We start from the raw sequence: 72089 nt of genomic DNA, 5'->3' as shown, positions 1-72089 counted from the left end.
TTCCTTTTAAGTTTGTACATTGAAGAATATTTATTTCTTCTCCCTTTGCCCTCTCTTTCTCTCATGCAGCCGAGGCTGGTCCTAAACTCACTATGCAGTCGAGGCTAGCATTGATTCTCCTTCCTGCACCTTCTCATTCCTTAAATGAGTTTTCATTGTTGATTTTCACAGTACAGCAATTGTAACCTCTACACGATGTTTTCTGTTTCAGTTTTTTAAAAAGTTGTACTAAGAAGGCCTTTTTTGTTGTCATCTTAACTGAGTTCTTTGTCATCCCAAGAACTGTCATATTAATTCCCCACAGTGACGTGTCCTAGGGATAGTATGACAATGCATTGGAAGTCAGTTGACGGAAAACCATGTAAGTGAGGGGGACAAGCGAAGATAATAAAGGGGATGGATATATCGATGTCCACTCCACACATGTTTGAAAATGTTACAATAAACTCATCATTTTGTGTAATTAATACACACTAGTAAAAAGTATAAAACAGGAACAGGGGATGTAGCTCAGCCTAGCTCTCAAATATTTCAAAGCATAATGTTTAAGCCTAAAATATGTATTCAATTAAGTTATCTTACTCATAACTTTATAAACGGATAGCAATCTATGTTTACTGAATGACTCACTGAAATTAAAGAAGAAAACTCACTGTGTTAATAAGTTGGATTTATGATTACTAGCCAGGCATGGTGGCACATGCCTAGGTTCCCAGTACTTGGAAACTAGATGTAGGAAGATCAGGACCACAAGTTCATCCTTGGCTACATCTAAAGTCTGAGGAACGCCTAAGTTACTGAAACCCTGCCTCACAACAACAGCAACAAACAACAGAATTTGTGATAATTAAATCAACCAAAGTAGCAATTTTGAGTATTTTCAACAAATACTTGATGACTTTTTTGTAAATAATTTCTGTACTCAAAATTGTAGGATATACAAGGAAGCTACCTTGTATACCACTGCTACCTTCAAGTGAGAAGTACAAATTATTAAGGACGTGAGGCAGGCTATGATAATGTGACTTCAGATATATGTGTGAAAGGGTTTTTATTCTTCAAAGGCAGCATAGAAGGGATGTGTTGGAGTCAAGCGTGGTGTTCAGCTGTAATCCTAGCACTCCGGAGGCTAAAGTGGTAATGTTGCTGCAAGTTTAAGGCCAGCCTGGGCTATAGAGTGAGACCCAATCTCAAAAACAACACCAAAAAAGGTGGTGGGGAGGAAAGCCATAATATTATTATAACTCGTTTCTAGAAAGCTGGGATCATGTGTATAGACTGTGCAAGGGCCTGGATTTGATAGAGGGATGGGGTGGAATTTATTGGATTGTTGGACTCACAGACTCTTTAGAATCTAATTTTTTGTTTGTATGTTTTTCAGTCAGAGTTCCGCCACCCTCCTGTCTCAGTCTCCTGAGTGTGTCACTGCATTCAGCTACTCTGAAAATTAAGGAAGTTTTGGAATTGTTTTTAATCTCTCAATAAAGGAACTTTTGTAAGCATTCCAGGCAGATGCTAAGTATAGTGGTGCATGCCTAGAATTCAGTGCTCTAGAGAGTGAAACAGGAGGCTAGAGAGGCCAGCCTAAGCAACACCGAAAGGACCTGGAGAGAGAGGGGGGGAAGGGGGAGGGGGAGGGAGAGGGAGAGGGAGAGGGAGAGAGAGAGAGAGAGAGAGAGAGAGAGAGAGAGAGAGAGACAGTAGTGGCCCATGGCTGAAATCCCAGCATTCTAAAGGTGAAGACAGAAGGCTGAGGAGCCCAAGCTAGTTAGAGGGCTACATGAGACTCTTTAAAAGGCATCAAAACAAAACAGAGATGAAAACAAAAGAAAAACCAAACCAAATTAAACAAACCAATTAACAACAAAAAACATCCAAAGAATTCTAGAAGATTATCTTTCAGTTACAATTGGAAATCTTATAATGAGCTAGCTGTCACAACAGTTAGCTCTCTTGCTAAACAACTCTCACAATTAGAAATCTACCTTAAGAGCTGAGGATTGGAGATTTAGCTGGGTGGCTTGTTTCATTGGCTCCTTAGAACGGAGGTAAATCAAGTAAGCTATTAAAAGCACATGAGTTAAGATTCTAATCTGCATTAATCTTTGTCCCTGCTCCTTGAATTATTAGTACTCCCACAACAGGATATACTTAATCTCATCGCCTAAATGAAAAAGTTTAATTCACCTCGAAGCAACTATATATAAATGAATGATGAAAATGCATCTATGGTATTGGATATCTATGGGGGGAAACTAATTATGATTCCCCTCGAGTGTTTTAAATTACTTTAAAATCTTCAAAGTTGCGCTTGAAAATTCTATTATAGAGATAAATTTTGTTGTCACATTGTTGAAACTGTGCATTGAGAAAAGACCAGGAAGCCATATGAATGCCCCCAAAAGATAACTTATTTCCCAGGGAGTCTCTGATTTAAAAAACGTCAGGGATGGTAGTGCATACCTGTAAGCCCAGCCCTGGGGAGGCTGAGGCAGGAGACTATTCAAGATCGAGGTCAGCTTGCCCTCCACACAGTGAGTCCAGGCCTCTCTGGGTCACATAGTGAGATTCTATCTCAAACAAAGTCAACAGAATTGATTTTAAAAGCCTGCAATATGTAGGTATAGAGATTCATCATCCATCATATAGAAATCTCGGAAATGTGCTCAATGTTTAATAGTAGGAAACTTAATGACCATGGTCTCTCGGAAATAAGGCACTAAATGAATGATCTTGCTAGATGGATCCAAATGAGTTGACCAATAACCGCTTGCATACAATTTGGAAATCTCTGTGGCTTTACCGATTTTAAAGGAAACTAGTAACAAAGATCCCTTTGAGAGGAAAGACCAGCCTATATTTTTTGAGACAGGGTCTCAATATGTATATAGCACCAGCTAACCTAACACTTGCTTTGTAGACCAGGCTGACCTTGAACTCATAGAGATTCAACTACTTCTGCTTCCTCTGTGCTTGGATTAAAAGCCTGCATCTCCACACCCAGCCCAGACTGTAGTCTTTATGTTTAATTTTATGTTTCTTAGTGTTTTGTCTGTGTGTATGTACATTCTCTAAGTCCATTCTTGGTGCCTGAGAGGCCGGAAGGCATTGCATTTCTTGGAACTGGAATTACAAGTGGTTATGAGCCAACCTTGTAGGTGCTAGTAACTGCACCCAGATCTTCTGTAAGAGCAGCAAGAGCTCCTAACTTCTGAGATATCTCTTGCCTCCAGATTGTACTCTTAATGTATTCTTAATACAATAGTCCTGAGTTTTGTAGCTCAAGTTCTGTTGAGGGGTCTGAGTGGCCTTGAACTAGTCATTCAGCTGGCTGGACTTCAGGTGTTTGATCTGTAAAATAGAGTTGGACTGGATGTTTATAAGGTCCCTTCTGCCTCTTAAATTTTTATTGAGTCTGTGAAAATATCTTCCTCCGTCTTTGCTAGAGTGACAGCAAAAGTTGTGGTGGCACGAAATTTTAGAACACTTAAAAAATATTTCGGAAATTAGACAGCTTTGGTGTGAATATTTTTATTCTTCTTGGCAACAAGAAACTAATTTTGTTCAGCCTCATCAATAGTTGCCTCTAGTCTGTAAATTATGCATGATTTATGATGAAATACAGAAAGCTAATTTCCCCCTGGTTTCTTGTTTTGTGTGAATAAATGATCCTCTTAGGCTCCTCTTATTAATAACAAGTTCCAATGGACAGAGCGCTCACCATAACATTTCCTTTGTATTGTAACTACAGCTTGAGAAAACAAAATACGAGTTATGCTTGGTCTGTTTGTTCCAGAGAATCAGGAAAGTCATGGCCCAAAGTGCCATCCGCTATAAAAATGCTGTCCTGATATGCATTGGGAAGTGCACTAAAGAGGAAACTACCAGCAAATGAGCCTTTTCTTTTTCTTTTTTTTTTTTAAATAATTTTTTTTATTAAGAAAAGAAGAAAAAAAACATAAACAAAAAACAAGTTTCCACCTCCTCCCAGCCTCCCATTTCCCTCTCCCTCCTCCCACCCTTCTCCCCCTCCTCCCACCCTTCTACCCCTCCCCCCACTCCTCTCCCCCTCCCTCTCCAGTCCACAGAGCAGTCCAGGTTCCCTGCCCTGTGGTAAGTCCATACGGCTAGAAGAAAAGCCCTCTAAGGTCAATTTAGTTTATTTCTTGGCATGGGCCTTTGCTTGGTAAGTCTCCATTAAACACAAATAAAAAAGGACACACTTGAAAGTTGCAAACAGCTGGCTTGTGACTGTGCTGAGGAAGGAAATACTTCAAAAATGTCATTAGCCTGCAGAGGAACCTAGTTATCCTTTCCTTTTCTAGTGGTGCTCTTCTGTAAGGAATGGCTTAGTTCACTGCCTTAAGTAGACCTGTGAGAAGCTTCTCAGGGGTTTACACCACGCCCTGCTCTTCCTGGGAGCTTGGGAAAGGAAAGGACTGGGGCCAGCTTGTCAAAGGCAGTTCAAACTAAACCGCCCCTCAGCTTGCTTTGCAGTCCATTCCCACGCCTGCTATTAGCAGAGAATTTTTTCAAATGTTAATAAAATGCGAAGCTGTTGGGAACCTGGGCAAAGTGGCTTTCAAATTCACTATGCTGGGTTCCTTAATGCTCTTTCTGGTGGAAGCTTGATATTGATCAAAACTATTCAAGCAGTGAACAGTTTTTCAGTTTTTCCGCCTCCTTCTCCACCCCCTCCCTCCCCATGCTCCACTCCTCCTCCCCCTCTCCATCCTCCTACTGGTGCTGACAAGAAAACTCAAGGAGTCTCACACCTGGGAAAGTGTTCTACGCAGTGTGTGTCACTTCCTCTCTTCACTCTCCAATACAGCAAATCTAGATTTTCTTAGGGAAAAATATGAGGCTAAGGCTGAGGATGTAGCTCGGTTGGCAGGGAACTTGCCTGGCATATAGAACTCTTAAATTCAATCCCCAGCACTATATAAACAGAGTGGTGCGTCCCTCTAATTCCAGCACCTGGAAGGTGATGATATCAGAATTCATCCTTGCCTACGTGTTGAGTTTGACGCCAGCCTGGGATACATGAGAAGCTGTCTCAAAAACCAAAAATATGGTATGGTTTGAAAAGCATATTCATTATAATATTATTTGGGTTTTTTTGAGACAGGGTTTCTCTGTGTAGGCCTGGCTGTCCTGGAACTAGTTCTGTAGATCAGGCTGGCTGTAGATCAGGCTGGCCTCCAACTCACATCTGCCTGCCTCATGAGTTCAAGGCATGCACCACCACTGCCCAGCTCATTATAATATCATTATTTGTAAATGTGAAAGAAATGTAAGATTATTGCCTTCAAGGTAAGATGTTGATCTCTGTATTGGAGTCTTAAAAAAAAAAAAGTCGGTGGCTGGAGGCTACCCAGGCATAGCAGCAAATTCCTTTCCTCTAATCTTCTCCTGGGTTCATTTCAAAAGTGCCACCTGGAGATCTTTCCGCTGGCTGTGGTAGCACAGGTAACAGTTGCGAGGTAGGAAGATTAGGAATTCAAGATTATCCTTGCTACAGTACAGCAAGTTTGAGGCCAGGTTGGAGTTTCTGAGCCTTAGAAAATAAATAAATAAATAAATAAGCAAACAAAAAACAAAGCCTCAAACAAACCAAAATTAAACTAAACAAGAAACAAATGGCGTGCTGGAGCAACTGAAAAAAATCTATATTCAAATAATGATGGCTGGCCAGGCAAACTAATTGAGTCTTGATACAAATGACAACATGGATGAATCTTGAAATGGTATATTAAGTGAAATAAATCAGACACAAAGGTCAAATGTTATATAATTTTACTTATATTAAATAATTCAAATAAACATATTAATAATAGCAGAAGGTAGATTAGATTAGAGGTTACCAGGGGCTGGGAAGGGGATATAGGAAGTTATTCTCGATGAGTCCAGTTTCTGCTTGGGGATAATAGAAATGATTCAGAAATAGATAGTTCTGGTGGTCATGCAACATTGTAAATGTAATTAGTATCGTACTTAAAATGGCTAGTAAGTTTTAGGTAGAAAAAGAAACCCAATAAAATGAAAACTGGTGTCTAACACTGGAATCCATTAGTTTAGCATTTCTCTAGGTATGAAATGTGAGTAAATCAGTATTCTGGCAAATTAAGAAGAGGTTACCTAGGAAGAGTCCAGGGACAAGTCAGTTCAATCAACTGGGTTAAACCTGCCCGTTTTCTTTCAACAGAAAGAAAAATTAGTTTAGTCTACCACAGAGGTGGCGGCTGGTCAGTAACAAGAGCACTGCCCGCAGCCTAGACTGGCCTCTGTGTCATTGTAAAAGCCCGAGACAAAGGATGTGGTATGGAGCATGCTCAAACTGTTTAACCTGCGTCCTCGTTTCTGAGCACTCATTTTGTGGCAATGGTGCTACGTAGAATACTCCTTGGGAAATGCTGGGCTCAATAAGTTGCAGCACCATCGTTTTGTGGAAACTGCCACACATTCTCAGAATGATGATGTCATCATGTATCACTTGATGTGTAAAGAAGTTTTGACATGAAAAGATGTTTCTGACTGCAATGTTACAAAACACTGGTTAATAGAATCTTGTTTTTTAAATGTATATGGATATAATATATTTGGCTATATCATATAGATTGTATGTGAAGGTATTTTTGTGGATGGGGAGATGCCCTTTCTTGAACTCCCACAGACAGACTCTCAGACCTCCAGCAATCTGTACCATCTTTCTATAAATCGGTTGTCTTTTGGGTTACCATTCCCATCATTTTTCTTTATTATGTGTATCTCTCTCTGTGTGTATCTCTGTGTGTATTTCTCTCTCTCTCTCTCTCTCTCTCTCTCTCTCTCTCTCTCTCTCTGTGTGTGTGTGTGTGTGTGTGTGTGAGAGAGAGAGAGAGAGAGAGACAGAGAGAGAGAGAGAGAGAGAGAGAGAAAGAGAGAGAGACAGAGAGAGAGAGAGAGAGAGAGAGAGAGAGAGAGAGAATTCAGGTGACGGAAGAGGGTGTCAGATTCCTCGGAGCTGAAGCTATAGTGGTGTGAGTTGCCTGAGAATCACCTCCTGTCTTCTGCAAGATCACCATGTGCTCTTAACCACTGAGCTTTCTCTCCAGTCCCCTGTCATTTTTCTAGTAGTATTGATATTCTCAATGTGTGGCGCCCAGAAATTACCATAACACTCCATGATTTTTGAAAGAAAATATCCTTATTATATAATTCCAGTTACATATAAAAATATGTATGTAACAATTGGGTACCAATTGCTTTAATCAAATCTTGGAAACCATGTCTAGTTTCATACTGATTTCTGCATTGTCCTTGAATTTCATAACTGCTACATCTCTAGTCCCTTAAAGATCTAGTGCAATCTAATTCAACATTATCTATATTGTCCACTTGAGTATAACTATTCTGAATTGTACCCTATAATTATTTGAAAGAAATTTATCTATTCACCTTTTTTTAAAATAGAGATGAAATCTTGCCATGTAGCCCATGGATCTAAACTCAGGGTCCTCTTTCTTCAGCTTCTCTAGTGCTGGAATTAAAGGTGTATTCCACCACGCTCATTATGCTCCATTTCTTTATTTCTGAAGGTGGAGCGCATGTTCCAAATCCTAACATATTCCCGATTCAATTGCCTAGATTTATTAAAGGATTATTAGAACTTTTTTATTTAAACAGAGTCTCACTGTACAACTTTGGCTGATTGGAAAACCATGGTGATCTGCCTACCTCTGCTTCCAGAGTGCTTGAATTAATGGAGTTCACCACCATGCCTGGCCCTGTGGAAAAGGAGCTTTCATACTGACAAGGAAGGCAAGGGATGCCCTGCAGTTTGGCCATAGAATTTGGAGTACCTTTCGCCAGACACCACTTTTTACTCCTTGGCCCAGTCATTGGTATCAGTTTTTTTTTTCTTGTTGTTGTTGTTTTGACTTTCAATTCCCACGAGAGCTCAGTTAGATAAAGTCAAGGCACATAAAGACAGGCTGTCTTCTCCATTGAGATGTACTCCCTAAGACGGCACTGTCAGGGTTCACGGTACTCCAGATTGTTTTTTTTATTTTTTTTTATTTTTATTTTTTTGGTACTCCAGATTGTTATTTCTTGGCCTTTTTAGCTTAATGAAAACTTGTTTTATATTTGTTATCAGTCCTCCCATACAGTTGTTAGTCCCCCAAGCCAGATTAAATGATGTGACCTTGCTCTAAACAGCACACAGCTTAGTCCCTTCCACCGAGCCGTGTGCTCAGGTTTTCCAGAGGGCAGCTGCTTCTCTGCACTTGCCACATCTTACACGCTACAGGTGCACAGCATATACAGAATGCTTAGTGCATAAGGTTTATTTAAAAGAAAGATGGTTACAATTTTGACTCTTTAAGGATTTTCCTGCATGCATAGTGGCACCTGTGGTGATATCTTGTTTGTGCTGTAACAAATAAAGCTTGCCTGAAGATCAGAGTGCGGAGCTAGCCACACTGGTTAGCCATGGAGTTCAGGCAGGGGTGGCACACACTTTTAATCCCTGTACTTTAGAGACAGGCGGATCTCTTTGAGTTTGAGGTCAACCTGGGCTACATGAGATTGATCCAGTCTAAAAGAGAAACAGTTGGGAGGTAGTGGCTCACACCTTTAATCCTAGTACTTGGATGTCACACACCTTTAATCCCGGAGATAGAAAGGGATATGGCTGGGTGGAGAGAGAAATAAAAGGTGGGAGGAGACAGGAGCTCATGGCATTCAGTCTGAGGATTCATGGGAACAGGATCTTGCCTCCTTTTTGGTCTGAGGATTCGGTAGTGGTAAAAAGTCGAGGCACTTTAGTGGCTGGCTCCTTTACTTCTCTGATCTTTTAGCATTTACCCCAATACCTGACTCTGGGTTTTTATTATTAAGAACAATAAGATTTGTATTACACGTTTGCCAACCCACAAGTGGAAGAGGAAACATCAGGAGTTCCAAGTCAGCTTTGGCTACATAGTGAGTTTGAGGCCCATCTGGACTACAAGAGACACTGACTCAAACAAACACAACAAAACACTTCACCAATTTTAAGCTTACAATCAAGATGCAGATCATTTCCATTGCTACATAAAGCATCCTCTGAGATTTATCCTCCTGGTCGCCCTCCACTGGCTCTAGAAACCACTTATTTACCTCCTTTTCATCATGTAGAATCTGATATATGTAATCATAAAGTGTGTAATTTTGGTATCTGGTTATTTTTACTTGGAATAATATATTTGGAATCTGTGTTGTTTCCTGTATCAGTTGCTCATTATTTTTTATTACTGAATCTATGTGGGGTATAATTGGTCTCTTCATTCACTTCAGAGCAATTACTAGTAAAGTTGCTGTGAAATTTGTGTTCAAGCCTTTATATGTATTAATCTTGTTTAAAATCACATTTATTTTGTGCATGTGCCTGTGTATGAGGGGCAGGGCATTTCTGTGCCATGGCATGTGTGGGGAGATCAGAGGACAACCTGCACAAGTCATTCCTGTCTTTCCACTATGTGGTCCCAGGAATCGAACTCAGGTCAGACTTGACAACAAGTGCCTTTACTTATGGAACCATCTTGCCAACCCATGCATGTATCTTTTACTTTCTCGTTAGTAAAAAATGTAGTGGAATGGTTGTAGTGAGTCTTTCTCTGTCCCACCAGCCCAGCTCCCAAATAATGACACAGATACTTATTGTGAAAACTTGGCTTATAGCTTAGGCTTGTCCCTAACTAGTTCTTATTACTTAAATGAACCCATTTCTATTAATTTACTTTTTGTCTCTTGGCTTTATTACCTCATCTCCATAGTGTTCATCTTGCTTGCTCTGTGTCTAATTCCCAGCATCCTCTCTGCCTGAAAATCCTGCCTAGCTATTGGCCATTCAGCTTTTTATTAAACCAATCAGAGTGACATATCTTTACACAGTCGTTAAATATGTTTAATCTTGTAATAGGCAGTTTATCTTTTCCAGTGTGAGTTTACCTTTCTATATTCCCACCCACAGTGAATGTTCTTTAATATAGTTCTTAAGTAAATTATTTAAACAGCAGCTTTTAGTTTTGATTGTATTCCACTTGTTTTGATGTTGTTTTATTTTGTTTGTGTATTTTAGAGACAGTCTTCATATGTATTCATGGCTTGCCTGCAATTAGAGACTGGCCTCAAATTCTAGAGCAATCTTGTCTTTGCCTCCCGAGTATTAGAGTCACAAGAGCGATCTGGCTGAACAATGTTTTTGTTTTGAGGTTTAAATTTTAAAAGATGTAGTGTCTAATGTCACTTGCAATAAGAAAATTATCAATGATGACAGCAAACTATGTTTCAATGTTTATTTTATCAGAATTGTTAATCCAATTATATTTTTGTCAAATAATTTAACTTGCATGTGTTGGGCTTTAGTATTTGGTTAAACACAGTTATCCATCACTACTCAAAATGACAGGCTAATGGGCTTTTGGTTTTATGAGTCTATAGTCACTAGTACAGGCAGGCCTCAAATTGTTGATTGGTCAGGTTTAGGATGACAGGCATGTGTCACACAACACCTGGTTGTATTTTTGTTGTTTTTTTGTCTTTTATATAGATTTTGCTATATAGTTTAGGCAGGCTGATACCTCACAAAGGCTGGAATTTCAGATATATGCCACTATTGCTGGTGAGAGCATACTTCTACAATGAAAACCTAAGCTGGGGACTGTAAGACGTACTGTAATTCTAGCACGTGGGAGGCTGAAGCAGGGGATTGTAGACTTAAGACTAGTCTGCTACATGAAACCAAATCTCAAAACAAAAATGAAATTCAAGGTAGATCAGACCCAATTAAAGAGGAATTAAGTCCCAGTAACATATTCAACATGCACATGGCCTTCTGAACTCCAACTTACTGACAGGAAAAGAGTCTGACCTCATAGATACTTGCCAGTGTCCTGTTGGTCATCTGGAAGGCTACCAAGCATGGCATTACCCTTTGGATATCAGTGACAAGAAAAAAAAAATTAAAACACAAAGCTAAATAAAACAGCAGACACACTTGCTCTGTTTTTACCATTGCGAAGATCTAAGGGTTTATGTAGAGCACATGTTACCAAGTGACAAGCCTCTTCTAATCCTGATTTACAAATAGAAATGATAGCATAAGTGCCAGGATGGGCTGAGTCCTGTCTGGGAGCCTCCCAAATGCGGAGTAGTACAAAGAAGCTGTTTGTGGTTCAGATAGTGTAGTCACGCTCTCATCAGGCTGTCTGCAAAAGGAATCTCGCTATATCCTTACTTTGAGGATAAGTCTTTGGGGATTTTGATCATAAACAGTCTTTTTTTTTCCTGCTATGATATAGGGTCTAGATAACACATAACATCTGAGGCTATTAGGCAATGCCTCCTCTGTACCAAGATTAACCCCCTCTACTCTTAGCTTTTCTAGTTCGTTGAGAAGCTTTTGTTTAGTCTCCAGTTTCCTCTGAGCAGTTGAACAATAGTTACTCTATGCAAAGGATAACTTTCCTTTATAAGCTGAGGGTTGAAGGACTGCACTGAACGTCACATTCCAGGCTTCCTGCATCGCTCTGACCTTTGGTTGTAAGCCTTTAATGAACCCTGGGTGACTCTGGAATTCTCAGTATGCAATGATAAGTGGAACCAGAGAAAGACGTACCTCTAGTCCAGAGTCTTTGTTTTAGTATGACAAAGTCTAGTGTTAACTGCATGAATGAAAATGACTTTTTTTGTTGGATGGAGTAGCCATGCTTGAAATTCCATCACTTGGGGAGTAGAAACAAGAAGATCAGGCGTTCAGGACTGCTCTTAGCTGCATAGTGAGTTTAGGGCCAGTCTGGGTACTCATGTAGCCTTAAAAAAAGGAACCCCCACAAAAATGCTGGTGTAGTGATACACGCCTTTAAACTCAGTATTTCAGGAAGAAGAAGCAGACGGACCTTGGTGAGTTCAAGGCCAGCCAGGGCAACGTAGTGAAATCTTATCTCAAGAGAAAAAATGAACTTCCAAAATCTACAAAATTGCAAGGTAGAAGATAAGAACAGGGGGAGTTGAAGGCTGGCTTCTGTGACACAGAGAGTTCAGGGCCAGCTTAGGCTATATGAAACCTATCTACAAACAAGCAACCTCCCCCTCCCCCAAAGTCTTTCTTTTCCTTTTTAAAATATCAGGCTGAATTCCCAGGAAATTGAAGAGCAGTACCTAGGCCTTGTGAGCCTCGGGAGGTAAACAGGGCCTCATTTCTGCCTCTCTCTTCTGACGTGTTAGAAGTTAGTTGCATTCTTCCTCAAAAAACTTGAATTTGAGACAAATAAGCAGGACAGTTTATCTTCAGCTTCTCCCTCCCTTACTCTTTGCTGTTTCTTTCCTTCCAGCCGCTCGCCCTCCTCAACTAGTATTTACCCTGCTCTGGCCTCTTCCCAGAGGAGCCAGTGTTCCAGCAGCACAGTGTCGTCCTTCTAATCAAAACCTCCGTCCTAACAAGGCTGACATCAGTTTGGACATTCCAATTAGGCTATTCACAGGACAATTAAAATGACCAGTAAATGCAACTCTGTGCGGGGGGGGGGGCATTTGTGTTTTGAAGCCACATTCTGCCTTAGCTCTCAGTCACTGGGAGAGTCAGCGGTGGACATCGTCAAGATTCTCTGTCATCTCCATTCCCCACCCCCACCCCTGCCCTGGAGAGCCTCGCTGAAGCTTGGAAATGGGGCAGACACTGGCTTCTCTCCTAGATCCCTATTACTGTTTCTATTTGTTTGCTGGAAACAGTGGCAAAGGAAGGTTAAAGACAACCCAGGTTTCTTCCTAAGAAAATGGGAACAATGCAATGATGTTACCTATTTCGTAGCGTTATTGTAAAGATGGATCCGTCTTCTGTGTGTAAAACAGTAGGCTGCCTAGGAAATAATAAGCATGCAATTTAGCAAGCATTTGTGATTTACAAAGTGGTCTCTGAGAGAAAGAGAACAGACAGCTGCTAAGCAAGTCTCTCAGTGTCCCTTCCTAGACCTTTATGGCTTATAATGCTAGGTTTTCATTCATGTGAGTGTTGTGAAGTTCCCTTTAAAATAAATTATAGCAAGGAATTAAAATCACCAGGCACTGGGTAGCACGGCATATGTAGATATGTTAGAGATGGGGATAAATGTAAGAAAAATTATTATTCACTTCCTTCTTATAGAATAAGTTCAAGTTATGGGTGTTGCTCAGTGGTACAGACTTGCCTAACATGGGCAAGGTTCTTGCTTCAGACAGCATCAGCGCCACCCCCACCCCCACGATAGAATAAGATGAAGTCTCACAGTGATCCTGATAGGCACTGCATTGAAATTGTAAAAAATTACTATTGTAAATTACTACTTGCCTGTCCCACTTTCATCCCTGTTTCTACTCCCATTTCTTTCTGTTTGTTTTGGTTGCTGTGGTTACTGTATGTTTATTCTCTTTTGCTTTGAGACAGGGGTCTCAAGCTACATTCCACACTTGTCTGAAATTCTACGTAGAGCTGACCTCAAACTTTCGTCAGTCCTCCTGTATGTGTGGAGGCCAGAGGTTGCTATCAGGTGTCGTGGTTAATTGCTCTGAACTTTACTTTTTTAGACAGGAACTCTTCGTGAACAGGAAGTTCGTCAGTTTGACTAAGCTGTCTGGACAGTGAGTTCCAGGATTCCTCCCCTCTCTGCATGCCACCCCCAAAAGTGGGGTTGCAGGTGCCGCCACCATGCCCAGTGTTTCCAAACTCAGGTCTTCAGGCTTGCAGCGTAAGAGATTGTCCCGTTGAATCACCTACCCAGCCCCCTACCTATCCTTTTTATTGTTTGCCTCTCTTTGATAGAATGGAAGCCCCCTCTGGCAGCAATATTTTCTTGTTTTGTTTCAGGAAGTGAACAAAATATCTAAAATGCCATCTGACCTGTAGAAAGTGACTGTAATTATCTCACAATCAGCTGACTGAATGACGGTGGCGTGCCATTCACAGTCCTTTTGATTTGGTTCCAGTGTTTTCCAGCTCCATCCTTTGCCTGCTTCTCTTCCGTGTGTTACTCAGTTTAACTCTTCCCTACATGCTACACCTCTACCCTCATTTCTCTATAATCTTTTCTCTGCCTTGTAAATAATCAGGGATCTTTGCAAATATTCAGTTCTGAGGATGTGCTTCATAGTCTGAGCTTGTATAAGTGAAAAAAAATGGGAAACAGTCAAAGCATCCATCAATAATTGATAATTTAAAAAAAATCATGGTAGGGTCAGGGATGAGCTCAGTGGATAGAGTGCTTACCTGGCATGCACTGGGTTCAGTTACTACCCCATAAACTGGGCATGGTACATGTCTATAATCCCAGCACTTGGGAAGGGAGGCAGGAAGATCAAAACGTCAAGGTTATCTTCATATAGAGAGAGTTCCAGGCCATCCTTGGCTATATGAGACCATGACTGAAAACAAGGAAGGAAAGAAGGAATGGAGGAAGGAAGCAGGTCGTGATAGTTTTCACTCACTTTGGCAGTGTCTGTCAAAACTGCAAATGCACAGGGCTAGGCACAGTTCCATGGCAAGAGTGCTTGACTAGCATGTCTGAGGCCCCGTGTTTAGTCTCCAGCATCACACACACACACACACACACACACACACACACACACAAGAGGGGGGTGGAGAGGAAGTGATGGAGGAAGGGAGAGAGAATAGAAAATGGTGTGGAGGCTCACACCTATAATCCTAGTGCTTGGAAAACTGAGGCAAAAGAATTGCTGTGAGTTCGAGTCTAGCCTGAGGTATATAGTGAATTCCAGGACAGCCTGGGCTACAAGCAAAATATTATCTCAATAACATCGAACCCACAAATACACATTGCTTTTTAGACTCTTTTTACAGCTTTGCAGCCCACTCCCATGCTTCCTCCCGTGCTGGAGAGCTACGCAGCTGCTTCAGTTGCTTCTGTTAGCTATCAGAAGGACAGGACTCATTAGCATGGAGAGATATGTTATTTGCTGTGGAAGGTCATGCAGCCAACATTAATTAGACTTGCTAGATGTCAGGTACTGTGACATGTGCCTTGATATGTTTTATCTCATCTAATTCTCATAAAACCAGGTGAAGAAGGTACTGTAATAGTCTATGTTTTGCACAAAAGGAACTTGACTCAATCCGAGAAGTTAATTTTCTTAATTTGGGCCAGAAAATAAATAGCAAGGCTTCAATATCCTAAAATTTATTATGACAAAGACTTTGCATATATGATCCAATTTGTGCATATATGGATATGCATACTTGTGCACGTGAAAACATAAGATGTTGACAGTTGGGTGATGTCATTGTGAGTTTGTTATTTTCTTCTGTCTTATTTATCTGTCATTTTTCTGAGATGGAAATTTACCACATGGCCCACACTGACCTTAAATTCCCAATCCTCCCTCCCTACCTCACCAGTGCTGAGGTTACTAACATGCAGCGCCATGCCTGGGAAGCTTTCTGTTTCTGTGACAGCCATAGGAAGAGCAAGTGAAGCCAGGAGGCAGATGAGATCCTTGTGTAATTTTAAAGATTGCTAACTCTGAAAAGTCTGGGGGTAAGATGGTAATAGGAAACCATGGCACACATAGCGAGAATTGCTCTTAAGTAAAGAGAAAAATAATTACTGGAGAGGGAAAACTAGCCTAAAAGGAAGGAAGATAGATTCTGGGGTCGAGTAAGGGGAAGGCATAAGTGGAAGGGGTCAACTTGAGCAGGAATATCGACTTCAGGGAAGCTGGGGGTGGGAAGGTGAAAGGCCTGACTGAGTGGCGAGAAGTGGGGGACGGCAGGTGAAGGAGGATATAATAAGGGAGTAGCCACCTGATGACCTATGTCTGTTCATTAAAATCCAAAGCTAGGGCTTGGCCAAAGGGGTCTGAGGCAAGAGTGAGGTAGGGGATATGAGGAGATGGAAAGGATTTGGAACAATTAGTGAGAGAAATGTGATATCGATATATAAAAGGACTGCCTCATAGCCCTTGGGGCCCAGCGGGGGCTGGCTGGCCAGGCTTTGTAGTGGAGCCAACTTCCTGACCTTCTCCAGCAATAGAAGGCTGCCCAGGAGAGGGTGATGGAGAGGATGATGCCCACTGTGCTAGGGTTTTCACAAGGCTGAGGATTGGCAGAGCAGGTGCTGCCAAAAGGTCACTGGGCGAGGGAGTTGAGTAGAGCCGCATAAGCGAAGCTAAAATGGCTGGTCATGGGGCTGAATTGGAAGGAGCTGAAAGGAGGCCAGGAGGTTACTAGTGGTTTCTGGGAAAGGAGAAGGGAAGGAGGGCAGAGAGCTAGCCTCGCCTTGTGGGCCAAAGATCAGGGAGAGAGAGAGAGAGAGAGAGAGAGAGAGAGAGAGAGAGAGAGAGAGAAGAGAGAGAGAGGATAGAGAGAGGAGAGAGAAGCCTAGCAATAGGAGGCTAAAGAAAGGCAGAGTGCTAGCTGCGAAGTCCAAAGAACAGGAGGGAGAGACAGAGAGACAGGCAAACAAACAGTCAGACAGAGGGAGGGAGAGAGGAGAAAAGCCCAGCAATAGAGAGCTAAGGTCACAGAATTGTCTTTGAGTTGGAGATGTTGAACCGGTTCAGTACAGGACTCTGGAAGGAAGTGTGAAGAAGCAGCCGAGACGTGACAAAGGAGCACAGACAGACTTCAAGCAGCACCTACCCGAGCGAGCAGAACGTAGTGTCCTCTGTGAGGATCACTCAGCAGTTCTGTCTTAACAGAGCTTGGTCTTTACCCACACGCTTGCTTCTGTGCAGGCTGATTGGGAAAGAGGAGACACCGCAGCGTTGTCTGTAACTGCATCTGATGAGAAACAGCCTGAAACCCAGTCATAGCGAGTTCAGTTATAATCCACAAAGTGGAGTGCTCTATGGTTGTCCAAAAGGAGGCTTTCGTGTGCTGATATGAAATAATTACTGTGTTAAGTGGGGGAGGCAGAGAGAATAGTGTGCAGTGCATTTGACAATATAGGCATAAAATAGTTCCAGAGGGAGACACAAACATTAATATTGGTTTCTCCAAAGACAGCTGTTGGCAAGTGCAAAGGAGCTGGAAACGTTTGTCTGGGGACAAACGTAGAACAGAAGCCCCCCCCCCCCAGTCTTAAAAAAAATTCAGGGTTATGCTATGCGGTCCTGGCTATCCCAGGACTCACTATATAGACAAGACTGGTCTCAAACTCAGAGATCTGCCTGCTTATGCCTCTCGAGTACTGGGATTAGAGGCATGCACCATCAGACTTGGCTCTTTTGTAAAGTTTAAAAGTGCATATTTGTGTGTGTGTGTGTGTGTGTGTGTGTGTGTGTGTGTGTGTATGAAGCATGCACATTTTCAAGCATGCATCATGGAATACATACGGAAGTCAGAGGACACCTTGTGGAAGTTGGTTCTCTTCTTCCATTACATCCAGCCATTAGGCTGTAAGCAAACATTTTTATTCATGAAGCCACTGCAGAAACCCTTCCTTTCCCCACTTTCTCCTACCTTTTGTATTTTGAGCCTTGTGAATATATTACTTGCTGAGAAAATAATTTAAAATATATGAATTTAATCACTCAACCTCAGTTTTCAGTATATATGTAATTTATATCTACTTTAGAGATATAAATCATTAGCCTAAAAGCACACCGAAAACTTCCCATAGAATTTTGCTTCAAACCAGTCATTTTGCCAGGATGATTGGTCAGGGTTTGGATGAAATGGAATGAACTATGTGTTGAAGTTAAGTGATGAATATATGGGGATTTATTTTCACTTGGAATATCAAATTGCTTTTTTTTGTTTGAGAAAGAATCTCACCCTGTAATGCAGACAGAGACTCAAAGGTGGCCTCAAGCCTGTCTACCAAGTGCTTGGATGGCAGGTGTGACCCGCCATGCTCTGCTAAGATTGTCCTCTTTTGGGAGAGGCAGGGTCTCACTATGCAGTCCTAGCTGGCCTGGATCTCACTGAGATCTGCCTACCCCAGTCTCCCAGGCATGAGAAAAAATAAAGGAGAGCCAGCAAAATGGTTCAGCAGATAAAGATACCTGAGTTCTGTCCCAGAACCCACATGGTAGAAGGAGAGAATCTACTCCCCAAAACTGTCCTTTGGCCTCCTCAAGTGCACCTCAGCACATTCAGGCACACACACACACACACACACACACACACACACACACACACACACAACTTAAAAAAAAGAAAACAATTCCTTTCATGCTCTTGCTAAGAACATTCAGGTACTTTCACATCCTGGATCTTGTATCTCGTAATTGAGTGGAAATTCCCATCCCACATTGACTTCTGAAACAGTATTATTACCTCGCTGATTTCCCTTTATTACGGGGTCTGGTGCTGTTCTCAGGATTTTTCCTATTAATGACAATCTCTCCCTGTCCTGTTGGGTGTTAATTGGCCACTACCTTATTCTTATTGCTTGCAAAGCTCATCTTGTTCTCAAAAAATCACTTCATTAGATTTTGTGTTTTAATGACCAATTGACATTCTTTCTAGCCCAGTTTATTATTAGCTACCCTAACTAATTTGTGGCCATTACCTTAACTTGGTTACTTATACTTATCAGTCTAGGGACTGATGTCTCTTGGACATTCAGTCACACGTCACAGGAAAGGTCACGCATGGGTGAGCGAGCTCACTTGTGCTCAACCTTTCAACCTCAAGTTGTTTGCTTATGTCTGCTCTTCTTCTATTACCTAAGAGACCATAGTGGCCTCATCCTGGCTGCTGACTCCTACTAATTCTTGTTGTCTGTCCCCGGGAGGCAGGTGACTTTCTTCTGCTACAGGCTCAAGTGTCTTCCTTATATCCAAATCTGTCAGCCACCTCGGCATACGTGTCTCAGCATCGCCCAAAAACTTTGCGAGCTTTCCTAACTCTTACGGTTTGAATCTGGAGTTCTCCCCCCAGCCGCCCAAGGCTCATATTTTGAATGCTTGCTTCCCAGCTGGTGGCTCTATTTTGGGAGGAGGCTGTGGAAATTTCAAGAGGTGGAGCCAACTAGCAAAAATAGGTCAGTAGGTGTGGGCCCTAAAAGGTGATAGCCTGGCCCTTGGTCCCTGGCCTGCCATGATGAGAATAGCATCTGCATCATGCTCCTACCCTCACACATGGTACAGATCTGCCCTGCTTTCCCTTACTGTGCCGATGGACATCTTGTCACTCATGGCTTCTCTGGGGTATTCGCTCACGGAGACGCGAACACGACTAGTACACCAACTGAAGCCTCCTCTCTTATTTCATCAATTCTTTTGTTTCTTTTGAGACAGGGTCCTACAATGCATCCCAGGCTCTCCTTGAACTTTCAGAGACCCTCATTGCCTCTGCCTCCTGTGTGCTGGAATTACAGGTGGGGGCCATGATGCCCAGGCCAAGTCCATTCTTTATATCCTCTGTAAAGGCAAATTATTTTGTAGACTGTCCTTTAGTTTGGGGTTGTCCCGTGTGTTTTCCTCATGAGAGTCAGGTTATGCACATTTGGCAGGAGTTACACATTACAGGGCTGTTGATGTTGACTTCCTTGCTTAAAATTCTGCTTTCTAGACCAGAAGAAACAGAGTCTCTTTCAGAACCTGGATCTTGTATTTACTCATCTAGGCTCTAAGCCAGAAGATCCAGCAAACCCATCTCCACCCTTCTTAGAATTGGGCTTATAGGCATTTGCAGGATGCCCAGCTTGGTATGTGGGTATTGGACTCTGAGCTCTGGTCCTCATGATTACACGCAGGTGTTATTAGTTGCTGGGAAAACTCTCTAGCCCCTGTTCTTGCTATTTTCTATCGAGTTTGAGAGCAGAGAAGGATATGGAAGACACCCTTGCCTTTCATTTTTACATGTATGAAGACGATAAAGTGAGTGTGGAGGCATATGCCTGTAATCTTCGTGCTTGGGATGCTGAAATAGGAGAATGAAGGGTAGCAGTTGGGTTACATAGTGAGACCTGTCTCAGAAAAATAAAGCTAAAGCAAAACTTTTTTTAAAGAAAAAAAAACATGAGATGGTGCTCAGTGTCCTATCTAAGCATTTCTGCCATTCTGAACGCTCACACTAAATCAGGGCACAACTTTCATGTGTGCTTATGGGTAGAAGAGGAAACGTCACCGTAACTACATGGGAGGCAGAGGAAGCATGTGGTGGGGATTTTGTTCTTCCCTGAAACTTCTATACTATAGCAGTATAAACAACAGATATTGTTTCATATTTTCAGAAGCTAGAATATGAAACCAACATGGTGGCAGGGCCATACTCTGTAGATGGTAATGGAAGAGCTTCTTCCAGCTGCAGGTAGCTCCAGATGTTCATTCACTAGAAACTGCATTTTCACATGACCTTCCTCCCTTCTCTGTTTGTGTCATCACAGGATGTTCTCCACACCATCACCTTGTGTGCGTGCCTGTGTGTGCGTGCCCAAATTTACCTTACCTTGCTATACACAGGCTAGATATCTGATAAGGACCCATCGTAATGACCTTTTCTTGCTTTGTTATATTGTCTTTAGCTGTGGCACTGGCAATTGAACCCAAGCCCTGGTGTATGCTAAGCAAGTTCTCTATCATTGAACTATACCCCCAGTTCCTCATTTTTATTTTAAGAGAGCATCTTAGCTGGGTGCACTCAGGAGGCAGAGGCAGGCGGATCTCTGAGTTCAAGGTCAGCCTGATCTGCAAAGAGCTAGTTCTAGGACAGGCTCTTGAAGCAACAGAGAAGCCCCTGTCTCGAAAAACAAAAGAGATTGTCTAGGCTGACCTCAAACTCTCTATATATCTGAGGAAGCCATTGAACTTGTCATCCTCCAGGCTCCCAAGTACCTGGGTTTATAAGCATGGCCTATCTACCACACCCAATTTGTAGTAGTAATTTTATAGGGGAAAGTCATTCCATCAACAAGTTTTCCCACAGGACTTTGATCTATTTATTAGGGGGAATATTATTCAGTGCACATCAGGAGCCATATCTGAAATCCAACCCATCTGAGAATGCCAAGTAGAGCTCAGTTCTCTATAGTACTTAGACCAGTGTAGCAGAAATCCCTATCTATATGTAATACTTAGTCACGGATAGCAGAATTTTCTCTTTCTCATTTATTCCAGTTTTGGCTGGCTTTCCTGCAGGTAAGGAAGGAAAACAAAATAGTTAGAATATGCCTGGCATCCTCAAAATAGACTTAGGACATAAGTTTCCAATGACAATACCAGCTATTTGCATACCTTTTACATAGAGGGCAATCACAGAGAACATTCACAGCCTGCACAGGTTTCACGCCTGTATTCTTATAGCTCTAATAATTGCTTTAGAATATAAACAAATGTGTCACCTTCTGACATGTGGGGAGCATGAGTCCCAGAGAGGCAGACTGACTTCCTGTAGGTTACACAGCTACCAACAATAAACTTTACACAAGAAAAGGATCATGGCTGAAGGTTATCGAATATAGTATAGTCATTTACTTATTCAGCCAAAAATATGACCTGGGTACCTGTCACCACTGCTTAAATAAATGGATGGCTAAGACCTCATCTTGCCTTCATTTCCTGATCCATTCCTCTTGCTATTGTATCTCATAATTAACCACAGACTGAAGTATGGTACCAAGGCAGAGACTGGAACATTGATGTAGTTGTGTCCATTTCAGATTCCCTTTCTATCTGATAACCTCCACAATGATAGTCTGGAGTTGATTCCTGTGTCTGTTGAGCTGAACAAGAAGCCATTGTTGTCAAGATATTAAGAGTCCTTTGGCTTATGGTTTCACTTAAATCATATACATTTGTCTAAAATTATGTTTGGACAAAAGGCAGGCTTTATCACATGGACAGTTTTGCTGTGACAGTATATCAAGGAAGCAAAGGATTTAGTTTGTTGGCTGGGGATACGAATCAGAGATAGAATGCTTGCCTAGCATGCCTTGGGTTCAATTCCTAGAACAACAAAAATTAAATATTAAAATGAAAGAATTCGGTATGTTCCTTTAATACATCTGAGATGGGATGTTAGCATCTGTATTAGTTCCTTTCCTATTGCTGCGAGGAAACACTAATGACCAGGCAACTTATAGAAGGAAAGGCTTATTTGGGCTTACAGTCCTATGGGATTAGAGCTCATCGCCGTTGTGGTGAGGAAGCATGGCAGCAGGTAGGCCGGGAGACTGGAGCAGCAAGCTAAGAGCTCACATCCCAAACAGCAAGCAGGAAGCCGAGAGCAAACTGAGCATGAATGGTGTAAGTCTTTATACTCTCAAAGTCTGCCTCCAATGATACACTTCCTCCTACAAGATCGCACTTCCTAAGTCTTCCCAAACAGGGCCATCAGTCGTGGACTAACCATTCAGACTCCCGTTAATGAGCATGAGAGTATGGGAGACATTTCATTCAGACTACTACAGCATCCCCCTCTGCATATTCCAGGTCTCCACCAGCAACACTAGAGGGTCAGTGCTTTTAGCCTTGCCAGCAAGGCCACATTAACAAGCTACTGTCTCAGGCAGGATCTAGGTAGCTGGAAGACAAAGAACGGAAACTTCTGGAGTAATGAGTTATGTAACATCCCCAAAAAGCAATGAGCAGAGCAAGGAGAAGGGTGACAGATGGGAGTAACTATTTGGTGCTAAGTTCTTTGTAAATCCTGTAAGGGCAGGAGTTCCTCATTTAACATATAATCAAAACTGGGGCAGAGGATTTTAAACCGGAGCTTCTTGAGCTGTTACCATGTGGGGCCCCTTTTCATCCTGAATATTTTCACAGTAACCTAGGTATAAAAAATAAGTACACAAATTAAACATTTACCAATAATAAATCATAAAGAATTTTAAACAATTCCTTGGTAAATATATCATTTTACCATTTATTAAAGAAGAAGGAAAATTTGCATACTAATAAGATGGATGACTTTGTTTATTTTTACATAAAGAATTAAATCTTGCCTCAATATTGAATATGTTAAGGCATGGAGCATCTTCAGTGTAATAGATGTTTTGATTTTATAATCATCAGTCCTGAGAGAACAGCTTCCCACAAATACAAAGAGCAAAGTGGCAGACGGATGCTTAGGGCTATTTCAGGAGTTGTGAAAAATTCTATCCCTGTGCCAGCAAGGTGGTTCGGTGGATCAAAGCATTTGCTATGCAAGCACGGCAACCTGAGTCCAATCCCCAGAATCTACATAGAGGTGGACAGAGAGAACTCACTCCATAAAGTAGTCCTCTGACCTCCACAGATGCACTGTAGCATCCATCCATACACACACACCACGCACACACACGTTAAAAATGTTTTCATTTTTAAAGGTCTGTCCTAATTCCAAGTCAAAATTCATTTAACTTTTCAAAATATATAGCTAAAGGCAGTAACTCAAACCGCACTTTTTAATTTTTATTTATTTAAATATTTGTGTGCATGTGTGGAGATGCCCACAGATGCTAGAATTGTGCTGGATCCCTTGGAACTGGAGTTATAGTCAGTTGTGAGCTACCTAACTGGGTGCTGAGAACTGAACTCTGGTCCTCTGAAAGTGCAACAAGCACTCTTAGTGAGCCATTTCTACAGTCCCGCAAGCAGTAATTTTAAAACAACCAAATGTTCTAACATGACACAACCCCAAAATACACTAATTTGATAGTTAGATACTGAAGCATGATGGTAGAAATATATTTAAAGACCTTTTCACGATTAAACAATTATGCCTGCAGTCAGGTGTGGTGGCACATGCCTTTAATTCCAGCACTCAGGAGACAGAGGCAGGCAAATCTCCTTGAGTTCAAAGACAGCCATGTGTAGCACAAAGTTGCCCTTTGTACACACAGAAGCAAATTTCAGGGAAGTTGCTGATGTAACATAGGCAGCTGCTGCCAGACAACTCAAATTCATTGCATGTTTGTTTTTAAGCTTGTTTTTCTTTTGAGTCAGGGTCTCATGCAAGGCTGGCCTTGAACTTACTACGTTGTCAAAGAGGACTCTGAACCCCTGATTCTCCTGATTTTACCACCCTGGTGCTGGGATTGCTGGCCAGTGCCACTGTGTCTTGTTTTACACAGTGCTGGGGCTTTGTGCATGGTAGGCAAGCCCTCCACAAACAGAGCTACGTTCTTAGCCCCTGGTTTAGATTTTTGAGAGTTGTATGTTCAGAAATGTTTAACTGTTGCCAAATTTTCCTCCAAGACCAACAGCTTAAGGAGACAGACTTGTCCAAGATCACATACTAGTAAATGACAGAATTACTCAGGTTACCTGTAACCTAGAATAAAAACATGAATGAGACAGCATTCATCAACTTCTAGGTTGCATAAGCCAGATAAAGGTGCTGAAGAGGGTTCAGGGGATACATGCAATGTATAAGATCAAGAAAGGGCCTCTATAATGTCACGTGTGTCTGGATTCCGGCAGCCTGTGACAGATTGCCGATCCCCATCCTACACAACACAACCACCTGTTCCCATGAAAGGCACAGACTCTGTCCACCTTACTTCTACTGCACTTGAGGAAGTGACTTAGGATTGTTTGGGACTTCTGGCTTCTACTCCAAGTGCCCCTCTGAGGCTAGTTGAACTGCTATACCACCCAGGGCTTTGCTTCGGGAGGCAATCTCTCATGCACCTCTACCTCCAGAGCACAGCTGCCTCTGAGTCCAGAGGAACTCTAGGTTTTGCGTGCTAGCCTGGTGTCTGTCATCTCAGAACCATGGCCTGGCCTCACAGCCTCCTGGCCTCCAGTTCTTCTTCCTACCTTATGCTTCTTTTCACAATGAAGTTGTTGAAAGAGCTTAACCTGTCTCTGTGTTTTTGCCACGCAGGGAGAAGAGTTGTCTTAATCAGATACGGAACCTACCCAGTCTGTTCAGCAACGGATAGCTCCAATGGAAACAGCAGACCTGTAGAGTACAATAAATGAAGGACGCATACATTCTCTGACTCCCCCTTTCCTCTGGTTTAGGGCTTTTGTTTTGTTTCTGTGGTGTTAGGGGATGAACACAGGGCCTCATGCATGCCATCTAAGCACTCTAGAGCTGTCCCACTGTCCCTTCCGCTGCTGTGACAAAACACTCTGACAAGGATCTGAAGAAATTGCTAGTACTGGTTCTGAATACTGTCTACTCCTCCAGAGGACCTAGGTTAGATTCTCAGCACCCACACGGTGGCTTACAACCATCTCTAACTCTAGTTTCAGGGACCCAACATCCCTTTCTGAACTCCACAGGTACAGGGCACAGACATACATGCAGGCAAAACACCCATACCATACCATAAAAGTAAAGAAATCGTTTTAAAATAAACCAAAACTATTTGACCAAAGCAACTAAGGGAAGAAAAGGTTTATTTTACCTTGCAATTCTAGGTTATAGTCCATCACTGCAGGGAGGTTAAGGCAGTAACTTTAAAGGGCTAGTCCTATCCCACCCACAGTGGAGAGCATGGAGAAATGAACACACACGTTACACACCTTACACCATGCTCACTTGCTCATTTGCTTGCGCTCAGCTTGATCTTTCCACTCATGCCTTTCAAGATTCCCTGCTTGGGAGTGGTGCTGCCTATGGTGAGCTGGGTCTTCCCACATCAATGAATTGAGTTTAGACAACCTCCAACAGACATGGCCACAGGCCAACCGAGATTCCCTTTCCAGATGATTCTCAGCTAACTATCACACTCCACCTCTTGTCCACTCAACACACAAATACTTCACTTTTAAGCCACTGCCTTCCACTCCTTGTCCCCAGTCTCATTCTTGTAGTGTAAAATACAGTCCAACATTAAAAGTCCCAAGTCTCTTTAAAAGCCACAAGTCTCTTAACTTGTGAGCGCCTATAAATAAAACTGTGGTCTTCCAACATCTAATGGCACAGAGCAGTCATTCCTGTTTCAAAAGTGAAAACGTGGAGCAATACAGGAATAGTCAGATCAAAGCAAAGCCAAATTCTGCAAGGAAAACACCAAGTCTTGTAGCTCCAATATCCAACATCTGGGGCTCATTATGTAATCTTGTCACCAAAGGGCTTGGGGATCCCCTATATGTACAACCTGCCGTGTCCACAAGCTTCCCTCTTGGGCTTAGCCCCCCCTCCACCTTATACCTTCAGCTTCCCTTAGGGGACACCCCTTGACCTGACTATATCATCTCCAGTGTGCTGAGTTCTCATTGCAACTGAGGTTTTACCTTCACAGTCCCCTACAATGGCTTCTTGAGGCTTCTCTCAACAAGGACTCTGACCAGGTCACAGGGTGTAGGCCTTAGATGTTCTCTACAACTTCCTCAGTCTTGCATCTTTCATGCCTTCCAAACCAGCAGCATGTTGACAGCGTTTACATTGCTACATTCTGCTGCCAGCTCGACGTGTAACCCAGCTTCTGGGTGCTGGCCCTGAGAACACACTTTCCTATTGTCCCAGTACAGCGCTGGAGGCCTCACTGTAGGGATGCTGATGCCCACGATAATGGCAGCTGCTTATTCAGCCTTAGCATGATGAGCACACACAGAACATTGGTCATATCATCACACAAGCAGTCCTTGTTCTTCCCATGAATGATAGCACATATTAATCCCAGTACTCAGGAGGCAGAGACAGGTAGGTCTCTGAGTTTGAGGCCAACCTGGTCTAGATAGCAAGTTCCAGGACAGTCAGGGACATATAGAAAGACACTGATTAACCCCCAGCCTCCTCCCCCTCCCCGTGTGTGTGTGTGTGTGTGTGTGTGTGTGTGAGAGAGAGAGAGAGAGAGAGAGAGAGAGAGAGAGAGAGAGAGAGGAGAGAGAGAGAGAGAATACCCTCTATTCTTGATAGAGTCTTTGTTACTCTCTAAAACTCCATGAGCTAGGGCTCCACTTTCTGCACATCTGTCAGGATTTCTGTCTTCAAACATTTCACAAGAAAGAAAACTACACAGTTAGGGTTATCACAGTAATGGCCCCACTTCCTTGGTACAAATTTCTGTCCTGATTTCCTTCTGTTGCTGTGATAAAAATTGCCTCACAAAAAGTAACTGAAGGATGGTGTGGTGGCATATACACACCTTTAATCCTAGCCCCCAGGAAGCAAAGGCAGGCGGGGCTCTTTGATTTCCAGGTCAGCCTGGTCTACGTTTTGAGTTTCAGACCAGCCAGGGCTACGTGGTGAGATTCTGTCTCCAAAAGAAAAAAAAAGCAACCAAGGGAAAGGGGTTTGTTTTAGCTTTACAATTTCTAAGTTACAGCCCATCCTAGCAGACAAGCCTCTGTGGCAGGACCTGGAGGCAGCTAGTCACAGCATAGTCAGTCACATGACAAAAGCAAAGAAGAATGGAATGCGTAACCGCTCACGCACCTGCACTCAGCTCAGTTTCCCCATTCTTAGTTCAGGATCCTCTGCCTAGGAATGGTGCTGGTGCTGCCTGGAGTGGACTCGTTCTTCCCACATCAATTAATTAAAACAACCCGCCCCACCCGCACATGTTCACAATTCAACTCAATGTAGAGAATCCTTCATTGAGACTCTTTCCAGGTGAGGCTCAGTTGTGTCAAGCTGCGAAAACTAACCACCACAATTAAACGACATCGCCAGCCTGCGCTCCTTGAGAATTAGAAGTACAGACTTCGAAGCAAACTTTCATTTTCCATCTTAAGGTTTGAGGCTGTGGATGATGCTTGTTCATACAGCATGGCCTAGCATGTGTGAAGCCATGGTTTCACCCATGGCACCCCTACATCCCAACACGCATTGAGTTAAGGAGTGGCCAGACTTGGTGACACATGCCTATAATCCCAGTATTTGGAAATTGAGGCAGGAGGATCACCATAAGTTTAAGGTCAGCCTGGGCTTCAACAACAACAATACCACCAAAAGAGAGGCAAGGAATTTATGGAGTATTTGGGGAAAAGGCTTCTCACAAAAGGGGAATTGGAAAATGAAGTGTTTTGTAGGCTACTGAAAAGAAATATAGGATTGTGCTTTAAGGTTTTTCTTTTTCATTTACTTCAGTGTCCCTTTCTGTATTTTTTTCACTTTGAGTGTGTGTGTGTGTGTGTGTGTGTGTATGTGTGCATGCGCATGTGGTGTGTGCATGCAGATCTGCGTGCAAAGGTGTACTCATTCATATGGCTGCATGCGTGACATTAGAATGTCCTCCTCAATCACTTCTTCATCTCATGATTTTCCTTAAAGATCTATTTTTATATCTTAATCATGAGTGTTCACGTGTGAGCATAGATGCCCAAGAAGCACAAAAGGGAGCCCTGGATCCCCTGGAACTGGAGTTACAATAGCCTGTGAGCCTCCCAGGGTGGCTTTTGGGACCTGAACTCACGACCTCTGTTCTCCAATGGCTGAGTCATCTCTCTCTCTGTCCTTTCACCTGAGTTTCTGAGACAGGGCTTGTGACTGACGCTGGACTTTGTCATTTTGGCTAATCTGTCTGATCAGCAAGGTTCCAGAAGTCACGTCCCTGTCAACCATCGGCGTCACACTTGTTTTTAAAACCGCCGCTGGAAACTGGAACTCAGGTCCTTAGGCTTGCTTGCGCAATAAGGATTTTCTCCTCTGAGCCATCTCCCTGGGTCCTCTCTTTAATGTTGTATCTTGAAATAATGTATAGATTTACAAGAAGTTCCCTTTACTCAGCCTCCCTCAATAAATACATTACACACAATATATACAAGAAAGGATATATACCAGCACATTTGACATAGGCACTCGTGTGTCCACTTTTGTCCCATCTTATTACACGTATAGATTTGTGGGCCTACCAATGCAATCAAAATATTGAGCTATTCTCTCACCACAACCATCGGCTCATGCACCCCTCACTACTATAGGCTCCCTGACCTCTCCTCCACTCCCCCAACCCGTGCTACTACTTTATTCTCCATTTCTTCTTATTTATTTATTTATTTTTTCGAGACAGGGTTTCTCTGTGGTTTTGGAGCCTGTCCGGGAACTAGCTCTGTAGACCAGGCTGGTCTCGAACTCACAGAGATCCGCCTGCCTCTGCCTCCCGAGTGCTGGGATTAAAGGCGTGCGCCACCACCGCCCGGCTTTATTCTCCACTTCTATACTTTCAATACTTTAAAGTATGATTTCCTAGTGTGCTAACACATACCTATAACCCCAGCACTCAGGCTGAACCTGGAGTATAAACATTCAGCATGGATGGACTAGACAATGATATCCTGTTTCAAAAACCAGCAGCGGGACTCCCTCAAGCCCCCAAAAGGTAGTTTACTCAAGAAAATGGATCGAGAGCTCTAGTTTCAACAGATCCTCAGGCTCAGTGGTATGGCTTTTCCACCCTAGATATGCCCCCATCCCTTCTGCAATGCCCGCACTGAATGTACAGTCAGCTATGAATCACACGCAAATTGCAACTCTCCTGTCACCAAGGGAGATGCTCTGAAAAGAGGCCCTTGTGCCTCTAGGTAGCAGAACTGAAATTTCCCCAGCTAGTTCACACGGGGGCGGCTAGTAAAGGATGAGACTTGGGTGCTCACAGGAAGACGAAGCGGCCTCTCAGGAAGGGGCTTCACACAGTTCCGACAACTTCGTAAGACACCTTGTAACCAACCGCCATGTACGACAGACTGAAGAGAGCTGCATAAGACAATGGGTCAGTGGTGACCACACCTTGAGCAGGACGGCTAAATCATCAATATGCCCTGGCTTTGGTTAAACATAATCTCTTATCAGTGTCTCGGAAATTGAGCCCCTTCTTCTCCCCTTTTCTAGTGTGACCACACTGAATAAATCTTCCCCTGCTTGCCAATATTACTTATACCCTGAATTGGCGTGCTGGGGAAGGGTGGCCAAGCCTAGTGTACAGGGGTTAGCAGTGCCTAGACTTTTATCCTAAAAGCTCTACTTACAAAGCTAAAGTGTGTTTGCCATTCCAGGGCTCTTGAAGACTTTCGTGTTAATGTTTAGAGCAAGGACAGTCTTTCCGTCCATCCATTCTGTGATCAGCAAACCCTTATCTTTATTTAACTTAACTGTTACAAATGCCCTCTCACATGCTGATGAGCCCATCACACAGAGTCCTGCTGTAGCTGGAGTTTAGAAGGAACAAAAGCCTGGGCTCTGGAAACTCCCTCCCCCTGCCAAAAAAAATCTAGATTCAACTAACTAGCCACAATATGCACACTAAAGAGAGGACAAATGGTCAAAATACAGAAAGGGTATTTCTTTAGAGTGGATTGGAAAGAGAAACAGATAAAAGCATTTAGTGATTCCAAGGTCTGTCTTTGGGGGGGAATCCCCACGGGCTTTCAGTTTGCGTAGGAAACGAAGTAGGACAGGGACCATGTGGAAATGACCAGTCCTGGTCAAGCTGAGGCCTGGTTGATCATTGTCTCAGCTCTGGTTCTCTTACTGCAGTCTTGCCTTGAGGGCAGCTATCTGGTCCTTACACAATGACTGTTTCTGCTCCAGTACGTGATCTCGTCATCATCAGAATATTTTCTATCTGGGCAGGGCTCTGTTCTGTGAGGTTTTGTTCTTCCTGGAATCCAAGGTGGCTAGAGTTTCAGGACAATGCTTTATCTCTGTAAAGGGGATAAACACAAAATGTGGCAGAGATGTCAGCTTTTTAGTCTGGATTTGGTTCCTTTGAGGCTCTCTGAGGAATGAATTGTTTGTTTGAAATTGTAAGGCCCAGACTGGCCTGGAACTTACTACTAAGTAGCCAAGGATGACCTTGAACTTTTGATTCTCTTGTCTCCATCTCCCAAGTCCTGGGATGATGTTTGAACCATTACGGTGAGTTTCAGAGCGGGTGCTTTTCAGCCCAAGCAATGTTTAAGTGTCTACTATTATCTCAAATGAGCCTCTCCTTTTTTCGTTCCTTTTACCTAGTGGAAAGGTTTGAGGTTCAGGAAGCCTGGAAGGCTCACAGGAAATTCCAGAATTCTCCTGACAATAGGTAAAGTAATCTGGCCTCCAGCAACTGAAGTTTTCCAGAGTGACTGACTATGGTACCTGAGGTGACTTGAATTCCCAAGTGTGCTGTGAGCACAGCCTCTACCTGGCAGACAAGGCTCCTTCTCTGAGATATTCGAAACGAAGCAGCACCTCAAAGGGACTTGTGTGAGGGGAGAAGCTCTACAAGACACTCTAGCCCACTGAAATAAAGTCAGGAAAGGACTCCAAGTCTGCAAAGCCTGGAAGGAGAAAGCCGAAGGGAAGCCCTGGCTTTTCCTGGTTGGAAATAATTTGGATCCACTAACTTCTCTCTTGGGCTTTTTTTTTTTTAACGTCTCTATACTTGGATCTAATTTACCTCTCAACACAAAGAACTCCTGGGTTTCCTTACCTCACCAGCACTGCACCCATAAAGACAGACTCAGAACCTTTAATATGTGGTGTCCTGGGCTGGAGAGATGGCTCAGTGGTTAAGGGCACTGGCTGCTCTTCCACAGGATCTGGGTTAGATACCTAGCACACACGGGGTGGCTCCCAGCTGTCTGTACCTCTAGTTGCAGTGGATCTGACTCCATCTTCTGGCATTTGCTGGGCTTGCAGGCAAAGTGGCCAAACACATAATAACTTTAAAAATTAAACAAACAAACAAACAAAAAAAACCAAAAAAAACACGCGGCGCCCTTCAGACTAGTGGCCCCCTCCAAAGCCAGGGCCAGAGACAGAGGGGCTGGTATCTGCTTCAGAGGAGACGTTCAGTACTGGCGATTAGGCCCAGTTCCCTACTTTCTCAGTCAGAGCTCCATCATCTCAGAATAGTGGCCATTTCCCACATTCTCAGCGGCTTTGGTTTCTTTAGGGGATTGCTTGTGTGGTTCATCTTGTGTTGTCTCTAGTTTACAGGGACTGGAAGAAGCACAAGCAATGCCTGGTTAACGTGTTGGTGTTGGCCCTGTCCCTTACTTGCTACGAGGTCTTACTGTAGCGAGCAAGTAATGTGAACCCTTAGAGCCTTGGTCTCCTCACCTACAAAAGGTGGACAGGCAACAACATCTCTTCTGCCCTTCCAAGGATAATCGTTGCGGTCAAAGGGGAACTATGACATCAGTGGAAAGATTTTGGGGAGAAAAATACAGTGATCAAGGAATTATTAAAATACAATGTTCACAGTATTCTGCTTTCTTAAAGATTTATTTTATTTCTAATTGTGTGTGTGTGTGTGTGTGTGTGTGTGTGTATGTGTGTGTCTATGCGTGTGCACACCAAAGGTTTCCAAGAAGGCCTGAAGAAGGTATTAGGTTCGGTGGAGCTGGAATGACATGCAGTGTTGAACTGCCCAATGTAGGGGCTGGGGCACAATCAGGCCCTGCACCAACAACAGTTAAGTACTCCTTTTTCCCCTCCTTATTTGGCTTCTTCAATTTTTAATTAATTTCTTTGAGACAAAGTCTCATTGTATGGCTCTCATTGGCCTGGAACTCGCTCTGTAAACCACGCTGGTTTTGAACTTACAGAGCTCCATCTGCCTCTACCTCTGGTTTGCTGGGGCTGAAGGTGGTAGCCATTACACCCAGTCTGGACTTTTTATTTCTTTTTAAATTTTCACTTACTTATTTTTATGTGTGTGGGTGTTCTGTCTACATATGTCTGTGCACCACATGCATGCCTGGTACCCACAAAGGCCAGAAGAGGGTATCAGATTCCCTGGAACTGGAGTTAAAGAAGATTGTGAACCAACATATGGGGCTGGGGACTGACCCCGACTTGACCTAACTGCTGAGTCTTGTCTCCAGCATTAAGAAAACACTGCTAAAGTAACTCTTGCAGGCTTCCCAGCCTTGATTCCCTTGGAGCCACATGCAGCCCAAGATAGTTATGAATGAGGCCCAATACAATTTAGATGATAATGACATATCATAAAAAACTGACACTATTTTGCCTTGTTTCTTTCTGAGATAAATTCTCATTCTAGTCCAAGTCCACCTGGAATTCACTATGTAAGCAAGACTGACTTCAAGCTAACAATGCTCTTCTGCCTATGCCTCCCAAGTGCTTCTGGGAATATCGGCTTGCTCTGCAGTTCTTTCAAAGGCTTCTGCGTTTTACCTTAAGGGGTTCTTTGCTGTTGATTTGATTTTTTATTGTGTGTGTGTGTGTGTGTCCTTTTTCTCTTATGTTGAATTAATTTTTAGCACTGTTCATTATATTTTTAAGTACAAGGAAAAGGCCATGGGATATTAATAAATCAATTGAAATATGGCATTAAATTAACCAAATAGCCATTTAAATGGGAAAAAGATCCATGAAGAATTTGATCTCGGGCCAGTCAGATGGCTCAGCAAGTGAATGTGCTTACTGTCAAGTCTAACAACCAAAGTTCCATTCCCAGGACCCACGTGGTGGAAGGAGAGAATCAATTCCTGCAGGTTGACCTCTGACCTCTATACACATACAGAATAAATGTAATTTAAAAATAGAATTTGATCTTGTGCTGGGGATATAGTGAGTATAATGCTTAGCTACCGTTCATATAGGACTGGGTTCAATCCCCCAGCAATGCAAAAACCAAATCTGGTGGTTCATGCCTGTAATCTCAGCAGTAAGGAGGTATAGGCAGGAGGATAAGGAGTTGTAGGTCATCCTTAATATATAGCAAGTTAAAGACCAGCTTAAACTACATGAAACCCTGTCTCAAAAGAAAAAAAAATACAACAGAATATTATTTCCTTCAGAAGGACACCTAAGCAAGGCATGGTGGTCCATGCTTGTAATCCCAGCACTCAAGAGGCAGGGGAATATCTGTGAGTTTGTACTACATAGAGAGACTCTGATGTCTCAAACAAAGTAGGATTGTAGTTTCACAGCCATAAATTATGTCCATTTTATTTGAATGTAAAAATCAGTCAGAACTTCACTGGTGGTCTATCACCGATCTAATTCTATTTTCAGGGTTCAACGTGCACGTGTGTGTATGTGTGTGTGTGTGTGTGTGTACACGCACACACACGCACATGCATGCGCAAATGTGCCTACGTGCATGCGTGCATGCTTCTGAGGGCTGACTGCCTGTTCTGGATCCCTGGGGCTTTGAGCTGAGAACATCAGCAGACGCCTGCTACAGGCTAATTAATCATCACATCAGCTCACTGCAAAACCAAGTGTCTATGCTGATCCACTAATGCAGGCCTCCCGAGTCATTAGGGAATTGAAAGAGAAGGAAACAGCCTAATCTCCTTCTAGGATTAACAGATAGAAGTTCCTGAGATGTAATGAGTTCCTAGTAACCTGGAAGTATGTGCCTGACTCAGTACTTTTTCTATCTCTTCCAGTTATATTCCTTAAAAAAAAAGCTACCCAGAAATAAAGGTTCCCATTGTATTGGCCAGCCAGATGCAAGCCTCTCAAATACCCTTCTCCCTGTACACAGTTTTCAACTGGTTGGAGACGGCTGTCAGTCAATCTGCCCTTCCCGCCTGTAGGATGCCAACCTAGCCTGACAGCTTTTGAAATGTATTTACCAATTATTTGGGTCTTATAGCACATCTTCTGATTCTTCTGAGCTTGTAGTTTGCAGTTGGATACATGTTTAGTCAACAGTAACAGGTAAGAGGGAATAACTTTGAAATCGCTCCATTTTTTTTCTGACCACTGAAATATTTAGCTGTCTACAAGATACCATAATAAGCAGCTGACAGGGGCAAGGCTTTTCAGTGGAGCAAGTGATTGCTGGCACAGTAGCAGATGGTTTGCTTCTCTACTGTGGTGTCAGAGAGGACTGGCTGTTGCACGAACGCATATCATTTTGGTTTCCTTTTTTACAGAGCTGCCATCGAGTCAAACTCTTTAACTGGGAGCAACATGCTATAAATGATACACTGTAAGGTAGACAAATCTAAATTTGTTAGCTGTGGGATCCTGGAAAAGCCAAATACTATGTTTCAGTGCTCGGCATCTCATCTGTAACTGGGCAAATATCTGCACTGTGGAATTGTTGTAAGATTTTTTTTTTTTGGAAGGCTATGCAGTGTTTAGACTGTGACAGGCAGACGGTGCCTCTCAACTTCTAAAACACATCCAAATCCCTTGGGGATCATGGTGAGATTCTGACTCTGAATGAGTTGGTTTAGGGGACGCTTGGGATCTCCACTGCTAAATTCTTAGGTGAATGTATGTGCTGCTGGTGCCTGCCACACAGGGAATTGTAAGAGTCTTCTTGTTTGCTTGCTTGCTTGCTTTGATAGGGTATCTTACAGTCTAGGCTTGCCCTGAACTTGGTAAGTAGGATGACCTTGATCTCCCACATTGGCCTCCACTTCCCAGGTGCTAGGATGACAGGGGGGCACAAGTACTCCCAGCCCTAGCAAGGGGCTTGCCATCATTTGAAGGAGCCGATCACAGTTAGTGTCTAATAATAGTTACCACAAAGTATTTCAAGCATTCGTTTTGCTTATTATTTTCAGACAGGGTCTGTCTGTATATCCTAGGCTGACTAGGATCTTACTATATAGGTTAGGTTCACCTTAAATTTGCTTCAATCCTCCTGTCTTTGACTCTCTTAAAAACATTTTATGTGTATAATTATTTTGCCTGCATGTATGTCTGCTTGTGTACCACATGTATGCAGTACCCACAGAGGCTAGAAGAGGGCATTGGATGAGAAGTGAGCTCGGCTCCTCTGGAAGAGCAGCTCTTACTACTTAAGCCATCTCTGCAGCCCCCTACTGTCTTTGCCGCTCACATCCTGGGATGGTTGGTAGGTGTGAGCCACAGCTTAAGGCTAAATCACTCATTTTAAAAAGTACCAAGAGTGGTTAAAAAGATGATTTGAGCCCAGCAGCTCAAGACTGGCTTGGATAGCATAAAATCAAATACATATTGTGTTGTTTGGTTTGCGTTTTTGAGCTAGAAGACATATGTAGCTCACTGGGCCTCAAACTGAGCTTAGCCAAGGATGTTCTTCAACTGTCAAATTCTTGATCTTCTAGCTTCCACCCACCAGCTACTGGTTGTTTACAGCTGTGTGTCACTGTGTCTGGCTCCCAAAATACATTACTTCAAAAAAACAGCTTTTGTTTCAATGTTCAAGTGAATCCATTCCCAAGTTTGACTCCCAAGACTTACAATTGTACAAAAGTCATCTACTGTGGGGTTTCATTTGCGCGTGTGCCCGTGTGTATGTGTGTGTGTGCGTGCATGCACACGCACACACTAATTTTGTCATCTACCTTCCACGTCAGGATTTAGCAGTTTTCTCAACATTGGCACAGTTTACACTTTGTTGATTCAAGACAAAATTATATTGTTTATTCTACCTCGATGGACTAAAATCTGCCCCCCTCCAAGAAATCATTTCTTTTGACTTTATTGAAAGACGCTTGTCTGCCATCTACCTTGATCACGTCCTGAATCATCGCCATCTCATGCGTTCATTAAGTCGGTGATTCACAAAGCAATTACCCGGCTAATTAGAAAATGCATTTAGTGTGGAGGCCATTCCCCACAGCCACCTCCCCTTCAGTGGCACTGAAGCTGTCAGAACGCAGAGTCGGTGTCTCTAATAATGTGTTGAAAATCTTTGGCCTAACCCAGTGATTGGCCAGAAAGGAAATGAATAAAATGAGGGAACTAGCCAGAGTTAGCTACCTTGGGCCTAGAAAGCCCCTAGGCCGGTGTGTAGTTCATTCCTCCTTTCTCTGGGACTGACTTAAATCGCTTTTGAGGTAGAAAGTGGTTCTTAATATCCTGTAGCTGGGTCTACTTGCATTGCCCTGTTTCATATTTAATCCTGGAGACTAATGTTCTGCTTTGGTACGTTGTTTATCACTTCTAGATTATAGGTGTTGCAAATATTGTCTTAAAGCAAGCAATAATCCCTCACTTGACATTCTGCAGCTAGAATAACACGGTGAGCCTCTCGTGGACCCCTCCATTTTGAATCTCTATCAGGGCCCAAGAGTCACAGCATCTCCCCCCAGCGTCCTTTCCATTCTAAATTGCTCTCTTTCGGCACGCTCTCTCTAAATGTCAGAGCATTTGGGGCCACTTGTAATCGTCAATCTTTTTCACAGGAGTGGTTTCTAAATCCTGGCGTCTGGTTCCTTGTGTGTGCACAGGCGCTGCTGCAGCTATCTCCTGAGAGTCTGCTTCAGCACTCCCCGCTTGCCTGAATGAAAACATCTAGAACTTCTTCCTAGAATCCCTCTAGAAACACCAAACTTTATAGGCTGACCTCGTCCGGTTCCTTTTGGAGTGAACTGGGATGCCAGGATTATGCTAGCCTAACAATATTAAGGTGGCAGCCACACCTGCAGTGACAGATAATTACACCCACTGCCCTGTCTCTTGTCGCAAGTTTCCTGTTTGGTAGCTGCTCTCAGGATGAATCACACTTGTTTTCCCAGTGACAGCTTTGCCGCCTCCTTCATTGAACTTTGGAATCCATACGGTGGCCCCTTGTCTAGCTGGGTCCTTTTCCTCATTCGTCCACCTTCACCCCTGTAAGTCACTGAGAGTGAAGTTTCTTTTGAGGGAACTGAAGGTAATGGCTCACACATCAGGCTCAAGTATCCCCCTAGGCATTGTTTCAAACCATTCTTCCCTTGTGGTGTTCAGCCTTGTCTCGTCTGTGAACTCGTCTCTTTATAGTAAACGAATTTACCAAAATAGAACTGGTTCAACTCCCAGTTCTTTGAACACTTACAATTCTTATGTTTTATATACAAAGGATATTTTATTTTATTTGCTCTTTTTTATTAAAGATTTAATTTGATTTAATTTTTAATTTTCATTCAGCGAGTGTAGGAGGGTATTGTGTACCCAAGAAAAGGTGCCCATGGAGTCCCACAGAGGGGATCAGATCCCCGGAGCTAGAGTTATGTTTTTTTTTAAACTTTTTTTTAAATTTATTTATTTATTAAGGATTTCTGCCACCTCCCCGCAACCGCTTCCCATTTCCCTCCCCCTCCCCCGATCAAGTCCCCTTCCCTCATCTGCTCGCAGAGCAATCAGGGTTCCCTGACCTGTGGGAAGCCCAAGGACCACCCACCTCTATCCAGGTCTCAACAGAAGAAGTTCAAATGGCCAAAAGACACTTAAGGTCAACTTCCTTAGCGATCAGGGAAATGCAAATCAAGACAACTTTAAGATACCATCTTACACCTGTCAGAATGGCTAAAATAAAAAACACCAATGATAGCCTTTGCTGGAGAGGTTGTGGAGGATATTTTATTTTTAAAGTATTTTTTTTTCTTTTACTTTCTGTAGGACTGTTTTATCTGAATGTCTGTGTACCATATGAATGTGGTAACCACAGAGGCCAGAAGAGGGCGCTGGATTCCCTGGCGCTAGAGCTACAGATGGTTGTGAGCTGTCATGTTGGGAAACAAACTCTGGTCCTCTGAGACAGCAGCAGTGGTCTTAACTCCTGAGCCATCTCTTCAGCCCCTGAAAGTATCAACTCCTGGAAGTCGTCATTTGGGTAGGATGGACAGGCAAGGACAGTGAGGAGTGATATTTTCTTTGTGCACCTTGTAAGTGTTTTTAATGTGGTTACTTATTCTGGACACAGGGTCTCACTATGTAGGCCAGGCTATCCTTGAATTTCTGATCCTCTGGACTCAGACTTACAATTGCAGGCCTTATACACATAAAACACCATGCCTAGCTAGCTTTTAGGTTTTGAAACATGATTGTTACGTTATATAAGAAGTTAAAAATGAATTGAACCATGTATGGGGTAGAGCACTGGGGAAGGAGGAGGCAGGACGATCAGTTTAGGTCACCTTCAGCTACATAGCCAGTTCAAGGCCGGCCTGAATTATATGAGAAAATGACATCTGAAAAAGAGCTAAGGAGGGTGAGAAAAACAAGTGGGGTAAAAAATGACGATTAAAAAAACATAGCTAGGTATAGTAGTTCATATCTGTAATCCCAGCACTTGGGAGACTGAGGCAGGAGGGTGGCTGTGAGTTAGAGGCTGGCCTGGGCTACATAGTGAGTGTGACTTCAACATGACCGAGAGTGAGGGCGGGTCTCAAAAACAAGCAAATAAAACAAACAGAAGAGGCTGGAGAGATGGCTCAGGGCTTAAGAGCTGCTCTTCCAAGGGACCAGAGTTCAGCTTCCAGCCATTCACAGAGTGGCTCACAACTCCTTAGAACTCCAGTTCCAGGAAATCCAACCCAACCCCATCTCTGGGCTCTAATGATACCCATACTCATGCACGGTTCTCTCTCTCTCTCTGTCTCTGTCTCTCTCTCTCTCTCTCTGTCTGTATGTCTCTCTCTCTCTTTCTCTCTGTCACACACACACACACACACACACACACACACACACACACTTCTAGAGGACATAGGTTCAATTCCAAGCACCCACATAGCAGCTCACAACTGTCTGTAACTCTAGTTCCAGGGAAAATGACACATTCTTCTGGCGCCTGTGTGGGTACCAAGCACACACATCTTTATATATATACAGGCAACTAATACATATAAAATTGATACATATAAAAGAAAATAAAAATGATTTTAAAAGATAATCAGACGAGATCGGGCGCGTTCAGGGTGGTATGATAAAGGAAAGGTGGATAGGGGAGCACAGAACCACAATTCTTAGTTAAGGGAGCCAGTTTAGGGTGGGCAAGAGACTTGACCCTAGAGGGGCTCCCTAGTGCCCAAGATGAGGTTCCCAGTTAGTTCCTTGGGCAGCTGAGGATTGGGAACCTGAAATGACCCTATCCTAGAGCAATACTGACGAATATCTTGCATATCATCATAGAATCTTCATCTGGTGATGGATAGAGACAGAGACCCACACAGGAGCACTGGACTGAGCTCCCAAGGTCCCAAGGAGGAGCAGAAGGAGGGAGAACATGAGCAAAGAATTCGGGACCACGAGGAGTGCATCCACCCACTGAGACAGTGGAGCTGATCTACGGGGAGCTCACCAAGGCCAGCTGGACTGTGACCGAAAAAGCATGGGATAAAACCGGACTCTCTGAACATGGCGAACAATGAGGGCTGATGAGACACCAAGGACAATGGCAGGGGGTTTTGATCCTACTTAATGTGCTGGCTTTGTGGGAGCCTAGCCAGTTTGGATGTTCACCTTCCTAGATATGGACGGAGGGGGGAGGACCTAGGACTTAGCACAGGGCAGGGAACCCGGACTGCTCTGTGGACTGGAGAGGGAGGGGGGAGAGGAGTGGGGGGAGGGGGAGAAGGGTGGGAGGAGGGGAAGGGAAATGGGAGGCTGGGAGGAGGTGGTAACTTGTTTTTTGTTTATGTTTTTTTTTTCTTCTTTTCGCAATAAAAAAAATAAAAAAAAGATAATCAACTGTCTTGGAATGTTTAGAAACTCAATATATTTCTATTTCATTTACTTCAGTATGTTTTTCTTTTTGGTATGATATGGGAAGTTAAACCCAGAACCTTATATATTCTAAGCAATAGCTCTACCACTAAGCTACAACCCCAGCTGTTTCACCGTTATTATTTTCCACGTTAACTCACAGAGGTATGAACTAACTTGAAGAAAGAAGTCAGATAATACTTTGGCATTCCTCAGAGGTGATGTCAATAAAATGTTTAAATCAGTAAAACTTGGTTTTCTTCTCCCTGATTTTCTCTTGGAAAGTAATGTCTTTTCTTTCTGATGTGCTATCTATCACATGCACACGCGCACACACACACAATTCAATAAATGAATAGAGAGACAAAATAGAGTCTCACAAACATGTTTTTCTGAGTTCAAAGTTGATTACATTTATGTGCTTTTCAGTCATTATACAATGTACAGACATGATTCACTGAAATGATTTATGCTCTGCAAATGGTTAAACAATGATTTCCTATGAAATACTAGACAAACAAGCTTCTAGAAGCAGAGTATTGTTGCCTGCAAACAATCAACTTCAGGCATACATTTGTTTTTACACATATTCCTCGAGAATGCTACATTAGTAGTGCATAAAGTTTATTAAAAAGAGCTGAAAGAGAAATCGATTTTCAAGAGACTCGATGCATTGTGCTTTCAGATAAAAATCCTAAGACAAAAAGGATCAGTTGCTGTGAGAAGAACAGTTAGAGCCGTATAGATGTCAGAGGTCAGAAAATGCTATAAAGAAATGGAAATATTTGTGCTTAGGGGGCTTTTTTGGTAAAATATTTTAATAAATAAAAACTTAAAAAATATCTCGGTGACTGATACAAAATAGACACAGGTATTCTAGGGCTTTCTCTACTTGGTTTAGAGTGTGAAGATGAAAAAAATCATGTCCTTGGATATTAACTGCCATCAGGGCAAGTCACTTAACACTCAGGCAAGCAAGGGACTTGGGAGAAAACCAAAAGTTAATTTTCTCCTTAATAACATAAAAGGTTAGCCAGAGCTGAAGCCAGGATGAACAAATTAATTTTTTAAAAATGCCTACCTTCCTTTAGAACTCTCCGGCTAAACAGAGAAGCCAGTCTATTTCTATGAGGTGTCTGGTGTCTGACCCACAGCCTGTTCTGTAGTTCACAAGATGATTGAAATACATTTTGTCTTCGGTGAGACTGTCAGGTAAGTGTGATCCCTCAGTAAGTACCTTGTTTTCTCACCCCTTTCCCACATGGACTGTAACATACTTGTTTTAAGAACACGACAGCAACTTCTTGCAATGACAGAGGGAAATGGATGATTTACGGAGTAATGCTGATGCCCGTGTCTAGGCAATAAATGCCATTTGATGTTCAAGCTGGTCAGTTGCTCATTTAGGTCTTAAACTTTGAAGGACCCATGACCCTTATCAAAGTGAATTAGACAAAAAAAGATGAAAAATAATATTTAAAGTTATTTGCACAATAGGTAAAGATTAGAAAACAGTGACTTCAAATAATCCCCAGTGTATTACTCAGAAATATCTTTTTGTTGTCTGTAACATAAAGTGCTAGAGTCCTTCAAATAAAATTATAGACTAATTGAAAATATATATTATACATTTGCAGTTACTTGAAATCATTTAATAATTTGTAGTGTGTTAATGGAGTGAAATAGATAAAAGGCAGTCCACATTCATATTTAAGATAAATTTACTTCAGAAGTCAGTTTGAATCCTTGCTCATGTTCTAAGTACAGCCATTGTGATAAGACCTGAAAAGAAAGAAGTGGAGGAGAGTGAGAAACACATTTTACACTACTTGCCATTCAATAGACAATGGTTTGTAGCTTGGCAAGCAAATAAAATCTAGTGCCACAAGCAGGCACTCTACCAAGAACTCAAAGTCGATTTGAATTTAGTTGATATTATACAGAAGAAATCGAATTTACAACAATAGGCAGTCACTAGATAGATTTAATGAAATCACTTACGTCTGGTCATGGCTAATTTCACTATCAAACATACCTCCTACTTTATCCAGTCACATCAGCTGTAATAACAGCAGACATGCCATTTAAAAGTGTCTGTAAAACCAAACAGACTTCAGCAGCCTATTTATGTCAGGGCTTTAGGGCTACAAGGACACAGCAGTAGAGTGGTCCCACTTGCCCTGAGGGATTCCACTTATAAAACCATATCCAATCAATAATGTAAAAACATGCTCCATCTTCTTTCTTTCAAACAAGGTCTTACTCTACACAGCCCTGGCTGTCCTGGAACTCGCTCTGTAGACTAGGCTGGCCTGAAACTCAGAGATGCTCCTGCCTCTGCCTCCCCGTGGGATGAAAGGCGCGCACCCCCACATTGCCTTGCATACTCAGTCTTACATGCATGTCGGGGAGCAATGAAAGAGCACGGGGAAGGAAGGTGACGGCTTAGGCCTGAAACCACATACATGCACACAAAGAAATAAAAGTGAAAAAGAGAGCCTATTGTGCTGGCGTATGAGAACTGGGGAGGTGAGCACAGAAAGATCAGGAGGTCAAGGAAAGCCTGGGCTACATGAGACCTTGTCTCAGGAAAACAAAACAAAACAAAAGAACACTCCAGAGAATACGGAGTGAAATACAAGAAAGAATTGGCATTCAAGTAGAGGTGACAGGAGAACATGAGTGAAGGAGAGACCTTTTTTTTTTTTTGGTTTTTCGAGACAGGGTTTCTCTGTGGTTTTGGAGCCTGTCCTGAAAGTAGCTCTTGTAGACCAGGCTGCTCTCGAACTCACAGAGATCCGCCTGCCTCTGCCTCCCGAGTGCTGGGATTAAAGGCGTGCGCCACCACCGCCCGGCTAGGAGAGACCTTTTTGTTTTAAGACATTACCTCCTATAGTGGAGGCCACCCTCAAACTATGGACTGCAAACTCCTAGCCTCCTTCCTCCACCTCCCAATGACACTCCTATGCCCAACTGGAATGTATAAACTTTATACATATTTTATGACAGTGGAAACCAGTAACAAAGCATCTTTAAAACCCTTACCTAAGATATAAGCAGCCACTAATTTTTGATTCACACTTAAGTGGAGGTAGAGAGGCACCAGCGATTCCATATCCCCCAGAGTAGGCAGCATCAGGGCCGCAATACATACCACTCCCAGGAAGACAGTTAGCAAACTAGGTCCTGAAGAGACAGTTCTGTTTTCTGTATTAAAAAAAAAGATAATCTCTGAGTTTGCTTCAAAAGCCAATCTAAGACAAAAGTCTAAAGTTCCTTCACAGGTAGTGGCCACCATGCATAGGACTGTGTTTTGGTTCTGTCTGTCAACCTTCACCAGTACTGTAATCCAGGGAGATGTGCACGCTGCACCCACACAAATGTCTATAATTTAACCCTCAATCATTATACACTGGCTGGCTTAAAGGGCAAAGGGAGGGAGGGAAAAAGAACAGTGATTACAAATTTCCCAACCCCCTGGCTGGAGTCTACAGGACAAAAAACGTCTATCAAGTATGTGTCAGAAATACCTTTAAGATTTCCTTTGTTTGGTTGGTTTCTCTCCAGGACAGCCTGAAACTCAATTATGTGGACCAGGCTGGCCTCAAACTCACAGAAATGCACCTGCCTTTACTTCCCTAGTGCTGGGATTAAAGGCATGCGCCACCGCACCCAGCATGGTTCTCAATTGTACAGATGACTACTGTACTAACATGCGCACCAAAGAGAAAACATACAGACAGTTCTAGAAGCATGTGCTAGAAATGAATGGACAGTCACCATTTTCTTCCTGTACACCAGTGGATTACTTGGATACCACAGGAAGTCCTGACTTAAGATGGCTCAACTTTATACTGGTGTGAATGCAGCAGGCACAACAGAAACCACACCCCAGATGGTGAATTTTGATTGCTTTTGGCTTACTGGCATATGATGTGATAGCTAGGCTACTGGGCTTCGGCGGAGAACTGCAGAACTTCAGCATAGCCAGCACAAGAGGAAAACACCAGCACCCTGCAGTGGATTGTGTATTCAATGTTCTTTCCACAGATAAGATGCTCAATTCACAATGAGTTAACTGGGACAAACTGGGGATTTAAAATAGTCAAATTCATAGGCTCAAAGAGAATTGTGGCTTCCAGGACTTGGGAGAAGAGGCTAATGGAAGTTGTAGTTTAGTTCACGTAAGTCTCAACCATATGGGATTCACATGTCTAAAGGCACACTCTATCACACAGGATCTATATTTAGCAACACTATATTGGGGGTGGCAAGCATGTGCAAGCATGAGGACCTGAATTTGACCCAGAACCCATGCAAAATCACCAATACACACACACACACACACACACACACACACACACACACACACCTATTGTCAAGCCTGATGTGACCCAGTTCTGAGTGTATATCTACAGTATCCAAGCATCTTTTAAAGAAAGCCAGTATAATGGCTAATTCTAGACTCCAACTTGCCTACACTTGAAAGTATAACTTAAAACCCAAGCAGCTAGGTATACTGTGAGGTAACTTTCTTGGTTGGATTATTTAAGGTGGGAGATATACCCTAATTCCAGATCATTTCAAATCAGAAGATCCACCTGAAATCTGGGCCAGACACTCTGGTGGCAGCCTACATAAAGGGACTTGGAAGAAGGATGCTTGTGCTGTCTGCTTGCCCTCGCTCTCATTGGCAAGCTCATGCATTCTGACCCATTCCTTCAATGGTGTTTTAATCTACTTGTTTGGGATTCCAACATGGACTGAAAACTGGCAGCTCTCTAGGACACCCTTCCTGCGACACCAGCACCAGATTGTGAAAGCTGAAATATCCAGTTTCAAGGACTAGACAACTACTGGATCCTTGGACCTTCCATCAGGAAACAGCTATTGCCAGACGACTTGTATCACGGCAAGCCACCCTAATTAACCCATCCATCCGTCCATCCACCCATCCATCCATCCATCCACACACACACATGCACACACACACACTATACACACTATAATAGATATAGTTCATTATATCAGTTCTGTTCCTTAGAGAACCCTGACTAATAATCCAGTAACAGCATTTTTCTACCATGTACCTTTCCCCACTAATCTTCCTTTCATTAAAAGGAATAGCCAAGAGCAACACAATTTGTGTTTTATTAATGAAATAATGCTGTTCATTCTATTATTAAGTGGAACTTTTCTAAATTATTAATACCTTAGCTATTGTGAAATTTAATTGAACTTCATCAAAGCCAAATAGGTAAAACAAAGTCAAAATTCACAGTAATGATGGCTTGGGATGAAACAATAGCAAAAATAACTTTAAAAAACCCTTAGTTCATAAGCAAAATAACTCTGCATTTACATCCACTGCAAGACTGATTTTAAGGAAAATATGACAATTACACCATTCACTGCAAATTAAGATAAAGATAATTTCAAAGAGCTGGGTGCGGTGGCAAACAACTTGTGAGCTAAGCACCTGGGAGACAAAGGCAGGAAGATTGCTTAAAGCTCAAGGCCAGGCTGATCTACAGAGTAAATTGCAGGCAGTTTAGATTATGTAACAGGATTCCTAGCGAGTTTGATGCTAGCTTGAAGTTCCAAACTGAGTGTGACAGCGCAGCTACAACCGGACTAGGGAGACAGAGGCAGGAAGATCAGGAGTAACTTGGGACTACAGAGCAAAACCCTGTCTCAAAGAAAAATGATAAGGAAAACAAATGTCCATCATCTCTTCCTACAGCTAGCACAATGGACAACTTTCAGAGGTTATAAATGCTCACATAAACATGTAAAATAGGGGCTGCAAAGATGGCTCCATGGACAAAGTGCTTGATGTATCAAATGTGAGGACTTTTGAGTTTGAATCCCTGGAACTTAAAAGAAGCTGGACACAGCAAACTTGTCTGTAATTCCAACAGCAAGATGTGATGAACACAGCTGTGAACAAGAGGTCCTGCCTCAAACAAGGGAGACTGACACCTGAGGTTGGCCCCTACATGTACTGTGGCATATACACGCCTGCATCCACACGGAAGAACCCCCAACACACGCACCTTACACATACAAAGATAAAACCATACAACTTTACAGTAATAGCATGCTATCTACCTGCCATCCCCCTTTACTAATGTCCTTGACACTTTGGAAAAGACTTCATTATTTGTATCTTATGTATTGTGAGTGTTTCACCTGTTTGTACGTCTGTGCACCACATGTGTGCCTGGTGCCTATGGAGGCCAGAAGAGGGTGTCAGACCTCCTGGAACTGGAGCTACAGACAGTTGTGAGCCACCATGTGACTGCTTGGCATCCAACCTGGGTTCTCCAGAAAAGCAGCGAGTGCTCTTAAGTGATGAGCCCTCTCTCCAGCTTTTTCCACTCAGCATACAACCTCATTCTAACAGAGCCTTGTAACTGCCTGACATTCCATTTCATCAACAGTCATAACTTAGTCAACTCTCAACTGATGGCCTTTCAGGCTTTTTTAATTAATTAATTAGGTATACATACAGTGTTCTGCCTGCATTTATGCCTGCAGTCCAGAAGAGGGCACCAGATCTCATTACAGATGGTTGTGAGCCATCTTGTGGTTGCTGGGAAGTGAACTCAGGACCTCTGGAAGAGCAGCCAGTGCTCTTAACCTGAGCCATCTCTCCAGCTTAACAGTTTTTTATTATTACAAACAATAATAAAGAAGATACTTTTCTGAAGCCAGAAGGTGCAGACTCAAATGTGTAACAAAGTCTTTGCAATTCATTATTAATGTAATTAAGACAAATCTACCAATATTCACCTCAATCTTTTAAAAATATCTTTAATAGCCTTGACTACTAGTATTTTATGAAAGTATATTTATATATTTTACAGTTTATTTTTATTACATGAAAAGATCCAAAAAATATAAAACTGTGTTTTTATATGCAGGCAACACTTGTATAAGTCAACTTGTTAAGTGCATGAACTGTAGTTTTTTTTTTCTTTTTAAAATTTGTTATTGCTGGTAGTTTTTGTTATTTGGGGTGGCAGGTTCTCATGTGTCCCGCGCTGGCCTTAAACTCCGTCTATCTAACAGAGGATGACGGTCAGTGAGATGGCCGAGTGAACAGGTTCTTGCTGCCAAGTCTAATGGCCTGAGCTCCATTCCCGGGATTTACATTGTAGAAGGAAAGAACCTTCCCTCATCTAGACCATCCCGTTCCCTCATGCTCTCCTCCACCCCTCCCCTTCTTCTTCCCTTCCACCCTCCCTTTTCTCCCCCCCCTCAACACTCCCAATTTTCTTAGGTTCTTGTCTATTTCCCCTTCCCAGGGGGATCCATGTGTTTCTCTTAGGGTTCTCCATGTTACCTGGCTTCTCTGGGGTCATGGACTATAGGCTGGTTATCCTTTGCTTTATTTATGTCTAATATCTACTTATGAGAGAGTACGTACCGTGTTTGTCTTTCTGGGTCTGGGTTACCTCACTCAATATGTTTTTTTCTAGTTCCATCCATTTTCATGCATATTTCAAGATGTCATTTAGAGGGAGAACAAGGAAAGAGATATCTTGATTGTGGGAGCCATTACGGGGCTAGCAAGAAACCTGCCACTTGGGAAATTCCTAGGAATCCACAAGGATGACACCAGCTAAGACACTAAGCAATAGTGGAGAAGATGCCTGAACTGACCTTGCCCTGTAGTCAGATTGATGACTACCTTAATTGTCATCATAGAACCTTCATCCAGCAACTGATGGAAGCAGATGCAGAGATTCACGCTGAAGTACTGGGCTGAGCTCCCAAAGGCCAGTCAAAGAGAGGGAGGAGTGAAATAAGAGCAAAGGGGTCAAGACCATGAAGGGGATACATATTGAAACAGCTTACCTGAGCTAATGGGAGCTCACTGAGTCCAGACTGACAGCAGGAGAACCAGCAAAGGACCAAACTAGGGCCACTAAATGTGGGGGACACTCGTGTGTCTTGGGCAGTCAGTGGGACCACTGGCAGTAAGACCAAGATTTATCCCTAGTGCTTGAACTGGCTTTTTGGAGCCTATTCTGTTTGGAGGGATACCTTGCTCAGCCTTCCTGCCTCAAAGCAATGTGCAAGACTTTGTTGATTCCCCATAGGAAGCCTTACTGTCTCTGAGGAGTGGATGGGGGTGGGCTGCGGGGAAGGGGAGGGGAATGGGAGGAGGGGAGGGAGTGGGAACAGGGATTGGAATGTAAAATGAGAAATGATTTTTTAAAAATAAATTAATTAAAAAAGGAAAAAAACCTATTCCCACAAGTTGTCCCCTGACTAAGGATCACTCTGAACTCCTAACCTACTGACTCTACCTCCCAGCACCTACCAAGGGCTAGGATTAATGGGCCTGGGGCACCGCACCAGTCCAGTGTTGTCTCTCATCAAAAAATAAAAGATGCTCCTGTTACTGAACAATCACTGCTAGGAAACTAACGCCTCATCCATAGTCCATAGTCCGCAATCCTGTTGTTAAGCAGAAAGTCTAGGCACTCCCTGTGCGGACTGAAAAAAAAAAACAGCAGAACCAATCAAAAAGACAGCCCTTCTACCTTCTAAAACAAATATTTGGAGATGAACATATTGATATAGGGGTTCATAAAATGACAAGTACATTTGTAAAATAGTCCCAATATAAGCTTCAATTTCTTTTCTTTTTATCTTTGTTTTAATTTACTTTTTAGTTTTAATTCATTTTAATTAGTTTTAGTTTTAACTTAATTTCATATATATGCACTATATTTACAAAATAGTTTTTTTTCCCTTTGTTTTTGTTGGGGATGGAACCTAGGGCCTTGCTCAAACAAGGTTGGACACATGTTCTACACTGGGTCACTTCCTGAGCCCTTTTTCTGTCTTAATAGAGTTTTACTAGATAGCCCTCATGGCAATTCTGCTTCAGCCTCTAGCACACTGGGATTAGCAGCCTGGGCCACCACTCCTGACAAACAGCTGGTATCACATGCATGTATCGCTCTCTGAAAAGACCTTTGTTTTATTCTTTTTTTAAAAGATAGATTTATTTATTTATTTATTTATTTATTTATTTATTTATTGTGTATACAACATTCTGCCTCCATGTATGCTCACACGCCAGAAGAGGGGGCAAGATTTCATTACAGATGGTTGTGAGCCACCATTTGGTTGCTGGGAATTGAACTCACAACCTCTGGAAGAGCGCTCTTAACCACTGAGCCATCTCTCCAGCCCAAGACCTTTGTTTTCTATAGAAACTTTTATCTCCCTGCTCTTCTACCAGGATTGCAGGACAATAATTACAAGCTGGGAAGAAAGGGGGATGATGTCTGAAAGTTGGATATGAGGAGTGTCATTGTTGAAAATATATATCATAGTGATTCTGAGTATCTAAGCTGGAAGGAAATGAGGAATGTAAAGGGATTCAATTAATAGTCCACAGGGGATATTATAATCTACTTAGTTTAATTAACTTCAACTTTAATGAGATTTTTTTTCAAAATAATATGAACAGCACACTAAGCTTGGCCTATTGCCAAAATGAATCTCTCTCCTCCTTCAAACTAATCAAATGAAAAAGGATATAGGAAAGTCATAGAAACAATAGTATATAATTGCTAAATTGTGCTGGTATTATAAGGTTGGTACCCGCATTCTTTAAGTTTATATATCTTGGAGATATATGGCATTTCCTACTTTTCAAGCCTAGGGTAGCAATTGTCTGCTCCTCCTACCTACTGTGGCAGGCATCCCTTCCTTCCCTGAATCTCCATCTGTTGACTAGGCTGAAAGTGGTTATCTTGTGAGTAGTTAGTCTCAGCGCCATGATTACTGGTGGAAATGTATAAGGTTTTAAAAACATTACTACCTGGTTGACATGACTGCTCAAAAAATACACTTTCCGTTAAATGTTCCTTTATTCTCTTCTCCTCTTCTTTCTTTTGTTGTTCTTTCGCAGACGGGAGAAGAGTGGCAATAACCTCTTTCCTTCCTAAAGCCTTCCTCTGGCTTTGCTCAGAAACTTGGAGGCGGAATTTGTCTATCACACCATAGTGACAGGATCGAACATCTCTATGACGAATCACACTGAAAACAGCAAAATAATAATAACAATAATTAATAATTACAAAGTCTGTTTAGGTTTTTGGGGGGCTATCAAACATCAGAAATTTCAATAGGGTAAAAATAATCTTACTATAACTAAAAAGAATCTTTCTGACTATAACTAAATACTCAACATTTGCCAATGACGCTAAAAAACCTCCAATCATCATATGGCCTAAGGAAGAAAATGGGCAATTGTGAAATATTAGATGAACACACACAGTATGAAATGGAATAAGTCTTCTCTGTGTATGTGGCTGAGGATTGAACCCAGGGCCTCAAACACACTGAATAAGCAAGCAGTCTACTGTTGTGTTATGGCCTCAGCCCAGAATCAAAGTCTCAACTAAAAGAATGGTAAAGAAAATTGCTTTTAACACTGAATTTGTTTCTGTACATCTGTTAAAGATTTCTTTCCTAAATTAGAACACATAAAATAGTTTCTTCCTCACGAACATAATAAATTCTTATTGTTACTTATTTTTTTATTGAAATAAGAAATCTTCCTTTTATTGTGCCTAATTCTTCTGAGGGAAAGCAAAAACAATTAGGTCAAGGGTAATGGGTGTTTATTTGGTAAGACTACATTTTTTTTGAATATCCTTGTTTATTGTGTACCAAATGACAACCCAAAGAAATATGCAAAAATCTGTTCTTAAAAGGACACATCACCTATGGCAGGGGTTCTCAATCTTCCTAATGCTGAGATCCTTTAGTGCAGTTCCTCACGTGTGATGACCTCCACCGCAACATTATTTCATTGTTACTTCCTAACTGTAATTTTGCTACTGTTATGAATGTAGCGTAAATATTTGGGGAACTAGAGGTTTGACTCCCAGGTTGCGACTCACAGGCTAATAACCACTGACCTATGGCTTTGGGCTGAGGAAAATTCACGAAAAGAGCTTTGCCTCTCATAGAAGCCTTAGACAAAAAAAAAAGAAGCCTTAGACAAATACAGCTGACTTGGGAGCTTTAATATTAAGGGCTGACCAGTGGATTCATTTGGTCACTACTAGTTTCTAACGTAAAAATTAAATATGAACAGCTTGAGCAAACAATCACTCATTTGACACTCTAAAATGAAATTACTAGAAGCACTCAGCTAACCTTTCACACACTCGCTTCCTGTTGAGATTCAATTCCAGACTTATTAGCGGAACCATTGTCAGACAATCTTATACTGCTTTTGTTCTACAATGTGGTATTATTCGCTTCACAAATGTTATTATAGTAGCAGGATGTCTCAAAGAAAGCTAAATTCTCTATTATAGCTAGAGAAATGAAAAGGAATAAGCAAGAACTTGACCATAAACATCACGAGCTCAAATGAAACAATGAGGATTATTAAAGAAAACACTGGCCCAAATAGTATAAGTATTTGCTTGCCTTATATAGAATCTTTCAGAAACTTCTTAAACTTTTTTTTTCTTTTGGTTTTTCAAGACAGGGTTTCTCTGTGTAGCTTTGAAGCCAGTCCTGGAACTTGTTCTGTAGAAAAGGCTGGCCTTGAACTCAGAGATCTGCCTGCCTCTGCCTCTGGGATTAAAGGCGTGTGCCACCACCACCACCCAGCAAAAACTTCTTAATTTTTTTTTTTGGTTTTTAGAGACAGGATTTCTCTGTGGCTTTAGAGCCTTGTCCTGGAACTAGCCCTGTAGACCAGGCTGGCCTCGAACTCACAGAGATCCTCCTGCCTCTGCCTTCCTAGTCCTGGGATTAAAGGCATGCGCCACTATCGCCCGGCTTACTTCTTAAATTTTAATAAGCTTTCAGCCCCAAATAAAAAAGCAGAAATACCTACTTAGGAATCACTTTGAGAAGGTATCATTTTAAAGTTCAAAAATACATATCCACACACTGAGAGCATGTTACGTGAGTCTGACTTACATATCCACACACTAAGGACATGTTATGTGAGTCTGACTTACATATCCACTCACTAAGGACATGTTACATGAGTCTGACTTACATATCCACACACTAAGGACATGTTACATGAGTCTGACTTACATATCCACACATTGAGGACATGTTACATGAGTCTGACTTACATATCCACACACTGAGGACAGGTTATGTGAGTCTGACTTATATCCACTCACTAAGAACATGTTATGTGAGTCTGACTTACATATCCACACACTGAGGACATGTTATGTGAGTCTGACTTACATATCCACACACTAAGAACATGTTATGTGAATATGACTTATATATCCACTCACTAAGAACATGTTATGTGAGTCTGACTTACATATCCACACACTAAGGACATGTTACATGAGTCTGACTTACATATCCACACATTGAGGACATGTTACATGAGTCTGAATTATATATCCACACACTGAGGACATGTTACAGGAGTCTGACTTACATATCCACACACTTAAACATGTTATGTGAGTCTGACTTACATATCCACTAAGAACATGTTACGTGAGTCTTACTTACATATCCACACACTAAGAACATGTTATGTGAGTCTGACTTACATATCCACACACTAAGAACATGTTATGTGAATCTGACTTACATATCCACTCACTAAGAACATGTTACGTGAGTCTGATTTACATATCCACTCACTGAGGACATGTTACATGAGTCTGACTTAGATATCCACACACTAAGAACATGTTATGTGAGTCTGACTTACATATCCATACACTAAGGACATGTTATGTGAGTCTGACTTATATCCACACACTAAGAACAAGTTATGTGAGTCTCACTTACATATCCACACACTAAGGACATGTTACGTGAGTCTGACTTATATATCCACTCACTAAGGACATGTTACATGAGTCTGACTTACATATCCACACACTAAGAACATGTTATGTGAGTCTGACTTACATATCCACACACTAAGGACATGTTACATGAGTCTGACTTACATATCCACACACTAAGAACATGTTATGTGAGTCTGACTTACATATCCACTAAGAACATGTTACATGAGTCTGACTTACATATCCATACACTAAGAACATGTTACATGAGTCTGACTTACATATCCACACACTAAGAACATGTTATGTGAGTCTGACTTACATATCCACACACTAAGAACATGTTATGTGAGTCTGACTTACATATCCACACACTAAGAACATGTTATGTGAGTCTGACTTACATATCCACACACTAAGAACATGTTATGTGAGTCTGACTTACATATCCACACACTAAGAACATGTTATGTGAGTCTGACTTACATATCCACACACTAAGAACATGTTATGTGAGTCTCACTTACATATCCACACAGCACTGAGGCTTCACTGCACCGGCGGCGTCAACGACAACATACTTATTTGGAGTCGTACATAAAACTGAAAGAAAAAGTCACAATGTCATTAGTGTGATTAAACCAACTCATTTAACTTAGTAGGAACTGGTTAAATATTCAGAAGCTAGGAGACTCACCTTTGAACTTTAAGGCAAACTCATAGGGGTTGTACAGAGTCAACACTTGCTTATGTGTTGACTGATCATCCGCATAGAATATTAGCTCCGTGGGGAACACAAAAACAGGAAGATTTCCTTCCACTAACTCTGGTTGTCTTTTTTGTTGATGCATTGGCACTGAATCCCCCTTGCTGCAGCTTCTGTCTTTACAGTCTCAAATCTATTTTGGACTTTCTTAGATTCGGTTAAAAACTCCAAAGCATTTTGGCAATCTATAAAGGATAAAAAGAAACTGCATGATATCAATTTTCAGTAATCTGTAGTCACTCTACAAAAAAAGCATATTTAGGGCACAGCAAGATGGCTAGTGGGTGAAGCTGCTTGATGCCAAACCCGACCTGATGGCCCACACTCCATCCATGAGGATCATGGAGAACCAAGTCAGTCAAGCTGCCCTGACTGTCTCTCTCTCTCTCTGTAAGGGAGAAAGAGAGAGAGACAGCGAGAGACAGCGAGAGAGAGAGAGAGAGAGAGAGAGAGAGTATTCAGGTGCCGGAAGAGGGTGTTTCAGCTGGTAGAGTGCTTTCCTGGCATGCACCAAACAATGGCTTCAATCCCCAGGATTGCATAAAACCAACTATGGAGATACATGCACCTGTAACCCCAGCATTCAAGAAGCAGGGGCAGGGAGTTTCTGAAGCACTTGGTTTCCACATCCCCCCTCGCAATGCCCCCAATTTCAGTATTTCTCCCAGTCCTCTCTTCTACAACCAAGAAAGGATCCTTGTAGTGGGACTGGGACATCAACCTAGCCACAAAACCTTTGACCTACAATCTGTCCTGCGTGCAAGAGGTGCTGAGGCAATGGTGGTGCAGAACTTGTGGGAGTGGCCAACCCATGACTAGTGTAACTTGAGGCCCATGCCATGAGAGGGAACCCATGTCTGACAGTGCTGGGAGGGCCAGGAATCAGAGGCAGGACAGTACAGAGACCCAGGATAGAACCAAATATGACCAGAAAAAAAAATCAATGAAAATCATTCCTAATGATATTCTGCTATAATCACTCATATATCAGTGACTAGCCCAATTGTCAGAGGGGTGCATCCAGCAACTTGTTGGTACAGATGTAGAGACCCATAGCTAAACACTACACAGAATCAGGGAAACCAAGAAGAGGGGAAGGACTGTAGGAAGCAGAGTGCGTCAAGGATGCCAGGAGAACACTGCCCACAGAATCAACTAAGCGGGACTCACAGAGACCAAAATGACAATCACGGACCCTATATGGGGCTGAGCTAGGTCCTCTGCATATACCTTATGGTTGTGTAGCTTGGTGTTCTTGTGGGACTCCCAACTGTGGGAATGGGGGGAGGGGGAGGGTGTTCCTGAATCTTTTGCCTCTTGGGACTCTTTTCCTTCTATTGGGTTGCCTCATCCAGCTTTGATATGAGAGTTTGTGCCCAGTCTTATTGTATCTTGTTAGGCCATGTTCGATGGATATTCCTGTGAGGAATTGATCTGGGGGAAAGAGGGGGCAGGGGCAGGGATTGGGAAGAGTGGAGGGACAGGAAACTGAGGTGAGGATGTAATGTATGAGAAAAGAATAAAAGTTTAAAAAAAGCAGAGGCAGGAAGATTAAAGATTAAAGACAAACTACATAGAAAGTTTGCCACCAGCCTGAGAACATGAGATTCTGCCTCACGAACAAATAATAAAAAAATAAGGCTTCCCCCGCCGACACACCCCCACTGCAAAGTACAAATTGGGCCAGGCATGGTGATGCATACTTGTAGTCCAGCACTTGGGGGACTGCTTGTAAGTTTGAAGCTCGTGTTTTCTGTGCAACAAAAGCCCTACCTCTTAAAACCCACCAACCCAGCAAAGCGGCAAATCTAACTCAGAAAATCTCCAGTTTTCATTCTGTAGAATATCCTTTTAAAACGGGCTCTCAGCCGTTACTGTGAGTCGAGCTTCATAGACATTCAAAGAGGACTAGAACCAATGAACACATTTAGCTTTGTCAGCTGCCGGGGCTCTGATCCTTAATTAGGCTTTCTGATTTTTCACCAAAATAGGATATAATACCATCGTACGTCAAAACGTAGATGGGAGACGTGCACACCGTGCCATCAAGACAGTCTGCTGGGGCATGGAGATCCACACTTTCATCTCTGCCCTCAGTGGGCACAGGTAGGTGATTTGCTCTCATTTTGAGGCTAGCCTGGACTACATAGTAAGTTCTAGGCCAGGCAGGGTACATAAGTAAGCTACAGTCTCAAAAACAAACAAAACAAAACCCCCAAAAATAGAAAAAGAAAGGAAGGAAAAAAGAAACTCAAGTCTGGAGATGGGGCATTGTGCTGTATACCTGGAGTCTCAGGCTTTTGGAGGCCGAGGTAAGAGGATCCACAGTTAGAAGCTGTTCTGGCCTACAAAGTGAGACCCAGCCTCAAGAGAAGAAAACCAGGAGCGTGTACAGATGAGTGCCGGGAGGAGGGCATTCAGACCAGGAGTGCTGCACTGCAAAGGCATGGGAACCTGAAGGCCAAAGGGAAGGAAGGCGCTGAGCCCCAGCTCCCTAGCCATCACTTCAGAGCACATACAGAGCGCATAACAATGTTGGCTTTGGTCCTGAGTTTGGTTTTCAATAAGCTGACTGAGCTTGTTGACATTTTTTATGAGTAACAATATCTAATGTTTGTATAATTCATAACAGATTACTCAGACTTTTATTAATTACATGGACTGAATGATTAATAAGCTCTTAGATAGAGTGTTGCTCGGACTATACTAAGTGCTAAGTGTTTCCTATTATTATTGGTCATAGTGATATTTAATTATGAATAGACCAGCCTGTAACAAACAAAAAACCCAGTATCATTAGGCTTCCTGCCTTCTAATCCAGTGTTCTTTCCACTATATCACAATATTTCCACAAGAGAAAGAATATTTTCAAAAGCATCTGACTCAAATGATTATAATTTAACATATTTCCTCCAAATCTATTTTGCTTTCCTTTCCATCCTTCTCCACTGCCCCCCACCCCCACTTTCTTTTTTGACAGGCTCTCTGGTAAATCTGTTCTCAGTCACACAGCAATGCTCCGGCATAAGCCACCACACACACACACACACACACAGGCTCTGAATTCCTTTCTTTTACTCTAAGCCATACACATTGCTACTTGGATAAGGCACTCTGAGACGTTTGGCATATATTTATAAATAGAATGCAATAAAATAAGTTCTGTAATTTGATTCTTAAGAAACTTGGCTATTAGGAAGATCCAAATTTGACATGACTAAGTAATAGATGCCCTGACTCGTTCTAAAACTCAGTTTGGAGGGAAAGAGTTTTAGCAGCTCCAATTTATAGAAGACATAATCAATAAGTATTGGTTAAACTGGGGAGCCATCGAGAAAACAATAAAGTTGAATTAAGCCTTTGCTTAATACCATGGCCAATTCCAAACAGATTAAAGCTTTAAGTGTTAAAAAGGGAAAGAAAAGTCAAAGCACTAGAAGAAATCATAGAAAATTAAAAAAGAAATACGCAGGTTAACAATGATATGAAACTAAAACCCAGAAATATTGACAAATTTAGTTACATAAACCCTTATAAGTACACATGGCTGGCCTGTAATCCCAGCACTTGGGAAGTGGAGGCAAGAGGATCAGAAGTTCAAAGTCAGCCTTATTTATATAGCAATTTTGAGACCAGCCTAAACTATACGAGAGCCTGTCACACACAAAAAGCATATTATTTTATAGGGAAGGGACTTAGCTTTCAAAAGGCTATTTAATTTAACTTCACAAGAGAAACACAAACTAAAGCCATGCTCTGGTATATGTTTAAAAGGATATCAGATTAGGAACAAAAAACCTTGTTAGCACATGGGGAGAGAAATCAGAAATCAGGCACATTCTTCTATTACTGATGGGGATATAAACTGGAACAGTTCCCATCCTGTTAGAATGAAACATTCATATCTTCAGAGCCGCTAAATTTACTTTTTAGAATATTTCTAGAATATATATCCTCCACCACCACCAAGGGTGAAGTTACATACATGGAAGCTTTTATATGGAGTGTCAAGGATTAAAGGAAATGATTTACGTGAAGCTTGGTGTAAAGACCTTGGCACTCAATATAAACTAGTTGTTCATAGCAAAAGACTGGGAACATCTCAGCTGTCCATTAATAGGGGACTTATTAAAGTGTAGTATAGCCATTCATTGGGATACAAGAAATCTGTCAAAACAATAGAGAAAGCTCTTTGTATAGCTGGACATAAATTAAGCCACACAATGTAAGATAAAGCTGGACCTGCTAACATAGACCTGTAATCTCAGGTCTACATTAAAACAGGAGGCTATCAAATTCAAGATTTACCTAGATACTTAATGAGATTCTGTATCAAAACAAAAAGTGGGTTGGTCTATAGCTTAGTGGCAGAACACTTGCCTAGCATGTATGAAGTCTCAGGTTCGATCCCTAGTACCAAATAAAAATCTGATCACAAACAAAAAGTTAAGAGAGGGAGAAAAAATTTAAAGGAGGGATGGGATAAAGCTCAGTGGTAGGGCCTAGATTAAATCTCCAGCACCACCACCACCCCCCCCCCGCCCCCTTGCACCCAAAGAAGATGTAGGGTTGAATAAGAAAAGCATGGAGCACTTTGTGAAGGACATACTATCATCTGTATGGAAAGTGTAGCTAAGGAACGATAAACTGGGTTGTGATGATACATGCCTGTAACCACAGCATTCCTGAATCACACACAACAAGATGAGGCATTCCAGGCCAGCCTCAACTACATGGGGATTTCCAGACGAGCATGCGCTACATGAGTAAAGAAATAAAAAAAATGTATTTTTCAAGCCTTTTAAGCAGGTGTGGTGGCAAAGGCCATCCTAGTAGGGAATTGAGGCAGGAGGACTACAGAAGATTATCTCAAACAACAACAAGACAGGAATACGAGATGATTCATAAACCTTACTGTGAAGTCAAAAATAACCACACAGACAAGTGCTAAGTCGCTGTTCTAACTTTAAGGAGAATTTAGTTGGCACAGGTCAGAGGAGGAATTTTATTAGCTCGAATAAAGGCTTTTTTTTATCCTTTGCACCTCAAGGCTTTCTCTTCGTGAGTTAAAAATGCCCTCGTTTCACCATGAATCACTAAGAGGCCATCACCTTGTCAACATTAAAGAAGTGGTTAGGCGCTTTTGAGCGCTTTACCGTTTCTTTTCACATCCCTTTCCCCATTCATCACTTATCTTGGCTAAGATAGACGTTGCCTCCTCAACTCCAAGCAGGGGGTGAGGGGGTGATAAGGGGAGAATTAGCACCAGGTCAGCAGAAGGCATTAGCATTGCTAACAAACATCACGAAGCACAACACACACCTTTCACGGACAGCTTTCCGGGAGACTAACACTTTCTCTTTGCCCTACTCCACGTTACAAAATGATAAAGTGCAAAGATCCAGGGGAAAGATTATATACTAAGCTGGCCAAAACCTTCCGGCAGATCAGTTTGAAAAGGTGTTGTCCAAAAGTCTAGTGTGTGCCAAGCCAAAGTGTGCCAGTGCCTCACAGATAAGAAAAGCCCAGGATGGTTAAGAAACTTTCCCAGAGTTGCATAGGTTATTATTAAAGGCAGAATTACACTGTCCACTTACTCTTTCACAGTATTTACCTTCTCTGCATCTCAGTTAAAAGATCCTATCCCCACAACTCTGCTGTATGTACCCTAGTGTCATGTAGCCTGTCCTAAATAAAATTTAAATGAACACCGTGTTAGCATTTCTTTTTCCTTTTCCTGTGCTGATATCGAACCCAGGGTCTTGCATAGGGACCTTATTTTTTTTTTTTGAGAAAGGGAGGGTCTCACATACCCCAGGCTAGTCTTTAAGTCCTTATTCTCTTCCCTCTATCTCTCAAGTGTTACCATGACAGGTCTGTGCTACCATGCCTGGCACCAATGCTGTATTTTTAATGTTCTTACTTGTATGAATTCAGTATTTTGGTATTTGTCCTTTTCAGTTACACGGTAGCCCTAATCACATTTTTATCTTGTTGTGAATTCATGATAGACCCGAGTTCAGGGCAGGCACTGAGAAGACACTGAGGTCATTGGCTTTCCTAGTGTCCACTAATAATCAGTTCTTTCAGCCGTGAGCATGTGCGGAATGTTCTGTTTACATAAAAGGCAGGCAAGGAATCTATCTTTAGTCAAAGGCACTTGTGGTGGTTTGAAAGAAAATGGCACTATTAGGAGGTGTGGTCTTGTTGGAGAAGGTGGGGCCTCGTGGGAGGAAGTGTGTTACCGTGGGGTCTTTCGCACAGCCCAGTGTCCCAGATCATTTTTGTTGCCTGTAAGATATAGACCCTTCGGCTGCCTCTCCAGCACCACATCTGCCTGCATGCCACCATGCTCCCTGCCATGATGATAATGGCCTAAAGCCCTGAACTGTAGGCTGCCACCACAGTTAAATGTTTTCCCTTATAAGGGTTGCCATGGCCATGGTGTGTGTGCACAGCTATAGAAACCCTAACTAAGACAGCACTGCATACAGACAGGTGGCTGCTGACCACGGGCTACGGTGAGAGGAAAGAAGAAGAAATCCACACTCTTCTCCCCCTGCCTTCTGCTTCCCTTTCATCTCCTCAGAGTCAATCTGGGCCAGTGGTATTTATGAATCGTGACACTCGCACATGGTCCTGACCATAAATGCAGGCAGCCCTGCTGAGAAGAGAGGTGAGAAACCGCCTTGTCCTTGACCCTCTCCTAAATAAAGGTACAGAACATTCCTCAGTAAAATTAGAAAGAAAACCTTATATGTGTATACCACCTTGTGACCAATTTACAAACTACTTTCCCACAGACAGCAATGGCAATACTGGTTTATCCTGACTGTTTGAGGCAGGGTCTTGCTATGTAGCCCGTGCTAGCTTCTCACTAGAGGTTCTCCCGCTTATGCCTCCTGAGTGCTGGGATCACAGCTGGATGCCCCCATTTCTGGCAACACTGAAACTGCGTACTCTTTGCTGTTGGTCCATACTATTGCCCACAGTTCTGATCATTTTGTTTCCCTCACTTTGCATTGAAGAGAGGAAGGAAAAGACAAGGCACTGGGATAGATGGGGGAGTTTCAAATGACGTCAACACTGTAGGTTTAAAACACTGGGATTATTAACAAGCACTGAAACTATATTAAAAGTACGTTCTCATCCCCTCCCCTTCTGGGAAAGTGGAGCCCATCAGAAGGGCATAAGTAGTCCTTCTGGATTCTTGTACTACTATGCTTCAAAATTTAAAAATTATTAAGAATGGGGCTAGAGAGAGAGACAACACAGAGGTTGAGAGTACTTGCTGCTCTTGCAGAGGACCCCGGTTCAGTTGCCAGCACCAACATCCAGTGGCTCATAACAACCACAGTCACCATGAGATCCAATGTCCTCTTCTGGCTTCTATAGACAACAGCACACATGTAGGGCACATACATACACCCGGGCACACACAAATACACATAAACTAAATTAATAAAGCTTAACAAAACAGTTCAGTATTATTTAAAGTCTAGCCTCCACCCACCAGGAATTAGTGACCCATCTGCTTAGTCACAGAGGGCCAGCTACTTAAACTACATGCCTCTGACTCTAGATATTTATTCTGTTCTTCAGCCCCACCTTTAAGCCAGGCCCCTTTTATCTGAGTGCAGGGGCTATCTTAGTCCTCCACACTGAGTACAGTCTTAGCCAAAAATCCAAGAAAATGCAAATTAGGTAAGAGCAATAAGTTTTACTACTTTAGACTCTTTAGTATAAATGCCCTTTCTCCTCCATGTTATAAACTTAGCAACAAAATATGAATTCCAGCATCACATATCAGAATTTTTAATGCCCAAGTGATACCATAATGCTAATTTTATATTTTAATGTCCATTATTCAAGAGCATATCTTTTTACATGTTTTTACGGTTCTGGTATAATGTGTTATCTTCCTGGTGGAGCTGACTACTACTAATCAAACAGAGTCATAAACTAATCCACATTCAAAACTAAAAGCTGAGAAGTATATGAATAGTATAAATACAAGATTTTAAAACAACACCCTAGCTGAGCAGTGGTGGTGCACACATTTAATCCCAGTATTCCCGAGGCAGAGGCAGGTGGATCTCTGTGAGTTCCAGGTCAGCCTTGTGTACAAAACGAGTTCCAGGCCAGCCTGTTACACAGAGAAACAAACAAACAAAAAGAGTATAAGAAAAGAAGACCCTAGCCAAGAGCAGTGGAACAGGCCTATAAAGTCCAGCATCTTAGGAAGCTGGGATAGGAAGATCAAAAGTTCAAGGACAGCCTGGGCCACATAGCAAGACCCCATATCAAAATAAAATTAGTGGCTGGGCATCCCTATAATCCCAGAACTGGAGATGCACAAGAACTCTGTAAATTCAGGGCTAGCCTGATCCACATAGTATATTCAGGCCAATCAGGGCTACAAAGTAAAATCCTGTCTCAAAATTAAGTGTATATTAGTAATATACACTTATAATCCCAACACTAAGACTGAGGGAGAAGAATGATGAGCTGAAGGCTAACCTGGGCTACACAGTGTTCCAAGTCACCTTGGGCTAGAGTGAAACCTTGCCTCAAAAAAGAAAATGAATGGATAAATAAATATACAAGCAAGCAAAACTTTTAAAAGGGTTGGGAGTGTAGCTTGGTGGTAGAGAGCTTGCCTAGCATAAAACACTGGAACTGATCTCCAGTACCACACAGCAAGGAATGGCTTAGAGAAATATATGGCTGGGTATGTTGGCACAAGCCTGCAATTCCAGCACTATATATAGAGACAGAAGGGTTACTACAAGTTCATGGTCAGCCTGGTCTACATAGCAAGTTTCAGACCAGCCAGAGTTACATAGCAAGATTCTGTCTCAAAAAGAAAATAAGGCTGGGTGTGATGGTATACTCCTCTAATTCCAGAACTCAGGAGGCAGAGACAGGCAGTTCTCTACTATTTTGAGGGTAGCCTGATCTACATAGTAAATTCTAGGTCAGCCAAGCCTACATAGTATAGTGAGATCTTAACAAACAAAACAACAATAACAACAAACCCAGAAAACAACACACACAAAAACCCTCTAAGCCAAAAACAACTCCATGTTAATAAACGTATTATTTCCACAATTTACAACATTCTAGTGTCTTTGGTTATTACAAAGATGTGCAAAGAAAAATCTTTATCAGTTTGGTGTGTAGAGGACGTAGGCTGCTACATGTAGCACGTGGAGTTGAAGATCTTTAATTCAAGGCTTGGAGGAGCGCATCATTGAGGCCAGCACTCAGGAGGCAGAAGCAAAAGGGTTTCTGAGTTAGAGGCCAGCCTGAGTGAGACCCTGTCTCAAAACAAAAGGAAGTAAGACTATCTTTAATTTATTCTTTGCATACCTTATTATATATCAGGAATTATGGCAGGGAATATGAAGAAAAGATGAAAACAATATTTTTATCCCAGGTTAGCAAGAAAAACATATAACAAGTATTAGAATATGATGCTATTATGATATTAGGACATATATTGAAATGCCGGTTGACACAGTGTCCTCTGGGAGCAAAAAGATGGCCTATATCCAGAGTGAAAGGGATAAATTGCAAGAATGCGCAGAGGCATAAAAGGGATAGGGGTACTGTACTCACAGTGAGCCCTGCATATGATTTAAACATGTATGGGCAGAGTAACAAGAAGAGGGAAAACTGGGAAGGGAAGTTGGAGGTAAATGGAAATTCTTTTATTTATTTATTTAATGTTATTGATTGTTTTTTTCTTTTCTTTTTTTTCTTTGAGACAGGGTTTCTCTGTAGCTTTGGAGCCTGTACTGAAACTTACTCTGTCGACCAGGCTGGCCTCAAACTCACAGCGATCCTCCGCCTCTGCCTCCCGAGTGCTGGGATTGAAGGCGTCGTGAGCCACCACAGCCGGGTTAGAAATGGAAATTCTTAGTCCCTGCCCTAGACCTATTGAATCAGGAATAGTGGGAATTCAACAGAGTCTGAGAGTCTGGCCCTGCTTTTAAGGAGTCGTCGGGTGGTTCTCAGATTCACCAATGCAGAGAGCCACTGCTGCAGGCCATGGAAAACCTCTAAAGGATTGTTTTCCTTTGGTTTTTCAAGACAGCGTTTCTCTGTAGCTTTGGAGCCTGTCCTGATGCTTGCTTTCTAGACCAGGCTGGCCTTGAACTCATAGAGATCCTCCTGACTCTGCCTCCCTAGTGCTGGGATTTAAGGCGTGTACTACCACCCAGCTCCTCTGAAGGATTTTTAAGCCACAGGGACTGACCTGATAAGTGTAGAGGTGGGTGGGTGGTGGCCATTGACTATCCAACACCTGACTCCAGTATAGATACAAGAAAAAAAAAAACACTGTTGGATGACTAGGGCCCGAGATGATGAAGTAAGCCGAAGCTACCGCAGCAGGGATGGAATCAGATTTAAGAGATGTTTCAAGTGACCAAAGGTCAGTCAGGTGACTCGTGTACAGTCAGCCATACAGATGTGTCACTGAAGTGGCTTTTACATAAAGGCTATATAGTCTTGCTGAATTTGTCCATTTCTAGACCCCAGAAAAAGGGAGGCTGAGAGCGTTTTCTATGTGTTTCTTTATAGTCAAGAGTAATAAAATAAAAACCCCAAATAAACAAAAGCCACAATAAAACAAAAAGTAGGGTTTAACATAGAAAATAAGGCTGGGTGTGATGGTTTGTACATGAGCCTGCTAGTCTACTTGGTTGTCCTGTAACTCATTGTAAGTCAGTGGGGTGATAACTTAACATATTCATATTTTCTGTGAATTTAGTTAGCAGGAACTTAAACTCTGAGAGTGATAATATTAGAACATGCTGACAGAAACAAATTTTGAACCCAAGAAAACTAAACACCAGGCACGGGTTCAGCTGATCAAAGTCAGGTACTATCAAAGTGAAGCAGTTCCTGTTTTCCTAACTGTGCCACTAAACTCACAGAAAGAACCCAGCTAATTCAGCAGGAAGCGGGAACTGAACTGAGTGAAAGAACTAGACTTTGGGCTACACCCTGAAGGTCAAAAAAGCCAAATAAAAGCAGAGCTGTTATTTCTAATTTGGGAGCATGATTTAGCTGGGGCCATCTTCAATTACCTGAGGAAAAGCAAGACAGGTACAGGTCAGCGTATAGGAGTAATTTACCTCCCAAGTGTCTTTTGGAGTTTTGAGGCAGAGTTTCACTATGTAACCAAGCTGGTCTGGTACTCACAGTGTAGAGTGGGCTGGCCTCAAACTCACAGAGCTCCACCTGCCTCAAGACTCTTGCAGGATACAATTCCTATTTTTATCATGATTCTGGATACCGCTTGCTATTTCATGCTTTTTAGTTGCTACCAATATCTTGCCTTATTTGGCCAACATATTTGTCCAAAAATAGTTCTCTGTCCACAACTGCACAGTGGCCAGGCGTGGCGGTGCACACCTGTACCTCCAGCATTTGGGAGCCTATGGCAGATAGGCTGTCTAGACTTTGGAGCTGGCCTGGGTTACACTGAGTTACAGGCTAGATGGAGGCTCATAGACAAGACTGTCTCAACCCCTCCACCTCAAACTGTACACTTTTAGGTAACTTGAGAGCTAGAGAGGTCCACAGAAATGAAAATAAAGGCCCCATAATAGAGATTAAGAAATCAAGGATTTAAAGACTAGATCACTTAATATATTTATTGTAAGTAAATATACTCCAGACTGCTAAAGGGGACAAGACAGCCTTTAGAATTGGTTGCCTTCATTGCTAGTTTTTAGGAGAGATTAAAATTTTCTCTATTTTCTATGTTAACCCCCCTCCCCCTTTTGCTTTATTGTGGCTTTTGTTTATTTGGGTATTTTTTTTTTGGTTTTGGTTTGGAGTTTTTGTTTTTTGGTTTCGGTTTGTGTTTTGACACAAAGCCTCCCTGTTATGTAGCTCTGGCTGTCCTGGAACTCACTATGTAGACCAGGATGGCCTTGAGCACAGGAGACTACCCAACTTATTTTAAACCTTTTTTTAAAAACAAAAGGGAGAGCCCGGCAGTGGTGGCCCAAGGCTTTAACCCCAGGCAGAGCAGGTGGATCTCTGTGAGTTCAAGGCCGGTCTGGTTTATAAAAGCAAGTTCCAGGACAACTGGGGCTAAACAGAGAATGCCTGTCTCAGAAAAACAAACAACAACAACAACAACAACCCAATAAAACTAAAAGAAAAGGGAGTTGGGCAGTGGTGGTGCACAACTTTAATCCCAACACTTGGGAGGGTGGCAGAGGCAGTTTGAATTCAAGGCCAGCCTGGTCTACAAAACGAGTTCCAGGACAACCAAGACTACACAGAGAAACCCTGTCTCGAAAAACCAAAAATAAATGAATAAATTAAAAAAAGGAAAGAGTAGCAGTATTTTGAGACATCCCATATGTAGCCCTGGCTGTCCTGGAACTCTCTATGAAGGCTGGGCTGGCCTCCAACCCAGAGATTCACCCGCCTGCCTCTGCCACCTAAATGCTGGGATTAAAGGCCTACGCCAGCACACTCAGCTTGTAATTTCTTTATTGGCTTAGTAAGGAATGTGGTGCGTTTTGTAGTTTCTTGTTTCATGTTTTCAGACAGTGCACTTGAATGTAAGACCTCCATGAGAAAGAATATTATATATATATATATATATATATATATATAATATTTGAGAAGAATAAACATGAACAATTTAAGGAAGCTAGGTGAGGTATCTATTTTCTGTCTTTGCCTATAAAGGGATCACTACTCTACACTGAAATAGTACCTATTAATTACACTTGATTACATACTACATGTACAGGGAATCTATCACAACCTTTTCTCACAGATTTGAAAAATAAAATTTTAAGCACCCTGGCATGTCAGAAATCCTGTGTTGCTTTGTGAGTTCTACATATCTTTCAGAAACCAGTTTACTCCCACACCCTGTTTGAGTGTATAGCTTGTCAACTTTAAAGACACTTTTGGTCGTGTTTCCTGTTTTCCAAACTCATCACCGATCTGTACCAAATACATGTGTAATCGAAAAGCTGGGTGTCTACCCCTTACTCAATTTCCTGAATGTAGTATTTAAAAGGCAAAGGAATTTCCCAATCCTTACAGGAAGTGTGGAGAAGATTTTCACCACTAAGAATGTATTAAATCCCATGTGTGCCTTTCCCGAAAGAGTAGACTTTCTCCTTCTGTCTGGAATTCGCATTAAGAACAAAATGTGTTCCAAAAGACCAGGACTGCCTACTAGGCAAAATTTAGGAACTTGGATTTTTCAGGATTACTTTCTTTTCGTTTCCTTAAAGGATAAAATGCTAGGTAGGACCTTTCCACTTCATATTTGCCCAGTGGCTTTCCAAAGTGAAATTTCCTTCAGTTCCACTGGGACTGCAATGCTAGTTCAGCCGGAGAAAGACAAATGTCAGTTACTTTTCTCAAAGGGGAACCACAGAACTTTAAAGGCTGAGGTCTAGGGAGGGACTACAACCTTCCTCCTTAAGACATCAGCCCCACCTGCTTGGGGCCCAGCCTTCACAGCTCTATCCCCACACTGCCCGACTCCTTGTGAACCTGGTCATGTGAGCCTGTTTACAGCTGAGCAGCTGGTGCAACCATCAGGATCAGTGCAGAGGTCCAGTGAGCAGTAAAGATACAGGCCATGTACCCCCTATAATTTCAAGAAGACGTTTGCTTCCACTACAACCCTCCCCGTTTCTCCACCTCCTTTCATGTCCCTTCAGGCAAAGCCATCCCGGGATGCCTGGCTCCAGCCATCCTCTCCCCCCCTCCCCACCCATTTCCTCTCAGTTGCTCGGTGGGGGGACTGGCTAAACTGCAGGAAGGGCGAGGACAGTGTCACCCCGAACAGAGTAGTCGACCGACTTCTCTCCCGCAGCCCTCCAGGCAACGTCCGCCAAAGAGTTGTCCCTGGAGCCGCATCCCCAGGGCAACTGAACTCCGCCAGACCAGCAGTGGGAGGCTTGAGAGGTTGCCTTCGCCAGGCAGGGGCAGCTACATGTCCGCGGGCCGACCCTGTCGAAGGGCCACCAGCAGTCAGAGAGTGGTGGACCCGCTGCCGGGTCCCAGCCACCCACCGCAGCCCGGCACCGGCACCAGCACCGGCACCGGCACCGGCACCGGCACCGCACAGCCCTGCTGTCAGTCACGGAGCCAAGCTTTGGCTGTGGGTCCTGGGCATTGTCTACACCGGAAGGCGGGGGCTCGGCCACGCAAGTTCCACGTTTTCCCCCAAGTCAGAGGAAGTGGTTGACGGGACACTGGGGGGACTCTCACCTCAGTAACAGTGGCTCCTTGCAAAGCAGCCGCGACTGCTCCTTGCTCCTTTGTCAGCGGCTCCGGACTGCACTGCCTGCTGGGATACGGGAGGACTCTACTGCCACCTCTCCCCGCCCAGGAGGATGAGTCACAACTGGAGGGTGGGTGAGAAGAGGGAGAGAAGGCGGAACCGGGGGCGGGGTCTAATCGGGGGCGGTGCTTCGGTGTTGCCACCTGGCTTCTGGGCTTTCTTCCTTCTCAGTGCTTCGAACTACTTCCTTCTTTGTCCTGTGGCTGCTCCTCCTCTTCCTCTGACCCCTGAAACGATCAGGGACTTTCTCAGAGAGCCATCCCTTTGCCCTTATTTGATGGTGACCATTGACATCTGTCTCATTCACTCCTCTCCCCAACCCAGAATATACTCAATGAGTACCCAAGGCGTGTGACTCTTCCTTTGAGACATGTCTTGATGACCAGCCCTGTATCTCCACTCTTAACATCGGCACAGCAGACTGTTTAGGATCCAGGGTTATTTGTTCATGTTGCTACAGTAGCCCCCAATTTGGATTTATTCCTTCCACTGTTACTTTTGTCTAAACTGTTCCCAAGGATTGCATTCCAAACCAGCCTAGTCTGCATAGCAAGACGCTGTATGGTGGGGTAATGTGCTTGTTAGTTTATGCCAACTTGACACAATCTAAAGTCATCTAAGAGGAGGGAACCTCAATTAAGAAAATGCCTCCATAAGGCAGGGGAGCCTTTAGGGGACTTTCTTTCTTTCTTTCCTTCTTTCTTTCTTTCTTTCTTTTTGGTTTTTTTGAGATAGGGTTTCTCTGTAGCTTTGGAGACTGTCCTGGAACTAGCTCTTGTAGAGCAGGTTGGTCTCGAACTCACAGAGATCCGCCTGCCTCTGCCTCCGCCTCCCTAGTGCTGGGATTAAAGGCATGTGCTACCACTGCCCTACTTGGGCATTTTCTTAGTGATTGATAGGTGAGGGCCCAGCCCATTGTGGGTGGTTCCATCCCTGCGCTGGTGGTCCTGGGTTCTATAAGGAAGCAGGCTGAAACAGGGAGGAGGTGGTGCACGCCTTTAGTCCCAGCACTCAGGAGGCAGAGGCAGGGGAATCTCTGTGAGTTTGAAGCCAGCCTGATTTACAGAGCTAGTTCCAGGACAGCTAGGGCTGTTACACAGAGAAACCCTGTCTCAAAAACAAAAACAAAAACAAAACCAAACCAACAAAACAAGCAAGCTAACAAACAAACAAGCAGCCATGGGGAACAATCCAGTAAGCCGTACCTCTTTGTGGCCTCTGCAATAACTCCTGCCTCCAGGTTCCTGCCCTATTTAAGTTCCTGTCCTATTTAAGTTCCTGTCCTGACTTCCTTTGATGATGAACTGTGAAATGGAGTGCAAGCCAAAAAACTCCTTTCCTTGCCAACTTGCTTTGGTCATGGTGTTTCATCGAGACAGTAGCTTCTGGGCTTAACTAGAACACCTGTGTTTAAAGAAAAGTGTGCTAGGCTGATGGCACAGACCTTTAATCATCCCAGCACTTGGAAGGCTGAGGCAGGGGGATGTCTGTGAGTTGGAGGCCAGTCTGGTCTACATAATGAGTTTCAAGACTACATAGAGAGAGCCTGTCTCAAAAATAAATTGAAAATGCAATCTAAATTTTACTCAAAAAGGAAGAATAAGATGCAATGGTCACCAGTCCCCTCCCAATAAGTATGAGACCCAATGACTTCTTCCTGGATGCCCTACCCAAGCAACCAGTTACACAGTGGCTATCAGAGGCTAGAGCCTAAGTGATACCTTTACTCACAGATTCGGTGTGTAATGCTCTTATCTGTCTTTTACCTACCTTTCAGGTTCCAGGGGAAATGTCACTTTCCCAACCAGCATTTCCAAAGCTTCCATAAGAACCTAAGAACCTAGTGTTTTCTTTTTCTGAGACATGGCCAACTATGTAGTCCTGGCCTGACACTCACTTTGTAGGCCAAGTTAGTTCTAACTTACAGTGATCCTCCTCTCTCCGCCATGCTGGGATTACAGCACACACCACCAAGTCCAGCAGATTATTCCATAAGAACCACTGACTCCTCCTCCGTCACCAAAGAACACTGCTTATTCCTGATGGAGGGAGGTCATTGGTTAAATAAAAAGAAACTGCTTGGCCCTCATTGGTTAGAAGATAGGTGGGAGGAGTAAACAGAACAGAATGCTGGGAGGAAGAGGAAGTGAGCTCAGACTCCACAGCTCTCCTCTCGGGAGCTGACGCCTCAGAGAGACACCATGCTCCCAGCTCCCAGGCAGACGCACACGATGAAGCTCCGACCCAGGATGGACATAGGCTAGAATCTTCCTGTTAAGCATACCTAGGGGCGCTACACAGATGATTAGAAATGGGCTAAATTAATATGTGAGAATTAGCCTAGAAGAGGCTAGATAGAAATGGGCCAAGCAGTGATTAAATGAATACAGTTTGTGTGTTGTTATTTCGGGCATAAGCTAGCCATGTGGGCCGCCGGGGTGCTGGGGATGCAGCCCCGCCACCCTTATTCCTACATATCCTGTTTTGTTATTCTTCTTGACATTGGTAACATGGTCATGTTTCTATCTTCCTTTCTGCTCTGCCCAGGATAGGAATACCTCAGAACAGGTCACAGCTGCCAGCACAATGCCCTTTCTACATGTATACAATTTAATTAAATGCGATACTTCATCTTGACTGCATCAGAAACCCTAAGTAGGCCTAGAAAGGATTCCAAGCAAGGCTTTCTTCACTAGGCCGTCTCTCCATCTTGACCTGACCAAGTGTCACTTTTGCAAACACAAACTGGTTAGGCAGCAGAGCATTGCAAAAGGACCAAAGCTTGTACTCCTCTTGCAGGTCGGACTGGTTTGGTACAATACGTGCTTGTGGGAGACATAACTCTCGCGGCTCCCTTGCGAGTCCAGTGAAGAAAAGTGTATGGTGCCCTAGAAAATAGCTGAGTTTCCGTGTCAAGACACCTGCTAGCTTTTGGAGTCTTTTCGATTCCTATTGGCTCAGGCTATCCCTGGGCTCCATACCAACTCAAACCCTACGTGCATTGTCTGTGACATAAAAGTATATTGCAAGAGTGGGCATTAAAATAAAGAGGGGGAAGCTGGAATATGGTGACCGTCCAACAGCCACCCACAGGACAAAGCAAAAGCCTTACAGTTGTAGACTTCAGAAGGTAAGTGGTCTTTGAGCTTAGAGGGTGGGGACCTCTAAGTGTAGCAGTTCTAGATTGAATGCAATGCCCTAATTTAGGAAACTAATCCCAGTGGCCCACACTACTCTGGGGCTGGTACATGCTTAGCAGTTTTAGAGAATATACCTTATAGGATGCAAAGCATGGCCCATCCCCTCTAGAGGGGCAACCTCTGTGATCTAACAAGAGGCGCCTTACTTTTCCTTGTTCTCCCATCATTTAAGGTGCCATTGCATTCTAATTGTATTATAAAGGATATTATGGCAGATGCTGAGAAAATTCCTTCCCTGGAGAGGTGTAAACGAAGTCTGCCTCCTCCTTATAAGGCCTCAATAACAAACTAAAGTATGATTCCACTAAAGCTCAACCTGGGGGATGAAGGAGTATGAGGCTTAGTTACAGAGAATGACTGAAGGCTTGCTACAAGTATGTGGGTGACTCCAAAGCAGTCACTCTGGAAAGTTTTCACACAGTGTGGTGTTTCTTTCCTGCCTGCCAGTTCCCGAATAATCACTCAGAGGCTTAATATTAATTACAAACTGTGCAGCCTATTAGCACAGGCTTATTAGTAACTAATTATTACCACTTAAATCAACCCATTTCTTTTTTCTTTTCTTTTTTTTTGAGACAGGGTTTCTCTGTAGCTTTGGAGCTTGCCCTGGAACTAGCTCTTGTAGACCAGGCTGGCCTCAAACTCACAGAGATCCGCCTGCCTCTGCCTCCCAAGTGCTGGGATTAAAGGCGTGCGCCACCACTGCCCGGTCCATTTCTGTTATTCTATATTTTACCACGAGGCTCATAGC

General features: G+C 42.7%; 1 protein-coding gene across 1 annotated transcript; it reads right to left on the bottom strand.

Moving 5' to 3' along the window:
• Window positions 1-41752: 41752 nt before the first annotated feature.
• Window positions 41753-68167, bottom strand: LOC121437442 (motile sperm domain-containing protein 1). Its single transcript, XM_041637328.1, has 6 exons — window positions 68066-68167; window positions 53729-53982; window positions 53559-53634; window positions 50052-50269; window positions 43250-43411; window positions 41753-41986 (listed from the first exon to the last, which is right to left on the bottom strand). Exons 2-6 carry the CDS (start codon window positions 53880-53882, stop codon window positions 41955-41957), a joined length of 642 nt encoding a protein of 213 aa, XP_041493262.1. The 5' UTR covers window positions 53883-53982; window positions 68066-68167; the 3' UTR covers window positions 41753-41954.
• Between the last annotated feature and the right edge of the window lie 3922 nt (window positions 68168-72089).

This window comes from Microtus oregoni, unplaced genomic scaffold (assembly GCF_018167655.1).
Source record: "Microtus oregoni isolate MIOR12 unplaced genomic scaffold, Mior012 000052F_ref0000163, whole genome shotgun sequence".
In the NCBI taxonomy this organism is placed as follows: Eukaryota; Metazoa; Chordata; class Mammalia; order Rodentia; family Cricetidae; genus Microtus; species Microtus oregoni.
The sequence above is the reverse complement of the archived record's forward strand: the minus strand, read 5'-3'. Positions and strand labels throughout refer to the sequence as shown.

What these genes read in the sequence shown, in the direction of transcription:
- LOC121437442 (XM_041637328.1), bottom strand. Translation starts at nt 53,882, where the DNA reads ATGCATCAACAAAAAAGACAACCAGAGTTAGTGGAAGGAAATCTTCCT. An exon ending in GTTTGCCTTAAAGTTCAAAG is followed by an intron (nt 53,635 to 53,728) that starts GTGAGTCTCCTA and finishes TTTTTCTTTCAG; the next exon opens with TTTTATGTACGACTCCAAAT. An exon ending in AGTGGCTGCTTATATCTTAG is followed by an intron (nt 41,987 to 43,249) that starts GTAAGGGTTTTA and finishes CTTTCTTTTCAG; the next exon opens with GTCTTATCACAATGGCTGTA.